Raw genomic sequence first — 72,089 nt, forward strand, 5'->3', positions numbered from 1 at the left:
TGTTCATGGTACCATTAGTCATCATAACCAAAAAGTGGACAGCCGAAATGCCTCTCAATTGATAAACGTACAAGAAAAATTGGGCATAGCCACACAACAAACTTATTCAGCCATGAAATGAATGAAGCACTGATACATGTACAGCATATATGATCCTTGAAACCATTATGCTAAGCGAAGAAACATAAAAGACCAAATATTATATGATTCGATTTATAGGGACTGTGCAAAATAGGCAAACCCACAGAGACAGAAAGCAAATCAGTGCTTGCCTGGGGCTAAGAATGGGTATAGGGATTTACTGCTTTCAAGCATTATGGAACATTTGGGAACGACGGAATTGTGGAAATTCAATTACGGTGATGGTTGAATGCATTTACTAAAAATCATCACACTATAATCGTAACGTGTGAATTGCACTGTCTGTCAATTTTACTCAGAGAAAGCTGTTTAAACGATGATGTTGGCCAGCAGTTCTGTTTGTAAGGAGCAAATTACATTGGGACATAGTTCCAGAGGCTATAGGAGTTGGTTATAAGGATTGCCATCCTGATAATTCTCGACCTTCATTTCTGGACCTGGATTTAGGAAGGGAGAACAAAGGAGAAGCAAGGCCATGAAGGAGTTGAGGGAAGGAGAAGGAAATGTGGTCGGCAGTACATGCACATGAGCACCCACCCACACATACCCGCCATCGATATTCATACAGCTTGTGCGTGCACACACACACCCATACCCACCCACCCACACCCACCATCGATATTCATACAGCTACCAGATTCTCTTACAAACTCTAGGACTCTCGCAAGACTGCATCTGGGCTCAAAGAGCACACATTCAGCTCACCAGTGGAAATAGCCACATGAACTATGTTCTAAACTGTGGCTTTCAGCACATTTAAATGCCAGCCGCACAGCACTGACCATGGGAAATGTAAGAAACACTGAATTCCAAATGACATGAGGTTGTGAGAGTCGATTATGTCACATCCACAGGATGGAATACCAGTTAAGCAGCAAAACTGGGATACCCATGAAAACAATAAGGAGACGGGATTCGTTGCCTATCAGATGAGCCACAGGTCACGTTATTTCCAAAGTGTACAGAAACAGAAATGTTCATACAGCATTGCTAGAAACAGAAAGTAGTCATTGTTTTTACAACGTTGTGTTCATATAAAATACACTTTTCACGGTTTTGGTAGAACGCTTTCTGGAACTTATGAAAATGCTCGCTAAGATATCTGCACTTATATGAGCAAGGATGTTAAGTACATTATTGTTTGTAATTGAAAACGTGGTAAAAAACTGTATTTACATCACTAGTCCTGGAAAAGTGCATTTTGGAACCTCCATGTGGTGTAACAACGGGTCGATATAAAAAATGGGGGAATTTTGTTGTCAAGTGATTTAAAATGTTATCACTGAAATGTATTTACAGGGAAATATGGTCACAGTAACTGCCAAAGCGGGTTGCAATGACCCTAAATGCCATGGAGCCATTTTTTGCTTATATGGCTGTATACCTATCTGTCCAGAGGTCTTAAAAAGTAAAAATGAGAATGATCTTTTCCTTCAAATCTGAAAATAAAAATAATCTTGTTGTCAGAACTCACACAGAGCTTTCTATTGAGCCTACAGTAAAGAGGCTGTACTTTCTGTCTCGGTGATACCTCCGTATCCCTGTAGCCTGAGTGCGTACATCGTTTTGTCACCCAGACTTCCAGAGAGCTCTGGACTTTGACCACAGCCCCTTCCTCCCACCTTCTGGCTCAGCAATATTCAAGATACAGTTCAGGCTACTGTCACGAGGTGGCACCAATGTACCATCATTGTCACACCGCTTTACAAGGATGTTTATCACAAGAGCAAAAAAAACCAAAAGAAAACCAAAAAACCATCCCCTCCCTCAAAACTCAGCCTGAACCACCTATGTACAGAGTAATTCTGATTCTGTCCGGAACACCTGTTAAAGTGTGAAAGAAGACTGTAAAAACATGTCCTCTGGGTCTTTCATACAAAGATGAACCGCCAGGTGGCAACAGCGTCTTGACAGCGGCTGGCTGTTGAAGGGCTAGGCAGGAATGGCGGGAGGTGAAAGAGAGAATGGGGTTCCAGAACGGGGCCTCGGCAGCCGTGTCCAGTGTTATGGGCACGGGATGACAGACAGGAGGCGGGAGAAGGTCTGCGCAGGCTCTGCAGGCGTGGGGCAATGGAGGGTGTGAACACCCTGTTCTCTGGGAGGAACCCTCCTCTGCACTGGGGATGCGTCAGCCGACACTGATGAAGGAAAGAGATACTGCAATGAACTCGATGTTCCTTTGGGTTCAGCAGCAGATGGAACTGCTTTATTAATACCTACAAATTTTACAAACATAATTAATGTCTTAGTAAACAGAATCGTCCAAGATCTTTTTTTTTTTTTTTTTTTTTTTAATTCGTGGCATAATGTGCTCATTTTCTTTGCAGAAGAAAAGTGGAGGCGGAAGCCACCTGCTGGCCAGAGCCAGGATTTCGGTTCTGAGGCTCGGACCAAGGGGCTTGGCAAAGGAGAGGGAGGTTGAAGATTGGGATCTGGGTTAAAGGTTTAGCCAGGGTTTTCCGGAATTTTTCACTTGCAGCAATTTCTCTGTATCCACCATTTTCTGGAATATCTAAATCTGAGATCGAAATCACGCCCTGGTCTGATCTGAAGATAAAGCTACCCTTGTGAGATGGAGTGTACAATCTATAGGACATATGGAGACACACACACACACACGCACGCACGCACGCGCGCGCGCGCGCACACACACACACTGTCAATTCACTTTTTAACTTTCCCTTGTTTTTCTACACAAGAATGTTTGGAAAGTGAAGAATGTATGTGTACATAAATGTGCACTGTCATCTTCATCGTCAAGAGGGATTTTTTTTTTTTAATTTGGCTGCGCCTGGGGGGTGTGGAAGTTCCTGGGCCAGGGATCAAACCCGAGCCACAGCAGTGACCTGAGCTGCTGCAGTGACAACACTACATCCTTTACAGCTGCACCACAAGGAAATGCCCATCAAGAGGGAGTTTTGAGTGAGTAACCTTGGGGCCACTATATCAGGGGAGTGTAAGATGCTCATTTCTCAGGGCTTGGAAGCCCATTTTCTAAAAGGGAGGTTGCTCTGTGTCCTCCACGTAAGGCGAGGGATGTAATTTCATTCTAGTCTTACCACTTATCTGGAGAGGTAGCATAGGTACTTTGAGCGTGAGCTTTGCTGTCTGTGAAAGGGGACTCAGGATGCTTTTCTCACGCAGCCACCCCAAGGAGAAGATGAGAAAACTTGCTCAAAGCATATGGCATATGGTGGAACTTCAAGGGCTCTTTAAAAGTCAAGATCCAGCAGAAGGGGTGTCTGAGTCTTAGAAGGGGCTAAGGCAAGCATTGTAGAAAGATATTTTTCATTGTTTCTCCTAATGCGATGATAGCGATCTTTATGAAGGAAGCAAATATTTCTCTGATATATTATATCAGAGGAAGTTTTTGCCTTGACCTCAAAGTTGTAAAGACAGAAGGAACTCTCATTTCTGGGCTGGTGCAGAGCTCCTCGGAGCTGCCCAACATGGTGCCTCTGGGCAGATCCTAATCCAGTTCCCCACCGGAAGTGGGAAGACAACCTTGCCTTTAACTCACCTCGTGAGCTCAGTGAGAGACGCCGCCAGGCCAGCAAGGCGTCATGTTTGCCTAACTGCTGCTCCTGGACTGCTCGGTGTGTTCATATGTTTAAAGGAGAATCCTGGACCCACCCCATAGTCACCAGGGCAGGGGTCCTCGGATCATGCATCATCCAACCACATCACACCAAGACTTCAGCCATCTGCTGCCTCCCTGGGGGGCCAAAATCCACAATTTACTACCACTTCGTGACACTTGATTGTCCATTCTTTTATCCTCTAATGTTTACAAATACATATTAGAAACCATACTGTCCTTTCAACGTGTTTCATTAACCATATTGTGAAATAAGAAGGTAAGACGATGAGGAAGGAAATGAACATATAGGAAAATTCAAGGGTTAAGTCTGAGATGAGATGGCTCCTTCATATTCACTTTCAAACTTCATGGTACTGAAGATTTCTTTTTAAAATCCCTTGGGGCCCCTAATCCCCACGCAGACGCAGGTCTCTCCCTCTTTCTCTCTTTCCCCGTCATCCCCTTCAAGATGTAAATTCCACAAAGAGTTTTCTGCATTCCCCGAGAACATTCTTCACTTCTCACGGACGCCATATCTCACTGCTCTGTGGCTTCTGTCCCCATGATTGCAATGGATGTGTTCTCACCAAGGTCAAGAGCCACCTTTTTTACCACTAGGTCTAGATATTTTGTACAAGTATTAACATAATATTACCTTTAAAGACCCCCTGAAATAAGCGTACCTGTATAGACTGCTCCTGTCACTTCACAACAAATCTCTGACAGTTTCCCAGGCTCTGGAGCATGAGGTGCTGGGTCCAAGCCCAAGCTGTCCCGCTCCCCAAGTGTGCAGTCCTGGGCCAAGGCCTTGTGCTCCCTGCCCCTCGGTTTTTCGTTTATAAGCGGGAATTAGCAAGCAGTAACCACCTCCTGAGGGGGCTGGGAGCATGGAAAGTGATGATACCATTTAAAAGATACACGCGATGATGAGAAATGTTAACCGTATTTACTTCAGTCTGTAACAAAGTAATGACATTTCTATCGCCATAGCCTGAAAACTACAGGGTATAGGGTGACAATTACTCACAAGGACATTTGGGGTATGTTGTTGGTGAGTGCATTAGCTACCAAAGACCACTTAACAAGTCTCCACAAATTTTGTGGCTTAATGTCAAAAATGGGTCACTATGCTGTGTAGCGGAAATTGACACGACCCTGTAAATCAACTCTACTCTAATTAAAAAATGTATTCTCTCATGATTCTGGAGACCTGAAGCCCCCAAGCAAGGTGTTGGGCAGGACCATGCTTGCTCCAAAGGCTGTAGGGGACAATCCATTCTTGGCTCTTCTAGTGTCCGGTGGCTTCTGGAGCTCCTTGGTTTGTGGCGGCCCAGCTCCAGTCCCTGCCTCCATCTTCACGTGCCCGTCTCCCCTGTGTGTGAGAGAGCTCGCTCTCCTTTCTTTTCTAAGGACACCAGTCATGGGATTGAGAGCCCACTCTAAATCCAGGGTGGTTTCATTTCAAGATCCTTAGTTACCTGTCCACAGACCTTATTCCCAATAAGGTCTCATCCCAGGCTCGAGGGTTGAGGTACGGACATGTCTTTTTCGGGATATAAGCCAACCCACTATAGTGATGTGAAAGTTCATAAACTAAAATGAGGGATTTTTTTGCAGATAAGCATACAAAGGCATGCTTATATGTATCAATGTATATGAATGCCTGCGTAAGAAAGAATATAATGCATTCTTGAAGAATAAAATGAAGATGAGAACATTCAGTGGTTATCTTTGGGTTACATGTTTTGGTGTCATTTTTTTCCTCTTTGTTATACTATCTACTTTTACCTCAAATAAATACCTATTGTTGTTTGAAGTATTAAAAAAAAAAAACAAAAACAAAAAACAAAATAGGAGGGAAGCAAGAGCATTCATCGCTCTTGCGCAGGAAAGCCTTTGGAATGGGAGCCTCCTTCAGGCACAGGAAGGGAGACGAGATCTAGGGGAGCCCTTCCAGATTATAGCAGGATACATTTCACCCAATTTCAAGCCCCTGGGGTTAACATCGATATTTTATATCCCTTGTATTTAAGTGGGAAAAACAATTGTATGTCCATTTGGTCTATGGTGCTGTGAAGGTCTTATGAGATGAGAGGCCCTAGTGTCCATGGAGAGATGTGGGGCTCAGGGGCCACACAGCATCTGATCCTATCTTAGTCCTGTGACTGGCTAGCCCTGCTCTCGCTGTGCCCCGGTTCCTCGATGTTCAAAATCAGGCAACACACTACTGTATATAAAATAAATAAAAAACAAGATCCTACTGGGTAGCATGAGGAACTATATTCAATATCTTGTAATAAATCATATGGAAAAGAATCTGAGAAAGAATATATATATATAATATATTTACTATATATATATATATAAAACTGATATATTTACTCTCTCTCTCTCTCTCTCTCTCTCTCTCTATATATATATATATATATATATATATAAACTGAATCACGTGGCAATATGCCTGAAACAAACACAATGTTGTAAACCAGCTATACCTCAATTTAAAAAGAAGAACTCATGGGGAGAAGTAAATAATAGCAGGCAGCAATAGCTGCTCTTAATAGTCTGTGGTGAGGATGAAGTGAGTAAGTATGGGGTTAACACTTAACAACAGCCATTATTTATTATTGTTATTATTATTATTTTATTAATTTTTTAGGGCTGTACCTGCGGTATATGGAAGTTCCCAGGCTTCGGGTCTAATCAGAGCTACAGCTGCCGGCCTACACCAGAGCCACAGCAAAAGGGATCCGAGTGGCGTCTGCCTCCTACACCACAGCTCACCACAATGCCAGATCCTTAACCCACTGAGCAAGGCCAGGGATTGAACCCACATCCTCATGGATCCTAGTCGGGTTCATTAACTGCTGAGCCAGGAAGGGAAGTCTGCCATTTTCTTTATTATGTGGCCCTATATTAACCTTTATAATATGATATTTGCCCTCCAAAAAGAACAGTTTTATAAAACTAAGTAGGGGCATTCCTGCCATGGCCCAGTGGGTTAAGGACCCGACTGCAGCAGCTCCGGTCCCTGTGGATGTGTGGGTTCAATCCCCAGCCCGGTGCAGGGGGTTAAGCATCTGGCGTTGCGCAGCTAGGGCATGGTTCGCTGCTGAGGCTTGGCTTGGATCCCTGGCTCAGGAACTTCCATATGCCGTGGGTGCGGCCATTAAGAAAACAAAAGCTAAGTGGGATATTATCTTCTTGCTATTTTTGATGATGAAACGTATATTTCTTTTCTTTTTTTTTTTTTTTTTTTGTCTTTTTGCCATTTCTTTGGGCCGCTCCCGCGGTATATGGAGGTTCCCAGGCTAGGGGTCGAATCGGAGCTGTAGCCGCTGGCCTACGCCAGAGCCACAGCAACGTGGGATCCGAGCTGCATCTGCAACCTACACCACAGCTCACGGCAACGCTGGATCCTTAACCCACTGAGCGAGGCCAGGGACCGAACCCACAACCTCATGGTTCCTAGTTGGACTCGTTAACCACTGCGCCACAACGGGAACTCCGAAACGTATATTTCATAGAAAATGGGAAAACAAATACGTGTTTAAGTGTCGAGAACCCTTTTCCACGAGCAATAGATTTTGTGGGTTCTTAATGATTTTTTCCTAAGTGCATTTTTTATTGTTTTCTACCACGAAAGTGTCTTGGCTTTGGAGATGCACATCACACTAATGAGTAAATAAATATCCACAGCCCTTTCCCTAGGAGAGTGGCTCAGCGTCAGAATGAGGACCATCTCTTCGCCAAGGGACTTAGGTAATAGCGTGGTCCCAGAAGTAATTTATGAACCTACCACATGACCATCCCAATTAGGCCACTTCAGGAAAATCGCCGATGCCTGGGAGAAGGCCCTCTGCCTCTAAACAGGCCTTACATTCAGCAGTCAGGAAGCGTCTGTCTCCACTTCCCAGGGTTTCAGCCACGGTCTTGAGTTGAAAGGAATTTTACAACGTACTTGGCTCTGTGCTTTCCAAATAAAGTCTCCTGAAATGAAGGCAGGCTTAGCTAACGTGGCTAATCACCTGGTCAGCCAAGCCGTGAGCGCCTCAGAGGAGGGCAAGGTTGAGCGTCTGCATGAGATCACCCAGCCCCACAACATCCAGAGGGTCTGAGAGTGAAGGGCAGGTGTCAGGGGAAAAGTTTAGTCACAGGATCACTCGGACAAAGTCCCCAGGAACAGTCAACACAGGTGAATGAAAACACCTTTGAAGTACCTTCCTAGGGCAACTGAAAATCATAAGAGGAAAGGAAAATATACACAGGCCTAGCACTTGCAATACAAAATCGGATCCGGTTCAAAATGTGAGACGTTGGTAACCCCACCAAAGATGTTAGCGTGGACCCAGGAAAACAAACTCCCTCCAATCACCGTCTTTTTTGACCAGGTTTTAGCTGTGTCAGATTTTTAGCTCTGCAGAAACGACAAGTGCACAAAAGGAATATGGAAAAGTCAGTGAATGCTAAATTTGGGGTAAACTTGTCAGAGCGGTGCTGTGAGTGATACACCTCACTGAGCTGACGCAAAGAGCTGAGGCAACAGAGGAGGAAAACAGCCTGAGTGACCTTGGGGAAGATGCAGAGATGAAACAGACGAGAGTGTGGAGAGAGCTCGCCTGTGGACAGCATGTTCTGACTAAGAATGTGACTCCAGGAGGCAGGTAGGATCCCGCTGGCAGGTGGACCTGGGACCTGGGGCCAGAAACTAAAGAGGGTGTATGGTTTCCAGATGGCACAGGGAGGTCCCTCTGTCGTGAATCCTTCCCCTTGATGCCTGCTTCCTACTTCAATGGAGGTTTGGGGGCCTGAGCATCAACTCCGCTTCACTACTGTCAGTGCTCCTGGTTCTTCCCGGCCCCCGGGGACCAGTGATAGACGTGCAGGGCACGCTCCTTCTTAGCGTTCTTATGCCACTTCAGTGTACAAAGGGGCTATGCAGCATCCCATGGAAGCAAATGTGTTCCTTTCCCAATCTGTCCTACACCTGGACGGCCTCACTTCCCTGGGGTGACCCATCAGTTACCTCTGAGCCCTGTCTGTTCACCTAGGAGCCCCCACTCTTCACTCCAGTCAGCATGGACTCCCCGGCCCCTCCCTCCCATTCAGCCCCCAGAGGTCCTGCCCACTGTCCCAGGCCCAGCTCCTCTTTGAGGAGCCTCCGATGACTGCAGGGAGCCCTTCCTCCTCTTTTGAAATTAAAGGGGTGCTGAACAGTTTACCGTAAAGTCCAAATGGATGTGGACCATGTGAAACCGGTTTTCAAGATTGCTTTTTGTCTATTCAAGCTCTTTTGTTCCAACCAAATTTTAGAATTATTTGTTCTAGTTCTGTGAAAAACGTCACTGGCATATTGATGGGGATTGCACTGAATCTTAGATTGCTTTGGTATTATGGTAATTTTAGCAGTATTAATTATTCCAATCCATGAAGATGGACTATCTTTCCATGTATTTGTGTCTTTTTCATTTTCTTTATCAGCGTCTTAGTCTTTGCCCTTTTAGAGGTCTTTCACCTCCTTTCAAAATGTTTTCCTAGGCTATTTTATTCTTTATGCAATTGTAATGCTATTGAGCACCTTTTCACACAGATGTTGGCACTTTGTATATACTCTTTGGAAAAATGTCCTTTTTTGTTCCTGTGCCCATTTTTAAATCATTTTTTTTTCATATTGAGTTGTGTGATTTCCTTATGTATCTTGGAGCTCAGCCTCAAATTAGGTATGTGATTTGCAAATGTTTTCTCCCACTCCATAGGTTGCCATTTTATTTTGTTGACGGTTTCTCTTGCTCTGCAGAAGCTTTTGAGTTTGATGTGGTCCTGTTTGGTGATTTTCGCTTTTGTTACTCATGCCTTTATATTACATCCAAAAAGATCATTGTCACGGCCAGAGTCAAGGAGACTTTTCTTACATTTTCTTCTGGGAGTCTTATGGTTTGGGGACTTACCTTTAAGTATTGAATCTGGGAGTTCCTGCTGTGGTGCAGTAGGTTAAGAATCCAACAGCAGCAGCTCTGTTCGCTGCAGTGGTGTGGTTTGGATCCCCGGCCCAGGTACAGTAGCTTCCATTCCTGGCCCGGCACTGTAGGTTAAAGGATCCAGTGTTCCTGCAGCTGCAGCATAGGTTACAGCTTTGGTGGGGATTCAGTCCCTGGCCTGGGAACCCGCCTATGCCATGGGTGTGGTCATAAAAAGAGGAAAAATAAAATAGAGTCAGTATTTAATCCACTTTGTGTTAATTTTGGTGAGTTGTGTAAAATACGGGTCTCATCTTATGCTTTTGCCTGTGAATATCTAGTCTTCCCAACCCCATTCTTGAAAGGAATATCCTCTCCCTAATGACTATTCTTGAATTCCTCACCAACTATTAGGTGACCACATATGCATGGGTTTATTTTCTTTTTTGTCCATTTTCTTATGCGGATTCTTCCCTTCTGTCTATTTTATTTTTATTTTATGATCTTCATTTTTCCATCACAGTTGATTTACAGGATTCTGTCATTTTCCACTGTACAGCAAAGGGACCCAGTCATTCATATATATATACATATATATATACATACATATTCATATATACATATGCTTATTCTCACATTATCCTCAATCATGTTCCTTCACAAGTGACTGGGCTATCCAGTCACTGGGCTATCCAGCAGGATCTCATTGCTTATCCACTCCAAATGCAATAGTTTGCAGTTCTTAGGCCCAAACTCCCAGTCCATCCCACTCCCTCTCCCTCCCCTTTGGCAACCACAAGTCTTTTCTCCAAGTCCATGTTTCTTTTTTCTGTGGAAAGGTTCCTTTGTGCCATATACTAGATTCCAGATATAAGTGATATCATATGGCATTTGTCTTTCTCTTTCTGACTTCCTTCACTTAGTATGAGAGTCTCTAGTTCCATCCCTGTTGCTGCAAATGGCTGTATTTCACTATTTATAATGGCTGAATACTATTCCCTTGTGTATATGTACCACATCTTCTTAATCTGTTCATCTGTCGATGGACATTTAGGTTGTTTCCATGTCTTGGCTATTGTGAATAGTGCTGCAATGAACATGAGGGTGCATGTGCCTTTTTCAAGGAAGGTTTTGTCCAGATATATGCCCAAGAGTGGGATGGCCAGGTCAAATGGTAGTTCTGTATTTCGTTTTCTGAGGAACTTCCACACTGTTTTCCATAGTGGTTGTACCAATATACATTCCCACCAACAGTGTAGGAGGGTTCCCTTTTCTCCACAGGCATGGGTTCATTTTCGGGCTCTCTATTGTGTTCCATTGGTCTGTATGTATGTTTTTATGCCAGTACCACACTGTTTTGTTTTGATTTCTTTTTTTTTATCATGATGGCTCTGTAATATAGTTTGAAATCAGGAAATATAATGTTTCCAGCTTTGTTTTTCTTCCTGACATTGCTTTGGCTCTTAGGGTTCTTTAGTGGTTCCACATAAATTGTAGGATTGCTTTTCTATTTGTGCTTGAAAATTGCCCTTGGTATTTTCTGTTTTCTTTCTTCCTTTTTTTTTTTTCTTTTTTGGCCATACCTGCCACATGTGGAAGTTCTCGGGCCAGAGATCGAACCCATGCGCAACGGCGAGCCAAGCCACTGCAGTGACAATGCTAGATCCTTAACCCACTGCTGCCCTACAAGGGAAATCCACCCTTGGTATTTTCATAGGGATTGCATTGAATCTACAGATGGTTTGAGTAATATGAGTATTTTAAAAACATCAATTCTTCTCTTCTATAAACATGGACTATCTTTCCATTTATTTATGTCTTCAGTTTCATTTGTCAGTGTCTTAGAGCTTTCATGGTATAGTTCTTTCACTTCCTTGGTTCAGTTGGTTTGTAAGTCTTTGGTGGTTTTTGATGCTATTGTCAGTGGGATTACTTTCTTTATGTCTTTTTCAGATAGTGTGCTGTTTGTGTATAAAAATGCAATGGATTGGTGTATGTTGAATTTGTATCCTGCAACCTGTATTCACTGTGATCTTGCTTTTTTTTTTTTTGTCTCATTTTATCATGGCCACAGAGTGACTTTGTCTGATGTTGGTGTTTTGTGTGTTTGTGGATTATGTTCAATGGGAGAACAACACAACCCAGCTGCATGTGCTAGGTGACTTTCCGATGAAGAAGGAATGGTTGAGTTGAGAGCAAGGAACATTTGGGAAACTGTGTATCATCTCAATGAGATAGACAGAGATTGCCAGGCTAGCCAAAGCCAGGTATAGGTGGAAACAATGAAGACAACCAGTCCAGTTACACAGAGATAAAGACGCCACATATTTTTACTCATCCGAGTGCTTGGTGAGCAAACGTGGGCACCACTGTCCTAGAAGGTAATGGAATCAGGGCTCAAATCCAGGTCTGCTTCACTCTTGTAAACAGGCTCTTAACCAGTTGAGATTTGGTACTTTTCTCTTTTAAAAATGAGGCTGGGAGAGGGGAAGGGACCAAACGCATTCTGGAGGCTGTTTCCATGTAATCAAGTGAGACAGCAGGCAGATCCTCGACTATAGCAGCCAGTTAAGTCTGAGGAAAACATTAGACTGAGTGAAGTGTAGCTGGTTATGTGCCTACAGAGCACCATCACACACACTTGGGATTTCTCCCCGCGGGAAGACTGTCATACTTGATGTTTCAACCATTGTGTTCTCATATTCAGGTTAGTGCTCAATATACTGTATGATGTGTTCCTTCTTCTTTCACCAGAAGGAAGTCAGTTTCCCTCCCACTGTGGACATTCACTTCTACACTTTATACTAACACCCTGAACTCATGCCTCTGCCAAATCATTTCTTTTCCTAGCTGCTGAAGATGCCTTGTCTCAATGGGAGGACAAAGATTGCTCTGTATGAAGCCATATTTGTTTTGAGAACGTAACGGATGGTTCTCAAACTGGGTTTTGGTGCTGCACCGAATGAGTGAGTTTCAAGGGTGTTGTTGTTCAAAGCACCCATGAGTATGAATGATGGCACGTTCATTTTGACCTCGGATTCTGTAGATTGTGTTCACCTATTAGCAAACATGTTGTCATGCAGATTTTAATTGTGATGCTTTAAAATAAAACTTTAATTTTGAGAAAACAAAGTTTCTTTGAGAAACACTTATTTCTGCCAGGTTTGGTCCATGACATTCTTCCAACTGTGAATTTGTTTCCATTGACACATGATACATAGTTTTCCCTCTCAGTTAAAAGCAGTATCTGTGAAAGAACAGCATCAGTGGCTGAAAACCCTAGAAGTAAAAACAAAGCGTTGTCTTAAGTGTCGTCCGTTTAAGTGGAAACTAGCTTTGACGTAGTTTTCAGGTGTCAGAAAGGTAACCCCCAAAGTGAACTATGTTTCTCAGTGTTTTGTGCTGTTGCAGGTTATTTGCATTTTCCCTCAGTCCACGAGTGTGTTTTCCACATTCTTTTAAATGTGCACAGGGGCTCCTGTTGTGGCTCAGCAGGTTACAAACCTGACTAGCATCCCAGAGGATGTGGGTTTGCTCCCCGGTCTTGCTCAGTGGCTTAAAGATCTGACATTGCCGAGAGCCGTGGTGTAGGCCTCAGATGCGGCTGGGACCCCGGGTTGCTGTGGCTGTGGCTGTAGGACTGCCGCTGCAGCTCCGATTCGACCCCTAGCTCAGGAACCTCCATATGCTGCAAGTGCAGCCCTAAAACGAGAATAAGTACATAAATAAGTAGCAGTTCTTGTCATGGTCACAGTCAAAGTCCATCAGCGTATACAGGCATACCTCATTTTCTGTGCTTTGCTTTGCTATGCTTCACAGATACTGTGTTCTTTACACACTGAATGTTTATATCAATTCTCTGTCGATACGGCTGGCCCTATTTTTCCGACAGCATTTGCTCACTTTGTTTCTGTCACATTTTAGCAATTCTCACAATGTTTCCAGGTTTTTTCATTCTCGTTTTATTTGTTATGCTGATCCGGGATAGATAATCTTATATGTTGCTATCATCGTCGTTTTGGAATGCCGAAAACAGTGCCTGTGCAAGACGGTGAACTTCATCCACAAGTGATGTGTTCCGGCTGCTCCACAGACGGGCCCCACCCCCATCTCTCTCCCTCACCTCAGGCCTCCCTAGTCCCTGAGACACAGCAATACTGAACCTAAGCCAGTTCATAACCTCTAAGTGTTCAAGGCAAAGGAAGAGTCACACATGTCTCGCTTTAAATCTAAGGCTAGAAGTGATTAAGCTTAGTGAGGAAGGCATAGGAAAAGGCAAGACAGGCTGAAAACTAGGCCTCTTGTACCACACACTTAGCCAGACTGTGAATTCAAAGGAAAAGTTCTTGAAGGAAATGAGAAGCACTATTCCAGCGAGTACGCAAAGGATAGTAAAGCAAAGCAAACTTATGGTTGATATGAGGAAAGTTTTCGTGGTCTGGAGAGAAGCTCAAACCAGCCACGAGAGTCCCTTAAACCAAAGCCTAATCCAGAGCAAGGCTCTAACTCTCTTCAATGCTATAAGGCTGAGAGAGGTAAGGAAGCCACAAAACAAAAGTTTCAAGCCAGATCAGGTTGGTTCGTGAGGTTAGGGAAAGGAGCCACAATCATAGCACCAAAGCACCAGGGGAAGCAGGAAGTGCTGATGTAGAAGTTACATCAAGTCATGCAGAAAATCTAGCTAAGATAATGAAAGTGGCTACACTAAACATCAGATTTGCAGTGTAGACAAAACAGCCATATATTGAAAGAAGATGTCATCTAGGACTTTCATAGCTAGAGAGAAGAAGTCAATGGGTGGCTTTAAGGCTTCAAAGGACCACCTGGTTCTCTGGTTAAGGGCTAATTCAGCTGATGACTTTAAATTCAAGTCCATGCTCATGTATCATTCCAAAAATCCTAGGGCCCTTAAGAATCATGCAAAATCTGCTCTGCCTGTTGTGCTCTAGAAATGGAGCAACAGAGACTGAATGACAGCACATCTGTTTCCAACGTGGTTTACTGAATATTTTATTCTCACTTTGGCTCAGGAAAGAAAAAAAAAAGATTCTTTCAAGATATTACTGCTCATAGACAACGCACCTGGTTACCTGAGTTCTGATGGAGATGAATAGTGAGATTAATGTTGTCATGCCTGCGAACATTGTGTCCATTCTGCAGCCCATATATCCAGTTGTAATTTCAACACTCAAGTGTTGTTATTTATGAAATACATTTCATAAGGCTATAGCTGCCATAGATAGACATTCTTTTATGGATCTGGGCAAAGTGAACTGAAAACCTTCTGGAAAGGATTCATCATTCTGGATGCCATGGAGAACATTACCATTATTTTTCTTATTTTATTCTTATTGCTGTTTGATTTTTAGGGCTGCACCAACAGTCCTGGGAGTTTGAAAGAAGTTGATTACCACCCTCATGGATGACTTTGAGGGATGTAGGACTTCAGTGGAGGAAGTAACTGCAGGTTTGGTGGAAATAGTAAGAGACCTAGAACTAGAAGTAGAGCTTGAATATGTGAATGAATTCCTGCCAACCCATGATAAAACGTTAACTGACAAAGAGCTAGCTATTTCTTATGGATGAGCAAAGACAGTGGTTTCTTGAGATGGAATCAATTCCTGGTGAAGATGCCGTGAAGACTGTTGAAATGACAACAAAGGATTTAGAATGTTACGTAAAATTACCTGATTAAACAGTGGCAGGCTTTGAGAAGATGGACCTCTATTATTATTTTAGGTTTTTCTTTTTATGGCCACACTCAAGGCATATGGAAGTTTCCAGGCCGGGGACTGCTTTTGAGTTGCAGCTGCGACAACACCGGATCCTTTAACCCACTGTGCTGGGCTGGGAATCCAACTGGCACCTTGGCAGTGACCCGAGCTGCTGCAATTGGATCCTTGTTTCTCTCTCTCTTTCTTGCTTTCTTTTTCTTCCTTCCTTCCTTCCTTCCTCCCTCTCTCTCTCTCTCTCTCTTTCTTTCTTTCTTTCTTTTTCTCTTTCTTCCTGCCTTCCTTCCTTTCTCTTTCTTTCTTTCTTTCTTTCGTTCTCTTTCTTCCTTCCTTCCTTCCTTCCTTCCTTCCTTCCTTCCTTCCTTCCTTCCTTCCTTCCTTCCTTCCTTCCTTTCTTCCTTCCTTCCTTTCTTTCTCTCTTTCTCTCTTTCTTTTTCTTTCTTTCTTTATCTTTTTCTTTTTCTTTCTTTTTCTTTTTTCTTTTTTGGGCTGCACTCGAGGCACACGGAAGTTCCCAGGCTAGGGATCAAATCAGAGCTGCAGCTGCTGGCCTATGCCACAGCCACAGAAACACAGGATCCAAGCCACATGCAACACCACTGAGCAAAGCTAGGGGTTGAACCTGCAACCTCACAGATACTAGTTGGGTTTGTTACCACTGAGCCACGATGGGAACTCCTGCAATAGAATTCTTAACCCACTGGACCACAGCAGCAACTCTGGATAGACCCAAATTTTGAAAGAAGTTCTACTGTGGGTAAAGTGCTACCAAGCAACATTTCATGCTGTGGAGAAATCGTTTGTGGAAGTCAATGGATGCAGCAGACTTCACTGTTGTCTCATTTTAAGAAATGTCCACAGCCACACCAACCTTCAACAACCATCCCCCTGATCAGTCGGCAGCCGTCAAAATTGACACACCCCTCTATCAGCAAGAAGATTATGGCTCACCGAAGTTCCAGGTGATTGTTAGCAATTTTTAGCAATAAAACATTTAAAAAAGAAGGTGTGTACATTGTTTTTTTAGACATAATGGTATTGCACACTTAATAGACTACAGTACAGTGTATACACTGCTTTGATAGGAACTGGAAAATGGAAACATTTGTGAGACTCACTGTATTGCAATATTGACTATATTGCACTGGTCTGCAAGAGAACTCAAAATATTCCCAAGGTGTGCCTGTGTCTATAATTGAGTCAAGGCTTAGTGGATCAGTAGAAAGAGTAAAGGCTTTGGGTTCAGAAGACGTGGGTGCCAGCCTGGGCTCGGCTAATGAATAGGAGCATGACATGCAGCGTGTGATGCTTAGGTCCCAAGCCTCAGGTTCCCCCATTCAGGGGGTGAGGATTCTCTCTCTCATGGGGTCCTTGTCAGGATTCACTGAAATCACAAGACAGGGAAGGTCACGCAAGTGCTTTAGTTTAAGCCAAGCCTGAAATCTGAGACTCAGTTTTCTCCTCAGTAAAGAAATGACTCACCCTGTGGACCTTGCAGTTATGTCAAAGGGGCTACATGTTATACGTACATTAAAAGATGTCAGTGTCATATTAATGGAAATAAATAATCAGATGATAAAAATAATGATATCTAATCTGTGGTTAACAGAAGCTATTGCTTCCTTTTTTTTATTATTTTCTAAATTCATTTAAATATCTTGAAATATACTGAAGAGTATTCGACAAAGCAAAATTGTTTGAAAACTTCCAAACCTGCAATTCTACCTCTGGAAGATTCCTTTGGTCTTTGCCATGCAAAACCGTGTCTACTGAAAATCAGACTGTCGTTATTGTACCGTCACGGGCTCTTTTAGAGGAGAGAGCATCAACCCACAGGCTCCACAGCTTCTCTGAAGTACACACTCTGACTGTTATCTGGGGAACAACCCTGCAGTTCTGTTGCTGAACTGACCTATGTCCCAGCATCCTCCTCAAAAGTGGAAGAGGGAATCTGAGGCAGATCTTCAGATAAGATATTTGAAAACGCAGTGTCTTAACATTCACTTGATCTCAGAGAGACAGCAGTGAGTGATGGCCTGAAGTGAGATCTTAATTCTCTGGTGAGGACGCAAACCTGGATGAAAGCCAGGAATCCTAGCCACTAGACCAGCTAGAGGCTAAAGGCAGAATTGCCCTGATTCTTGCCCCTGCTTAAAGCAAGAATGTTTCAAGGACCGTAAAAACAGGTACAAAGGTACAAAAACCAGGTACTCTTTATTATTAGCGACACATCACATCCTGTGGGAAAGCACACAGAGAAGTAGTGTGTTTATTTAAGACAGAAGCAAAGCGTTAATACACACCCAAAGGAGGAGTGGGAGTGTGGGTGTCCTCCAGAGTGAGGAGCCAGCCAGAGAGGTGATTTAGGTCACTTATATAGGACAGTTCCTCCAGGTCTTTGTTTTCCTTCGGCCAATTCTTTTGTTTTATTTCTCACACCCAGCGGGGTCCAGGGCCCTCCCCAATACGCATGCCCATCTTTTGGTCACGATGGATTCCAGAGCAAGGTGTTATGGGACGGTTATCAAGACTTCTTAGGGCCTGGCACGCCCCTCCCTTTTTGACCCCAGGAGTCTTTCTGCCCACGTGTAGTTGGGGAGGTCTCCTCGACCCCTCGGAGTGACCGATATGGTCGTCTTATCATTTTTTCACTCCAGCAGAGCTCAGCTCATATGCCATGAACTTTCTCCGTGAAGTGTCAAAGAGAAGCAAGGCCCAATTTCCTCAGCCTCACAAGTCCCAGCTCTTTTCACCCCAGGAGCTACCTCCTACCTCGCACTGTGTGATGCTAAAGCCCATGAAAAAATTTGAGCTCACAATCCTGGGTTCCCTTTCACAGGAAAAGTGTATCTGGAGATGGTAATGGTGGTGGAGTGACTAGACGCCTAGTGGTAAGCAAAGCAGAAGGGTATGTCTGAGGCTTCTCCCGTGAAGTGAGGTTTAAGCTGCGACCTGCAACTAAGGAGGCTTTAGCCCCTAGAAGAGGAGAGGGTGGTGACTCGCCAGATGTAACAGGAAGTGAATACCTGGTTCCCCCTTTGGAAAATCCAGAGTGGAAATCCCTTGCCCAGCGGTTTGTCGTGCTGGGAAAAACTTTGTGAAACTGAACAGGGCAATTGCAGGATGTCGCTGAATCCCTTCTGCCCTCCTTGCTCCCACCTCAGGCCTGTAATGAGCACCAGCCCTCTAAGAGGAGTTTGATGTTATGCCTATGCCTTCTATCTGTGAAGCCACAGGGAAGAAGAAAATCCTTAGGGAAAGCCCTTTGAGCATGAGTTTGTTTGACATGTTCTTTCACCACTCGCAATGCCAAGTAACTTGCAATAGATTTTGCTCTCCTTTTCACTGGAGAAAATCCGGAAACTGGAGGTCTCTGCCACCTGGCGCACATATCTGGAATGGCAGCTTGGATGTCACTTAGCAGGAAGCCTTGGAAGGATGGAGGGAGCAATGACTCATTCCGAGTGAAATTTCTGGAAGATTTTGTGACAAGTGAAGCAGTGAGGATGAGTCAGAGCCCCTGCGCATGAAATCCAGAGGCAAGAACTTTTCTTCGGCCCCTCCCTTGCAACCGTGACAGGAAACCTCTTTATGTGTGATTGAGAGACAAGGGTGATGTGAAAAATATATGGATTTACATATAAACACAGTTAAGACACATGCATAGTTATTTCTGTAGTGAAATTCCCAACCAGGTACATACTACCATGTGATAAAAATTTTGCATAAGTTATTTTTCTGATTTCAAATGAATATCTTTCAAAAACTAATAAGTATAACAATGTGTATTTATTAGGGAACATATTTTTCTATTTATCATCTTGTTACATAGCAAGATGTACAGGCTTGGTAATGTAGTTTATATTCCCCAGATACATTTCTCTGTGTACAATACTATAGAAACATGTCTACGTGAACATATATATTCTTCCAAGTTTTGCTCACATTATGTATAGATGCTATTTTCCATAAGTTACGTAAGTTTATGTATATATGTGTATGTAAATATATGCACACTCTATACACATGCATATATAATTGGTTTTGCATTTTTTAATTTTTATCTATTTGTGATTCATAGTTCTTATTTAAATTCTTTCAACAGACTTTAAATGACACACTTTTACTGGTCAGATTTACTTATGTAATATACTATTAAATATTTACCTATAAAATACTCCAGATATATTCCCAATAATTCACTTTCATTTATATGACATGTTTTGGCCCTGACCATGGCACATGGAAGTTTCCAGGCCAGGGATCAAACTCAAGCCACAGCAGTCACCCAAGCTAAAGTGGTGACAACACCAGATCCTTAAATGCTAGGCCACCAGGTAACTCCCTATATGTGATATTTTGGTTTGGAAGAGATAGGATTTTTTTTTTCTAACCTCCCTTCAATTTGTCTAAGTTTGTAACAACGTGAAAAACTCTTTTTTGGGTCACATATCTAGTTTTGGTTGTGTTAGTGTTAATGCCATGCTGACAGGGTACTCAAACAACCATCTCCCCCTTGTCTTGGTCTTGAAGTTGATGGCGTAGGTGAAATGTACTCCCTTAAGCCTGGAAGCTTGGATGTAGAGCCACAGGGATCGAACTGTCCTGGGGGATTTGTCTGGGCTCAGGTCAAAGCAGAGGAAATTAACCTCCATGGAGGGGAGGAAGTGATCATTTATGGAATTATTTTAGGCCAGAGGCATTTTACGTGGTATCTCCTCTAAGCAAACACATATTCAAATAGCTTCCCCATTATTCATGAAATGTAACATTTGTCAAAAGCTCCTTTCCATCATGTCCTGAAACCATCAAGGCTTTGAATCTGGAATTCCCATATGCAACCTTATGTATTACTTATTTTTTCTGTCATAGCTGTGTTATTTTAAAATTTAAAAATCCATGAAAATTAAAAGAATTTCTGTAGTGTCCAAAGAAAAATTAATTAAGAGATTGAAAAGCTGGGAGTCAATAATTCAAACAATATTACAGATTTGTGCTCACGTGCGAGAACAAAAAGTATTTCTGTTAATCAGTAGAGAAAGGGACAGACAACGTAACCACAAACAATTCACCTAAAAAGCAAAATGCTTCTTCAATAAAAATCTGGAAAGATGACCTGCCATGAACTGAAGAAATCAAAATATCGAGGTGAAAAAATCAGTTTGGACAAAATTACTTATGTAACTGCAAATTTTAAAAAGAACGTATCTAGAATATATAGCTACTCAAACGCCGTAAGTTAGGTACTCACATTACCTAAGGAGAAACACATCTGGAAAATGTGCACCAATCCTTTTACATTGAATATCTTGGGTGTCTGTGTGTCATGGTGATGGGCTTGTACAGATGGAAGCTGCAGAAGAATGTTATTTTCTAAGTATATGTTGTTAATGTTTACTATTTTGTGATAAGGCTAATTTGTTGAGAGGAACATTTGAAAATACCTAATAAACAACTGACAAAAATTCATATAGATTTCTGCATTATAAAAATGTTCCCATGATGTTGTTGTATAAAGTCAAAAATTTCAACTTTTGACTTGATGGTGTTATCTGTGTATTTATGTTCATTTCTCCCTTACACTTGCCTTACCTCAGATGTTCACATACTCGCATGCAGATTTTTCTGTACCTCTCTCAGGCATTAGACTTCCTCTCTCAAGGTACAGAAATCTGGGAAAGGAAGTTGAGCAAGGAGTGGAAAATTCCAGAAGGTACTGGAAAGTTCCAGCAAGATTTGGCTCATGAATTGGAGCCCAGGCTTCGTCCTCTTTACCTCTTTGCAGATCACTCTGATCTGAGACTTTCAGAGCTACAGTTCTGGCTCTAACCATTAAGGGCATACCTGCTTCCATTGACTACACATTTTTTTTAAAGGGAAAGGCTAAGATTTGTTTCTTTCTGCTGTCATTACAGTGACCCACCAAAATCTGAGTGCTATTTCCTTTATATCTTCAAGGGGTTTTTGGTTGCTTGCTTTGTTTTGGTATTACCTCTCTGGAATGGGTTGGAGTTAATTCTAGCCTTTAACTATTTTCAGAACATTCAGCAAACCTAAGAAAATCCCCAATATTGCACCAAGAATTTAGTGAAGCGATGCATAGAGAGATCATCCCCATTCCATGAAGGACAATTCTAGTCTCTGTCTATCCAGCTAGCATCTGAATGACCCTAGACAGGCTTCAGCACCTCATTAAGCCCCAGCAAACTTGAAAGGTTAGTGATACTGTTATCAGACTCGCCTTATGAGGAATACATAAAAGAACAGACACAATGTAGCAATTACAGAGCCTGACCTATGGGCTGACACTCAGAATTCCCTGGGTTTGCAGAATGAAGGAACACAATGTAATGGAGCTGATGGAGAGTCTGGCATAAAGAGTTCCTGTGTCTGTAGCCACAGGCACCAAGGTCCTCTAAGTCACCTGACTCTAGTTGGCCTCCTCTGCAGGGATAGTTTAGTTGGGAAAAGAGTTTCCTGGGTGTTAGGCTGGTAGCAAACTCAGGGGGCAGTAATTACAGGAAGTTAAGTCTCCTCTGGCCCCCAGGGCTCTCCTCTCTATGCCCTTGGGGAGGGGACTTCCTGTTAGGACGCCATCTTGTTTGTGTGGTCCTGACAGAGTTGTTTGGGGCTAGCACTCTCCTTCCTCAGCAGCCCGCCTTGATATTTTTCAAACCTCCTGCTCCAGGCCCCAAGGATTCTCTTCAGGCACAGCCTGTGAAGACAGTGGGGACAGGTCACTGCCTTCATGGGTGAGTTGGTCAGTGTGAGAGTTTGTCCTCAGAGCCCCACAGGGCAGGAGGGGTCCTGGGCTCCCTCCCCCACCCCAACCCACAGGAAACCCACCCAGCCTAACCCTCCCCTTTAGAGAAGAGATGGAGAGGGCCCAGGCTGACTATTTTACACTCGCTTGAGGAAATAGGCCAAGTGGGCTCTGATTAACCCATCCTGATTCCACAAGTAAAACCTCCCCTCCTAAGGAAGTGGTCATGGCTGAGGTGAAATTTTTCCCTGCTTAAAGAAAAAGCTTGAGTCATATAATCTTCTTAGATGTAGGGTTAGGAGAGTGGGGAGGGTCACCTAGATGGGGGGGTAGGGTTCGTATAAAGTAATGTTCTTGGGATTTATACTAGAGGTGGGGGAGGGGCAGAAAACCCACCATTACCATTGAATCTTACATTAAGGACAAACTGCATTAGTCCATAGACGCTTCCTGAGGCTTGCTTTCTTCCCTAGCATATGATCTCTTCTGGAATGTTTGAAGAGTACTTGTCACGTGCATTGTTCTATGTCAATTGAGTAAATTTGTTAATTTATTTTAGTCACATTTTAAAATCCTCTCCCTCTAGCTGAGTTTTTGTCTGCCATTTTATGTGTCAACTAGTGAGCTGTGCTAAAATTTCACGCTGTGACTGTGGGTGTGTCTATTTTCTCTTCGTCTGTCAGCCTTTCCTTTGTATATTTTGGGCCTCTTTTAAACATGCATGCCTGAAATTTAGAATTGTGCACGACTATCGTCTATTGTATTGAACCTGCTATCATAAGGGAATCTCATTCTTTCTCTAGTAATGTTGTTTTTCTTGAAAGTGTACCTTTTGTTTTAGTAATATGGCTATACCAGCTTTCTGTAGGTTAATGTGGAAAAGGTATACATTTTGCAATTTGATTGTTTTCCAGTTTTCTAGATGATTAAATTCTGTATGCGGCTCTTTGAAGGAGCATTTGATGGGCAGTTTCTCATTCGGTCTGTTCCTATCTGTTTTTCTATTAGGAATATTTAGTCTGAAACTTTTAATGTAAAAACAGATAGAATTTCCTTTATAGGCACATTCATTTCTGCCTCTTGTTAGGTTCCCTTTCCTCTCCTTTCCTTTAAAATGATTCATATTGTGCAACTATTAAATTGTTACTTCATGCATCTCTCTACTTTAACATTCCTTTGCCATTCCTGTGGTGTTGACCATTCAGCTTACAATGTCCATTTTTGCTATTTGACGGTCTAATGTTAATTAGCCCTTTAAAACTCCTCAGACAATGGATGTATTTTGGAAGAGTTTGATTCCAAATACCCCCTCCAAATTTATTGTCATGCATTTTCATTCAATATCTATTTAAATCCCCAGAACAATTACAATCCTTGTGTTATACAGTCAATATTTATTTAAAATTGCCTACGTATTCACAAATGTCATTAGTATTTCTGCACTCGACCTGGAACAATACTTCTGCCCAAAGAAGAAACTGTCATATTTCTCTTAATTGGAGTCTTCTAGACACAAATTCTCCTAGTTTTTGCTAGATGATGATGAAATGAATGCCTTTTTTTTAGGTATGTCTTTCCTTAAAGCATAGTTTTTCTCCTATTAATGTTGTTATACTGACTTGATAGTTTGTCGCTTTTGGAAGCTTCTCAACCAAGATCTTTTCAAATAGCATTTCTTCACGCTTCCCTGTGCTTTCTTGGACTCACATTAACCACGTGCTGGTATGTTCATTGCACCTCCTTTAATTCTCTTCCCCTTGCTCTTGATATTCTCCATTATATGTCTCTCCAGGCACCATTCTGGACCTTTTAATCAGACTTATCTTTAATTTCTCTAGTACTTTCATCAGACAGAGAAAGCAACTTTGACTGTTGAACAATGAGAGTAGGGTAGATTTGAGGGTAGATTTTATTGTCTCCCTAGAGCAGAGCAGAGATGTGAGAGTTAGAGATGAAAAGCCATTTATCCCAGGTCACTTAGCCTGAACAGGGCAGAGCAGGGAATAAAACCCTAGATCCAAACCCATTCCTCTGTGCTTATTTCCCTCTTGGCTGTGATGCTCCACACCTCTCATCTCCCTTGAAGCGAAACCACAGTGAAGTCTCCCAGACTTTTAAGCAATGTGATAACATTTCTATTTAGGTTATAAAAATCAGTGATAGTTCCTCATTAACCACGATGTTTACCCAGGGCTTTCTCTGATACTGGGACCATTGATGTGTTATTCTCAATTTCAGAGCACACTGACCAAATGAACCCTATACAAAGAAGAGCAAGATGCTGGGGTATCTACCAAAGGAGATACAACTATTGGTCTGAACAGGTCACTTCTCAGGAGCAGAAAGATAGAAACTCAGTAGGAAGTGATGCTCACGTGGACACTCGAGTAAGATAGTAAGTGACCAGTCGGCATGGCAGACATGTAACAACCAGCGGAAAACAAAACTTTGTAGCTCATTACGTCTCATTCTTCTCTCCATTGTGGCAGAGTGAGGAATGATAGCATCAGCTTAGTGGTTGAGCACAACTTCATTGTAGATCTGGTATCACTGAGGAAAATGTGTAGACTTTCTGAGCATATATGGACTACTTTCTTCTCTCTACTTCCCCACAGCACTCCCTATGGCATTCCACCCTATCATCGGAGAGGCAATTTTCAGATGCAAGACCTAACCCATGTTAACATGGACACAGACAAAAAGCCTCCAGAGGGAAAAGTGGAGAGAATCAGGCAGGATGAGACTTTGGGGAGCTGGTTCAAGATCACAGTGAGTCTCTTGGCCTTAGGATCTTATTTGTAGAAGAAGATGACAGAGGGACCTCTGTTGGACTCATGTAGAGATGCTACAAAGTTTTCTGGGTAGAGGAGTTGTTGATCTGTCTTGTTATTCCTAGGAGGTAACACCATAGACCATGTAAGAGCAGGTTGAGAGAAGCAGTTTAAAGGGAACAGATAGACTGCGGGTCGCATGGGAGAGGTTGTCTGAAAGCAAAGGAGGGAACTCCTGCCAAGGAGAGGGAGCGGCTTCACACCAGAAGGCTCAGTTAGGCTCAAGCTGAGAGAGGGAGGAGGAGGATGAGTCAGGGGTCCTTGTCAGAGGGGCAGGCCAGGTCTGCCTCAGGTAAGATCTCGGAGACCTTTATAAAAGGAAGTACATGGTAAACATCTTAAGTTGTTTGTTTCGAGAAAAGTCTGTGAATGGAGAGAGAGGTGATTTAGGGAATCCATGCCTGGTACAAAAGTTAGCAATGACAGACAGTGTCCTGTATTAAACAATTATCTGAAGCCTGACAAAAGGTTGTAAAGGAGGATATGGCTGGGTCTTATCTGAACCTTGGATTTCATTATGTCAATTTTCTGTCCCATTTTTTCCTTTGGCTTCTAGATTCCATTTGGCATAAAGTATGAGGAGAAGTGGCTGCTGAGTTTGATTCAGAAGCACTGCGGTGTCCCATTCACCCCAGTCGAAGTAAGAGAGGACATTGAGGCAGATGAGAGGGAACGGGGTGGAGGGAATGCCCAGATGAGAAATGGCTCTCGTCTCATATTCTGTGTCTCTCGCCCCTCTCCCTCCAGTTTCACTATGAGAAAATGCAGGCCCAGTTCTTTGTGGAGAATGCCAACATTGCCTTCGCGCTGAGGAATGTCAGTGGCAAGATTTACAATGAGGCTAAGGAAAGGGTGTGTGTCAAGGGCATGGACAGGTCCAGCTGGGGGCAAGAGGGCAGGCCAGGGGCATGGTCTTGCTTGATCCCAAGGCTCAGATTTCCTGCTGCTCACCTGGCCCCTCTTGGGATCTGTCCAGATATCGGTCTTTGTGGACCCCTGTGATGCACCCCGCTCTGTGCAGAAGGAGCTGAGGTCAGCAAAGGTGGAGCAGATGAAGGTAAGGCAGAGCCAACACAAGCTGTGCACTCAGAGCCAGACCCATCTCTTGCCCCCCTTCACCACCTCAGCCTCAGAGACACTGAACTCCATCTCTAACTGTGCAGCTGACCTTGAACAGACAAAATGAGGGCTCCCAGCAATTTCTTCACATCCAGAGACTCCGTTTTGACCCTGGTATGGCTGCAGCAGTAATTCTAGGGCAGGGGAGGGCAGAAGGTTCTGCCTGGCAAGGACACTCAGGGATGGTAACTTGGGGAGGGGTTGGTGCTGGAGCTCTACTGGCCAGGACCTTCTCAGCCTTCTGTTTCCCTCCTCTCATCTTCCTGGAGGCTTGATGACCTCTGGCATGGGAACAGTACAGAATCCTGGAAATGCCATGACCACCTGTCTGCAGCTCTATGGAGAGAATGTGCCCAAGGTGAGGAGTTAGGCTCAGTGTGGGGACTGCGGTGAGGGTGGGGAAGATTAGGCAGAAGCGGCAGATGGATGTTGGATATCCCCTGTTGGGGTCCTCACTCAACTCTTTCTTCATCACAGCTTTTGTCCTTGGACCTGAGCAACAAGAAACCCTACCAGCTGGTTGGCCTGCCCAACACTATGGAGCATGCTTCCCACATCAAGAACTTGAACCTCCCCAACACTGAGGTGAGGGGTGGTACCCAGAGCCTTCTCTGAAGGGAAGGTGGAGGGCTCATGAGGTGGGGACAAAGAAGGTAAGTGCATTTGTTGAAGGAGGGATTGGGGGTACAAGGCCTTCCTTGTGGTCCACGTGGTTCTTCCCTATAATTACAGGTGAAGTCTGCAGGGCAGATGGACAAGGTCCAGCGGCTGGAGCCCGATGAGATGTGTGCAGACAGAAACCCCGTGTGCAATACCTCCCCTGATGAGGCAACCAGCCTAAGGTCAGAGGTCCCCTCTGTTGGCCCCTGGGAGTCTGAGTTACTTGTGACAGTGGCTGTTCGCAAGAGGCACCTGACCTGGTTCTCTGGGAGGACCACAGGCCCCATGCGCTCCTCTGACAGAGGTGACAAAGGTTCAGTCAGATCCCAGTGAGGCCCCACGTCAGCATGTACATATTTTCCATTCCTACCTCAGGTGCCTGGGCCATTCCAGGGCAGGTGAAGGAGGGGGCTGCAGCAGGAGAGATTTCTTTCCTCTTTCTTCTGTCTTCTTCCCTCACCCACCCCCACCACCATGGGAGAGCTTCTTCCCCTTCTCTTTGCTTAGCTTTCTGTCCCAGGCTTGTCTCTATGCCCCTGCGTCTCTCTCATCTCTTCCCCTCCCTTCCCTCCCTTTCTGTCTTCATCCCCTCCATTTCCCTCCCTGCCTCCTGAGCCCTGGCTCACTCAGCTCCCTGCCCAAGCATCCTGGGCCATCCCTGGGGGTGTCCTGGTCCTGGCGGAACCCTGGACCCCCAGTGAGGTGGCTGAGCCCCGGGCTCCCACCCCCTTCCCTCTTCGCTCCACAGCCTTCAGTGGGGACCTGGAGGGAGGAAGGGGGGAAGGAAGGCCTGGAGCATGGGATTGACATGCTGCTTCTCGTGGCCCTGGAGAAGGGAGTCAGGGCAGTCTCGGGGGGATCCCCCAGGAGGAAGGAGAAGGAGGATGGAGGAAGGGAGGAAGGCAGGGAACTCTCCCTCCGGAGAGTCCATGGGGAGAGGTGCCCAAGGCCCTGGAAGCTGGGACCCCGGAGTGTGGGTGGGGCACACTGGGCTGTGTCTAATGTCAGTGTCATGGTCACACCAGGAAGGTGACCTGTGCAGTTTCACAGGCTTTTCTATTTTGTCTTGATGTTGGCAGCTCCATCTTGGAATTGTTCCCCAAGTTGCTGTGCTTGGTAATGTATTCCTTGACCACTGACTCCTCTGACTGACACTGGCAGTGCCCCCAAGCTGCTCTGACCCCCTTTAGGTCTTGCCCAAGTTACCTTTTTGGACCTGGCCCTTAATGGTCATGGTGGGAGGGGGATGGGACCATCTTGGAGGGAACCAGACTACAGTTCTGGATCGTCCTTGAGCACAGGCTCCACAGGCTTTGGGGGCCCACGGTGCTGATCCCAAGTGCAGTCCTGCCCATGGAATTTCCAGGGCCCTTTGGCGCCTGACCTCTGACGCCCTCCTTCTCCCGGGCCCACCTGTTCCCTGATCATCCAGCCCCACCTCCTGGTCTGCACTGCTGACTTCCTCTTCCCTCCCCAGGATGGCCAGGAGACACCCCCAGCAACTCACCGTGGTGCTGAAGCCCGCCAGTGCCTACCGACGTGCAAGGTGAGGGTGGAGGATCTCTCAGGGTTTTAGGCGGTGCATGAGGAGGGTGTTGGCCCTGGTCCTGAGGACTGTTTTCATCCCAGGGAAGCTTCTTTGGATCCAATGAGCTGAAGAGTCTAGTCCTGCAATTCCTGCAGCAGTGAGTTTCCGTGGGAATCTGAGGAAGGGGAGGGCCAGCACATGCGAGCTGCCCACGTGCAGGACTGCCCCCGGGAGGTTTCAGGTTTCCTCTGAGGTCCAGACCACATGGACACACCATCGTCCTTTCTCGTGCCCAGTTATTACTTGATCCATGACTATGGCAACCGACAGCGTCTCCTGGGTGCTTATCACGACGAGGCCTGCTTCTCTCTGACCATTCCCTTCCACCCCGAGGACCCAGACCCGTGAGTATCCCAGCTCACACTCTGCTCCCGGGCTGGCAGGCCATGGGGCTCCCCAGCAGATACATGTCTGCTCCTGCAAACCCCCACCTCGCTGGACCCCCTCACATCCTGTTCCTTTTTTTCTCCTAGAAGCAGCTTGTGTGAGTACCTCGAGGAAAACAGGAACATGAAGAAGCTCAAGGACCCTGGTGAGTGGGTGACGGGAAAACTGGGCTGGAAAGGGGACCATTAAGGGGTCAGTCCTTTGACCCAGGGCATGTGGGGCAGCCATGACCTTCGCTTGCTTCCCCTCCCCCACAGACCTGCAGGTCCAGCTGCTGAAGCACACAAAAGGTGACATTGTGGGGGCCCTCTCTGTATTGCCACAAACTCGGCATGACTTCAGCTCCTTTGTGGTGGACACATGGTTCCAGACGGTGAGCTCTTGCTTCCTCTCTCGGGCAGGACTGGGAAGCCACCGTGGGTGTTTAGGTGGTGTCTGAGCACCTGGGCTCTTCCCTTTCAGGAAATGATGCTCTGCTTCTCCGTCAACGGGGTGTTCAAGGAAGGTGGGTGTGTGTAGTCCCCTCCCCAGAGGCCCCAGAGAGCCCTCCCCTGGTGGGGCTCCCTCTCAGAACTCCCTCAGCTCCCCGACCCTTGCCTCCCTTCCTGCCCCCTCTGGGTTCTCCAGCCCTCACTCTTCCCACAGACAACCCAGGTGTGACCTATGGTCATGCCCTCTGCTCCATATACCCTGGGTGTTGGGGACCCAGGTCATGGGGTTTGATGGCTCTCATCCCAGATCCTTGCTCTGGGAACTTGGACCATTGCTTAAACCCCAGTTTCCTCCTCTGCAAAGTGGGGTGGTAAAGTCCGCCTCTTGGTCAGCTGTGGAACATGCATCCCGTGGACTTGTGGAGTGGTGGCCGTGGGGCCCTGTCACTGGAGCAGACTGCTCCTACAGTTGCCCTCCCCTTCCCAACACCCTGCCCGCTCATGAACAGGTGTCCCCTCGGCCTGCATGTCAAGTCAGACCCTGACTGGGAACCCCGTGGGTGCATGTAAAGCACGTGGGGCTCTAAGGGGTCCTGTTGTTGGTCGTTGCAGTGGGAGGCTGGTCTCAGGGCTGTGTTCGTGCCTTCACCCGAACCTTCATCACTATCCCTGCCACCTCTTCCAGGTGAGTGCTGTGTTGTGGCTGGGAACACCCATCCCAGCCTGGGCTCCGGGTAGGGCTGCGGAGTCACAGACCTTAGGTTTTCTCCATATTGTGGAAACCCCAGCCCGTAGCTCTGAGGAGCAGTCTAGCCTAGTGGTGAAGAAGAGCCTGGGCTCTGGAATCGGAACATGGGTTCTCTCCTTGACCCAACACTCACTTGCTGTGTGACCTTGGTCAAGTCACATGCCCTCTCTGTAGCTCAGTGACTTCCTCTGAAAATGGGGATCAGACTGTCCACTCCCTGGGCTATTGTAAAGGGTAAATGCAGAATCATTCCTGGGTAAATGCAGAATCTACCATCTAGTGAGGCTGGTAGACAGTCTCCAAAGTGGGCTCTGTGGGAGGGGCAGAGGCAGCCATCAAGGAGCCTGGAGGACAGATGCAGGAGGGGTATGGATGAAATCTGGTTCCTGGCGGGCAGTGGGAGCAGGATCATTATTTCAGGTGCAGGCTGGTCCATCCTTCCACTCCCCTGAGGGCCCACTTTTCCTTCAGTCTTTGCATCGTGAACGATGAGCTATTTGTGAGGGAAGCCAGCCCCAGCGAAACTCAGAGTGCGGCCTTCTTCATCCCAGTGCCTACAGCTTCTGCCAGCTCTGTATGCACCCTCTCTCAGGAGCAGCAGGAAATGGTACAGGCTTTCTCTAACCAGTCTCAGATGAAATTTGAGTAGTCTCAGAAGTGAGTGCTGAGTTTGGGTGGGGATAGGAAGCATCCAAGAGAAGGAAAGGAGTGAATAAATCAATCTTGCTGGCACAATTTGTTTTGCTTGTTGGTTTTACACATTGTAACCTTGATCATTTCATTCTATGTTTATATTAATTTACCTATTTTTTTGAAAAGGAGTGCATTGATTTTCTGAATTCCATGGATGTCATTCTTTTATTGACAGCATTTGGTTTTCAGTTTTCCTGTGACACACTGAGCCTACTCTGGTGTATGTGTCACAGTAAACATGGAGGATATTTCTGCCCCACTGTTTAGTAATTGGCACTGTGTGGTCAGAGTGCCTCCACTTTGGTCCTGATGGATATCACCTGTCCTTCCTCCATCCCAGGTGCCTTAATGACACCCACTGAGACTACATGGGAGTTGCACAGGTTCTTGCTCTGCTCAGGTGGTCAGGGAATGAGATTCAGGGCTCCTGGTTCTGTTCATTTTCTAATTCTCTCCCTTAACTTCATCCAGGCTAAGCACAAGATCCCATAGGGAGCCCTCACACAAACTGATCCATGACCCTAAGAACAATCCTGACAAGAAACGCTTTAGTTTCATCACCTTTATCCTCATCCTCTTTCTTATATTATTCATCCAGTCTGAATATATCCCTGTGATTGAGCCTTAGGTCTGCTTTGAGCTCAGAAGTCATCACTTAACTGATACTCATCCTCCCAAAAGTCTAGTTGTTTTGTGTATTTGTCCCATCTAAGATCTCTGATTCTCTCGACAATAAAATAATGATGTTTTACATTATGTCACTTCTCTGCAAAATCACTTTGAGGCAATTAATATTATCCCTGGTTTGCAGAGATAAAAGGAAAGTCAGAGAGAACTAATGGGATAGAGCCTCAAATCTTGCCCCTCCTACCAACTAAAATCCAGGCTGTGTGTGCTTTCCAGGTCCATGTGGATTCTGAGGTGAGGGAATGTCTGTGACCCTGGTAAACCTGGGGGTGATGTTCTGTGCCTATGGTATATGAGTCATATATTTTTACGCCAAGAAGTATTAGTTTTGGTATAGCTACTATGAAAAACAGTATGGGTTCCTTAAAAAACTAAAAATAGACCTACCATATGATCCAGCAATCCCAGTACTGGGCACATATTCAAAGAAAACTAATTTGAAAAGATATATGAACCCCAGTATTCATTGTAGCAGTATTTACAGTATCCAAGACATGTAAACAACCTAAATGCCCATCGACAGAATGGTAAAGAAGATATGGTACATATATGCAATGGAAGACTACTCAGCCATGAAAAAGAATGAAATAACGCCATTTGCAGCAATATGAATGAGCATAGAGATTATCATACTAAGCAAAGTAAGTCAAGAAGAGAAATACATATACCATATGATATCACTGTATGTGGAATCTAAAAAAATGATATAAGTGAACTTACAAAACAGAAATAGACACAGTCATAGAAAACAAACTTATGCTTACTGAAGGGGAAAAGGAATGAAGGAGGGCTGGATTATGAGTTTGGTATTAATATACACACACTACTATATATAAAATAGATAAATAACAAGGTCTTACTGTATAGCACAGGGAAGCATATTCAATATTCTGTAATAAACCATAATGGAAAAGAATGTGAAAAGAATATATATGTATGTATATATATATAATATATATATATATATATAACTGAATCACTTTGCTGTATAATAGAAACCAGCACAAGATTGTAAATCAACTATACTTGAATACAAAATAAAATTAAAAAAAAGAGTGACTAGTCCTAAGTAAGTTAGAAAACCAGTAGGGTAAATTCTATTAGATTTCAACACCAAAGAATTATCCTCTGTGGCTTAATACTCTGGCCCCAAGGTAACAGGCCTGCCCTCTTTGGACTCTGCCTTCTTTAGCCATGACTTTGTCCTCAGGCATTCTTCCTTTTTCTTGAAGTGACACAAGTTAGCAGCCAAGTAGCTCAATCATCCTGTTTCCTACTTATAGAATCCCAGATGTCTGACATCCTTCTTTCATTTTTTCCTTCCTTTCTTGCCTTAAAAGGCAAGCTGGAAGGTTTTTGGTAGTATTACACTTTTATCAGAAACCTTATGGGTCTTTCATTTATGTCTAGGGGATCTATACCATTGAACAAGAGGATTTTCCACAAATATTTCCTAGATAATCTCATTTCTATTTCTCAGTTCTGCTGAGAGGGTTGATTGGATCCATTTAGTCACACATCTATTGTTTGCCACAAAAGAGGTCCAGCCACACTCAGCTTTTTCTGCAGAACCTGATTAAAATCTTTTGCAACCTAAATAGGCTGAGAGTTTTCCAAATCATCAAGTGCTGATTGATTCTTGTTTAACAGTTCCTTCCTCAATTTAACTCTTTCCTCTCACCTTTTACTATAAATAGCAAGGAGAAACACTTTGCTTGGGAATCTCCTCACCTAAATAGGTGAGTTAAGAGTGTACATGTTCTGCTTTCCACCTAATAAAACATAATTCAGCTGTTTTCTCCTACTTTATAACAAAGCCCTTTCCTACATTTTCCAATCATATGTTCCTTATTTCTGATACCTTACCAGAAGCACCTTTATTCTCCATATTTCTACCAACAGTGTCTTCAAGGTCATCTAGGCCTTTCCTGCCATGTGCCTCAAAATTCTTCCATTCCTTACCCATTATCTGATTCCAAAGCTACTTCCACATCCTCAATTACTTGTTGCCACAGCACCCCATCCCATACACCAAAATTGTATTAGTTTCCTAGGGCCACCATGACAAAGTACCATAAACTGAAGGTCATAAAATAATATAAATTAATTATCTTATAGGTCTAGAGGCCAAGAATCCCAAATCAAACTCCAGCAGGGTCATGCTCCCTCTTGCCTATTCCAGCTTCTGGTAGCTCTAGGGTTTCTGTGGCTTGTGGCAGCATAACTCAAATCTCTGCCTCCATCTTCACATGGCTTTCTTCCCTCTGTCCCTGACTTCTCCTTTTTTGTTTCTTATAAGGAAACTCATTATTAGATTCAGGGTCCAGGCTGATATTATCTCCAGATCCCTATCTTAATTACATCTGCATATACTCTTCAGATCCGCGGCTCCTGGGCAGCCACCATATTACTGATATCTGCAGCTGAGAGCCAGGAAACCTCTTGGGTAGGAATACTCCAGGGGTCAAGAAGAGCTTATCAAAGGGCCTAACAACCACAGAAGGCCCAAATGCAATACTTCTCTGCTTACTTCATGCCTATTCTTCATCTTTGGCAATGTCAATTAGGGCTCACTATCTATGGGTAATCAACACAGGTCAACATCCTCTGTGCAAGGTAACTAACAGGTTCCCAGGAGGATGGTAACAGACACCACCCCAAATGTGGCTGTTCACATTGGAGACCTGCTGAGGACACCCTCTTCTAGAATCAAGAAACAATGGCCTGCGGAAAACAACTGCCTGCATAGATTAACCACCTACGAAGGTTAACGGCCTTCTGTCTTGGGAATTGACCCCTTCACCCCTCCACCCCTTCCCAACCTTCCTCTCCTTCTTCATTGCTCCTATCACAAGTTTCTGCCACAGATTCCTGCCACAGATCCTTTACAAGCCTAGCATTTCCTCGCAGACACTGCTGGTGCCATCTTGAGCTCAGCCCATCCTCTTCAGATGCCTTAATAAATTTCTATTGCTTTATGAAGTTGGCCTTGCACGTTCCTCCCTTGTCAAACCTAACCGTAACTGTCCTTGCAACAGCTGAAACTAAAGCACCTGTCATCATTGAATAGTATTTTCTATCTTTATTATATCCACAGAGACATTCCCAGAAACAGACTGTTAGACACAAACAGGCAAGTACTGAAATCTTGGTGAAAGAACCTCATATACCAGTTATTTAGGGTCATAGTTGTCACATATTAATCATGCCAGACTGCCCTAATGTCTTCAGCTCTCCATTGTAATCCCTCCCTCTCTCCATGCTATTCTAAAAAGCAGTCACCAACTCAATCAATATAAGGCAGGATTGAAGTCATAGGAAATGAGACATGGTAGGACAGGCAAAGGCACCTCTTGGGGCCCAGCCTGTTGTCTGCCCTTGCCAGCGCTGATGCTTTTTGTGTTAGAAAAGACATGATCACATGTTTACATTCTAATCACCCAAATGAAGCTTTAGGTGCATGAAAATCACAACCTCATTTCTTATTTCATGTGCTTTTGTGACCCAATTTTTTATCTTTTATGTTATCCATTCCTTTTATATCAACAAATGGATTTTGCTTTAAGAGATACTAACTGCCCTTCTAGATCATCTTTGGAGTGTTCTCTTGGCCAATGTTATCCTTTGTATAGAAACTGAAATTTCTAGGCTGGAAATTGGATTACAATTTTAGAGAGTGTTATTCTCAAAGTGTTTTTAACAAGTTTGTTTTGAAAATGCAAAGTGAGAAATACTAGGTGAAAGGAACTATACTCAATGGGATCAAATCACATAAAACTATGCAATAAGCAAATACTCACAGACCTCAAATATCTGCCAGAAAACTCAATTCACAGCACATGTTGTGAGCTACATCATTCACATCTCATGTTAGAAGTTTCTGTCCTAGTCAGATAATTTTCTTCCTACCAGTTGGTATCTATTTTGTGGCGTCCTCTGGTCCACTAGCACAATGTATCTCTCCACTTATTTAGATCATTTTTATTTCCTTTATGGTTATTTTGTAATTTTCAACATGCAAGCTCTATACATGTTTTGTTAAATTTACATCTAAGTATTTCAGGTTTTAAAAATTGTGGTGAAATGTACATAATATAAAATTTTACTCATTTTTAAACATCCTGTTCAGTGGCATTAAGTACATTCACATTGTTGTACAACCATCACTTCCTTCCAGCTCCAGGACTTTTTTGTCTTTCCACACTGGAACTCCATACATTAAATTAAATAAATTAAAGGGAGATTAAATAATAAATCTCCCTTCTCCCCCCTCCCAGATTCTGGAAACCACCATTCCACTTTCTGTCTCTATGAATCTGACCATTCTAGGTATCTCATATGAATTAAATCATTCAATGTTTGTCCTTTTGTGACTGTCTTATTTCACTTAGAATGATTTCTTCAAGGTTTGCCCATATTGTAGCATGTTATCACAATATCTTCTTATTTTAAAGATGAGTAATATTCCATTGTATGTATATACCACATTTTATTTAAAAATTAATCTAGCAAATGGACATTTTGTTTATTTTCACTTTTTGGCTACTGTGACTAATAATGCTGTGAACATGGGTGTACAAATATCTGATGGAGTCCTTGCTATCAATTAACCAGAAGTGGAATTGATATATCATATGGTAACTCTACATTTAATTTTTTGAGGAGCTGTCATACTATTTTCCACAGACACATCATTTTACAATCCCATTAGCCATCTGCTAGGGTTCAAATTTCTCCACATCCTCACCAACCCTTATTATTTTGGGGGTTTTGTGATCATTTGTTTTGTTTTATTTTTTTACAGTATTCATTCTAAGGGATGTACAGTGGTATTGTAGATTTTATATGCATGTCCCAAATTATTAATAATGCTGAGGATCTTCTCTCTTCATATGATTATTACTGCTTGTATATATTCTTTGGAGAAATGTCTTTAAAACATTTTATTGGAGTATAGTTGACTTACAATGTTGTATTAGCTTCAGCTGCACAGCAAAGTGAAGTTATACACACATATATAATATTATATAACAGAATATAACAGAATATTGAGTAGATTTCCCTGTACTATACAACAGGTCCTTGCCAGTTATCTATTCTATACACAGTGCTTTGTATATGTCAATCTCATCCCCCCAATTAATCCTTCCCCCCACAGTTTCCCTTTTGGTAACCATAAGTTTATTTTGAAATCTGTGAGTTTGTTTCTGTTTTATAAATAAGTTGTTTTGTATCATTTTTTACTACATTCCACATATAGGTGATATCATATGATACTTATCTTTCTCTAACTTAACTTCACTTAGTGGTTGTACCAATTTACATTCCCACCAACAGTGTAGGAGGGTTGCCCTTCTCCACACCCTCTCCAGCATTTACTGTTTGTAGACATTTTGATGATGGCCATTCTGACTGGTGTGAGGTGATATCTCATTGTAGTTTTGATTTGCATTCTCTAATAATTAGTGATGTTGAGCATCTTTTCATATGCTTTTTGGCCTTTGGAGAAATATCTGTATAACCCTATTTTTTAATTGGGTTGTTTGTTTTTTGTTGTTGAGTCATAGGAGTTCTTTATATAGTCTGGATAGTCAACCCTTATTTGGTATCCTATTTGCAAATATATTCCCTTTTTACTCTGTTGATTATAACATCTATATCACAAAATTTTTAATTTTGATGTAGCCTATTACTTTCTATTGTTGTTTATGCTTTGGTGTCATGTCCAAGTAATCACTGCCTAATCAAATGCTATGAAACTTGTCTCATGTTTTCTTGTAAGAGTTTTATACTTTTAGCTCTCATGTTTAGGTCTTTCATCCATCTTGAGTTAATTTTTTACATGGTTTAATGTCAGGTTATTATTTCATTATTTCCCACATGAATATCTATTTTCCTCACATTTGTTGAGAAGACTATTGAATGGTCTTGACGCAGTTACTGAAAAACACTTGACCATTTATGTCAAGAGTTTGTTTCTGGATTCCCTGTTCTATCCTATTCATTTATATGATTGACTTCTGCCAATACCACACTGTTTTGATCACCATAGCTTTTTTTTGGCCACTCCCACAGCATGTGGAAGTTTCCAGGCCAGGGACTGAACATATGCCACAGTAGTAACCAGAGCCACAGCAGTAACAACATCAGATCCTTAATCCACCGAGTCACCAGGGAAACCCTGATCACTGTAGCTTTTTCTTTAAGTTTGAAATGAAGAAGTAGGAGACCTCCAAGTTTGTTCTTTTTCAAGACTGTTTTGGCTAATCAAGGTCTTTTGAGATTCCGTATGAAATTTAGAATGGATTTTTCTATTTCTGCAAAAAAAGTCATTGGGATTTTGGTAGGTATTGTATTGAATTTGTAGATCGCTTTGGGTATTCTTGACATTTTAGAAATGAAGACAAGATTTCTTTCCATTTATTTGTGTATTTTAAAGGTTTTTTTCAGGAACATTTTGTAGTTTTCAACATACAAACTTTTCACCTTCTAAGAATAAGTTTATACTTAATTATTTTTTTCTTTTTGGTACTGTTGTAAATGAAACCAATTTTTAAATATCTTTTTAGATTATTAGTGCATAAAAATGCAAATGATGTTTTTTTTTCCTTTTATATCTGCATCTGCAGCATATGGAAGTTCTTGGGACAGGGGTTGAATTGGAGCTGCAGCTATGGCATATATGACAGCCACGGCAACACCAGATCCCAGCCACTTTTGTGACCCATGCCGCAGCTTGCAGCAATGCCCAATCCTAACCCACAAAGTGAGGCTAGGGATTGAACCTGCATCCTCACAGAGATGATGTCACATCCTTAACCTGATGAGCCACGATAGGAACGCCAAAATACAAATGATTTTTGTGTGTTGATTTTTCATCCACAAATGTTGCTGAATTTATTTTTTAATTCAAAATGGGTTTTTGTGGAATCTTTAGGATTTTTTACATGAAATAATATTTCATCTACACACAGAAGTAATTTTACTTCTTTTCCAATATGGATGGCTTTTATTTCTTTTTCTTGCCTAATTGCTCTAGTTGGAACTTCCAGTACTTTATTGAAAACAAATAGTGCAAGAGGGTACTCTTGTCTTGTTCCTGATTTTAGAGGAAAAACTTTCAATGTTTCACCATTGAGTCTGATGTTAACTGTTTTGTTTGTTTTTATGATCTTTATTATGTTGAGGTAGCTTTCTTGTATTCCTAGTTTATTGAGTTTATTTTTTTATCATGAAAGGATGGTGAAAATTGTCAAATACTTTTTCTAAATTAGTTGAGATGGTCTTTTTCTTTCTCCCTTCATTATGTTAATGTGGTGAATTGCATTGCTTCATTTTTGTGTGTTGAACCACTCTTGCATTACAGGAATAAATCCCACTTGGTCATGGTGTAAAATTCTTTTTGTATGCTATTGAATTTGCTTTGCTAGTTATTTTGAGGATTTTGCATCAATATTCATAAGAGATAGTTTTCTATAGTTTTCTTTATCTGGCTTTGAAATCAGGGTAACATTGGTCTTATAGAATAAGTTGGAAAGTGTTTCCTTCTCTTCACATTTAGGAAAAATATGAGAAGAATTTTGTTAATTTTTGTTTAAATGGATGGATCCACCAGTGAAGTCATCTGTATCTAAGCCTTCCATTGTTGATAGGTTTTTAGTAATTCAGTCTCCTTACAAGTTATAGATCTGTTCAAATTTTCAGTTTCTTTAAGACTCAGTTTTGATAGTTTGTATATTCCTAACGATTTTTCCATTTCATCTAGGTTATTCAATTTGATGGTACAATTCTGAGTAGTAGCCTTCTATAATCCATTTTGCTTCTGTAAAATCAATAATAATGCTCATTCTTTATTTTTTTATTTTAGTTATTTAAGTTTTCTCTCTTTTTCCTGGCCAGTCTAGTCAAAGTTTTGTCATTTTAAAAAACTTTTTTAAGAAGAAACTCCTAGTTTTGTGAACTTCCTCTGTTTTCCTATTCTCTATCTCTTCTCTATAATTTCCTTCTTTCTGATAGCTTTGGGTTTTGTTTGTTTTTCTTTTTCTTTGAGGTGCGAAGTTATAAAGTTCATTTGCTGATTTGAAATCTTATTATTATTATTATTTTTGTCTTTTTGCCTTTTCTAGAGCCACTACTGTGGCATATGGAGATTCCCAGTCTAGGGGTCTAATTGGAGCCATAGTCACCAGCCTATGCCATAGCCACAGTAATGAGGGCTCCAAGCCATGTCTGCAACCTACACCACAGCTCATGGCAACACCGGATCCTTAACCCACTGAGCAAGGGCAGGGATCAAACCCGCAACCTCATGGTTCCTAGTCGGATTTGTTAATCACTGTGCCATGATGGGAACTCCTGAAATCTTATTTTTTAAAATGTGTTTACAGCTACAAATTTCCTTGTTAGCACTGCTTTCACTGCAGCCTCTAAATTTTGATATATTAGCTTTTCCTTTCCATTAATCTCAAAATATTTTCTATATCCCCTTGTAATATCTTCATTGACTTATTAGTTATTTAAGAATGCTATTTAATTTCCAGTTTTCCCTCTTCTGTTGATTTCTATTTTCATTCCATTAAGATCAGAAATGATACTCTGTGTGATTTCTTTAAAATTTATTGACTTGCTTTGTGACCTAACATATAGTCTAACTTGGAGAATATTCCATGAGCACTTGAAAAAAAAGTGTATTCTCCTATTGTTGGATGGAGTGTTCTGTATATATCTGATAGGCCCAATTAGTATATAGTGTTCTTCATGTCCTCTTTTTCCTTACTGATCTTCTGTCTGGTTAGTCTATCAATTAATGAGAGTAGTCATTGAAATCCATCACTAGTATTGGAATACTGTTTATTTCTCCCCTCAGTTCTATAAATATCTACTTCATACATTCAGAAACAGTGATGTTTGGCACATACATGTTGTCTTGGTGAATTGACACTTTTATTATTGTATAAATCATGCTTTGCCTTGCAATAGTTTTAGAATTAAAATTATTTTGTCTGATATTAGTATAACCACCTCTGTTCTCTTTTGGTTAATATTTGCATAGAATGTTTTTTTACCATCCTTTCACTTTCAAATTACATCTTTAGACATTAGGTGAATCTCTAGTAGATGACACATTGTTGAATCATGTTTTTTAAATCCACTCTACCAATATATGTCTTTTGATTGGGGAGATTAATCTGTTTTTATTTAAAACAAGTCCTTATAGGGAAGAACTTCGGCTGCCATTTTGTTATGTTTTCTGTGTGTCTTAATTTTTCTGTCCCTCATTTTCTCCATGATTGCCTTCCTTTGTGTTTAGTTGATTTCTTTGTAGTGACACATTTTGATTCCCTTATTTCTTTTTTTGATATATTCTGCTGATATACTCTGTGGTTACCATGAAGATTACATAAAACATACAAAGTTGAACAATTTATTTTAAACAAATACCAACTTAACTCCAACTGCATACAAAATTCTACAACTTCCCAGTTCTGTTCCCCCTTTACATTATTGATTTTATAAATAACTTCTTTTTCATTATGTACCCATTAACATGATTTATTATTAGTTTTTATGTTGTTTTTAATCCTGAGAAGAATAAAAAACTGAATTTTTTTACCCCAAATTATAGTCATACCGGCTTTTGTAATTCACATATATTTACCTTTCTTAGAGAACATTACTTTTTTGTATGGATTTGAGTTACTGTCTTTCATCCTTTCAACTTGAATAACTCCCAGACATTTCTTGCATGGCAGGAGTAATGAACTCTTTCAGTTTTAGCTTATGTGAGAATGTCTCAATTTCTCCTGCATTGTTGAAGGAGAGTTTTGCTGGGTAAAGAATTTTCATTTGGCAGGTTTTTTTCCTTTCACCAGCCTAATTATATCATCCTTCCACCTTCTATTGAGACTGCTGCTGATAATCTTTTTTTTTTTTCCCACTGTACAGCAAAGGGGTCAGGTTATCCTTACATGTATACATTACAATTACAGTTTTTTCCCCACCCTTTCTTCTGTTGCAACATGAGTATCTAGACATAGTTCTCAATGCTACTCAGCAGGATCTCCTTGTAAATCTATTCTAGGTTGTGTCTGATAAGCCCAAGCTCCCGATCCCTCCCACTCCCTCCCCCTCCCATCAGGCAGCCACAAGTCTCTTCTCCAAGTCCATGATTTTCTTTTCTGTGGAAAGGTTCATTTGTGCTGGATATTAGATTCCAGTTATAAGTGATACCATATGGTATTTGCCTTTGTCTTTCTGGCTCATTTCACTCAGGATGAGATTCTCTAGTTCCATCCATGTTGCTGCAAATGGCATTATGTCATTCTTTTTTATGGCTGAGTAGTAGTCCATTGTGTATATATACCACCTCTTCCGAATCCAATCCTCTATCGATGGACATATGGGTTGTTTCCATGTCCTGGCTATTGTGAATAGTACTGCAATGAACATGCGGGTGCATGTGTCTCTTTTAAGGAGAGTTTTGTCCGGATAGATGCCCAAGAGTGGGATTGTGGGGTCACATGGAAGTTCTATGTATAGATTACTAAGGTATCTCCAAACTGTTCTCCATAGTGGCTGTACCAGTTTACATTCCCACCAGCAGTGCAGGAGGGTTCCCTTTTCTGCATAGCCCCTCCAGCACTTGTTATTTGTGGACTTATGAATGAGGGCCATTCTGACTGGTGTGAGGTGGTATCTCATGGTAGTTTTGATTTGCATTTCTCTTATAATCAGTGATGTTGAGCATGTTTTCATGTGTTTGTTGGCCATCTGTATATCTTCTTTGGAGAAATGTCTATTCAGGTCTTTTGCCCATTTTTCCATTGATTGATTGGCTTTTTTGCTGTTGAGTTGTATAAGTTGTTTATATATTCTAGAGATTAAGCCCTTGTCAGCTGCATCATTTGAAACTGTTTTCTCCCATTCTGTAAGTTGTCTTTTTGTTTTCTTTTGGGTTTCCTTTGCTGTGCAAAAGCTTTTCAGTTTGATGAGGTCCCATGGGTTTATTTTTGCTCTAATTTCTATTGCTTTGGGAGACTGACCTGAGAAAATATTCATGATGTTGATGTCAGAGAGTGTTTTGCCTATGTTTTCTTCTAGGAGCTTGATGGTGTCCTGTCGTATATTTAAGTCTTTCAGCCATTTTGAGTTTATTTTTGTGCATGGTGTGAGGGTGTGTTCTAGTTTCATTGCTTTGCATGTTGCTGTCCAGGTTTCCCAGCAATGCTTGCTGAATAGACTTTCCTTTTCCCATTTTATGTTCTTGCCTCCCTTGTCAAAGATTAATTGACCATAGGTGTCAGGGTTTATTTCCGGATTCTCTATTCTGCTCCATTGGTCTGTCTGTCTGTTTTGGTACCAGTACCACACTGTTTTGATGACTGTGGCTTTGTAGTATTTCTTGAAGTCTGGGAGAGTTATGCCTCCTGCTTGGTTTTTGTTCCTCAGGATTGCTTTGGCAATTCTGGGTCTTTTGTGGTTCCATAGAAATGTTTGGATTGTTTGTTCTAGTTCTGTGAAAAATGTCATGGGTAATTTGATAGGGATTGCATTGACTCTGTAGATTGCTTTGGGTAGTATGGCCATTTTTACAATATTGATTTTCCCAATCCAGGAATATGGAATATCTTTCCATTTCTTTCCATCTTCTTTGATTTCTTTGATTAAAGTTTTATAGTTCTCGGCATATAGGTCCTTTACCTCCTTGGTCAGGTGTATTCTGAGGTATTTGATTTTGTGAGGTGCAATTTTAAAAGGTATCGTATTTTTGTATTCCTTTTCTAATGTTTCATTGCTGGTATACAGAAATGCAACTGACTTCTGAATGTTAATCTTATATCCTGCCACTTTGCTGAATTTATTAATCAGTTCAAGGAGTTTTGGGGTTGAGTCCTTAGGGTTTTCTATGTATAGTATCATGTCATCTGCATACAGTGACAGTTTGATCTCTTCTCTTCCTATATGGATGCCTTTTATTTCTTTTGTTTGTCTAATTGCTATGGCTAGGACTTCCAAAACGATGTTGAAGAGCAGTGGTGAGAGTGGGCATCCCTGTCTTGTTCCAGATTTGAGTGAGAAGACTTTCAGTATTTCCCCATTGAGAATTATATTTGCTGTGGGTTTATCATAAATGGCTTTGATTATATTCAGGAATGTTCCCTCTATACCCACTTGGGCGAGGGTCTTGATCATGAATGGATGTTGGACTTTGTCAAATGCTTTTTCTGCGTCTATTGAAATGATCATATGATTTTTGACTTTTCTTTTGTTAATGTGGTGTGTGATGCTGATTGATTTGCGTATGTTGAACCATCCTTGTGAACCTGGGATGAACCCAACCTGGTCATGGTGTATAATTTTTTTGGTATGTTGTTGGATTCGGTTGGCTAAGATTTTGTTGAGAATTTTTGCATCTATATTCATCAATGATATTGGCCGATAGTTTTCTTTTTTGGTGGTATCTCTGTCTGGTTTTGGAATGAGGGTGATGGTGGCCTCATAGAATGTCTTTGGGAGTATTCCTTCTTCTTCAACCTTTTGAAAGAGTTTAAGGAGGATGGGCACCAATTCCTCTTTATATGTTTGATAGAATTCACCTGTGAAGCCATCTGGTCCTGGACTTTTATTTGTAGGGAGTGATTTTATGACCTCTTCAATTTCATTTCTAGTGATGGGTCTGTTCAGTTGGTCTGTTTCTGCTTGATTCAGTTTTGGCAGGCTGTAAGATTCTAGAAAATTGTCCATTTCTTCCAGATTGTCAAACTTGTTGCCATACAGTTGTTCATAGTATTCTCTTATGGTTTTTTGTATTTCTGCTGTATCCGTTGTGATTTCTCCTTTTTCATTTATAATTTTGGTTATTTGGGTTCTTTCTCTCCTCTTTTTAGTGAGTCTGGCCAGGGGTTTGTCAATTTTGTTCACCTTTTCAAAGAACCAGCTCTTGGTTCTATTAATTTTCTCTATTGTTTTTTGAGTCTCTATTTTATTGATTTCTTCTTTGATCTTTATAATTCCCTTCCTTCTGCTGACTTTAGGACTTTTTTGTTCTTCTTTTTCGAATTCGTTTAGATGGAGGGTTAAGTTTGTCAATTTGGGATCTTTTCTTCTTTTTTAAGAAAGGCCTGTATTGCTATAAATTTCCCTCTGAGCACTGCTTTGGCAGCATCCCATAGATTTTGAGAGGTTGTGTCTTCATTATCATTTGTTTCAAGGTAATTTTTAATGTCCTTCTTGATTTCCTCGTTGACCCATTGGTTTTTTAGTAGCATGTTGTTTAGTCTCCATGTAGTAGGTTTTTTCTCTTTCCTTTTCCCATGGTTGATTTCTAATTTCATGGCCTTGTGGTCAGAGAAGATACTTGAGATAATTTCTATGCTGCTAAATTTATTGAGGTTAGCTTTGTGTCCCAATATGTCGTCGATTCTTGAGAATGTTCCATGAGCATTTGAGAAGAATGTGTATTCTGATTTTTTTGGATGTAGTGTCCTGAAGATATCCATTAAGTCTAACTTTTCTATTGTTTCCTTTAGGATCTCTGTTGCTTTATTGGTTTTCTGTCTAGAGGATATGTCCATTGATGTGAGGGGGGTATTAAGGTCTCCTACTATGATTGTATTCTCATCAATATCTCCCTTGATGTCTGTTAATATTTGTTGTATGTATCTGGGTGCTCCTATATTTGGGGCATATATGTTGACGATAGTAACATCCTCTCCTTGGATGGATCCCTTAATCATTAAATAGTGTCCTTCTTTGTCTTTCTTTATGTCTTTTGTTTTAAAGTCTATTTTGTCTGATATGAGTGTTGCGACTCCTGCTTTTCTGTCATGTCTATTGGCGTGAAATATTTTTCCCCACCCTTTCACTTTCAATCTATATGTATCTTTTGTTCTAAGGTGAGTTTCTTGTAGGCAGCATATTGAAGGTTTTTGCCTTTTTATCCACTCAGCCACTCTGTGCCTTTTGATTGGGGCATTCAGTCCATTGACATTTAAGGTGATAATTGATAGATGATTATTTATTGCCATTTGAACCTCGTGTTCCAGTTGATTCTATGGTTCTCTATTCTTCCTTTCTCTCTCTCTCTTTTTTTTTTTTTTTTGGTTGGATGGTCTCCTGTTATTATCTGCTTGAGTGTATTTTTTTTTCATTTTTTGCAAATGCAATATTTGGTTTTGGCTTGTGGTTGCCCTGTTTTTTAAATATGCTTACCCCTTCCCATAATTGTGTGTTTTAGCCTGATGGTCCTGTAAGTTCAAACACTTCATTACTATATTAAAATTAAGAAGAGAAACATACAAACAAACAAACAAAAAGGGTTATTTACTTCCTAACATCCCTTCCCCACATTTTATGGTTTTGATGACTCTATTTTATTTTTTTCTTTTTAATTTTATTTTGTTTGAAGCATGTTCATGATTAAATCTGTATGCTGGCTTATTTGAGTGACTGCTCTCTGATTGCAGTTTCCTCAGTCCTAGTTCTTCCTCTTCTTCTTCTTTTTTTTTCTTTTCCTTTTTCTTCCCTTTCCTTCCTTTCTTTTTGGTTTAGAGAAGCCCTTTCAATATCTCCTTGAACCTGGGTTTTGTGTTGCTGTATTCTTTACGTTTTTGTTTGTTGGGAAAAAATCTTTATTTCCCCTTCTATTTTAAATGATATTCTTGCTGGGTAGAGTATTCTAGGTTGCATATTTTTTCCTTTTAGCACTTTAAATATCTCTTGCCATTCCCTCCTGGCCTGTAGTGTTTCTGTAGAGAAATCGGCTGATATTCTTATGGGGGTTCCCTTGTAGGTAACATTCTGTTTTTCTCTTGCTGCCTTTAGGATCCTCTCTTTATCACTAACTTTTGCCATTTTTATTATGATGTGTCTTGCTGTGGGTCTGTTTGGGTTCAGTTTGTTTGGGGCCCTCTGTGCTTGTATCTGGAATCCAGCATCCTTTAGATTTGGGAAGTTTCCTGTGATAATTTCTTCAAATATATTTTCCATCCCCTTATCTTTTTCTACTCCTTCTGGAATTCCTATTATGCGTAGATTGGCCCGCTTTATATTATCCCATAGGTCTCTTATATTGCTTTCCAGTTTTTTGATTTGGTTTTCTGTCTGTTGACCGGATTGAGTGATTTCCATTATTCTATCTTCCATATCACTGATTCGTTCTTCTGCATTATTCATTCTGGTTTTTACTGCCCTTAGTTCAGTTTGCATCTCTGCAAATGAATGTTCTAGTTTTTCTTGGCTCCTCCTTATACTTTCTAGTTCCTTTCTGAGGGTATCTGCATTACTGTTCATATCTTCTCTTCATTCCTTCAGTATTTTCACTATTTCTCTTTTGAACTCCAGGTGCGTCTGACTGCAGAGATCTGTTTCATTGTTGACTGTTTTAGGTGAGTTCTCCTGTTGGTTTGACTGGGGGTGGTTTCTCAGTTTCTTCATCTTGCTTGTTGTTTTCTTTCTCCTGAGGGAGTTGTACTCTCCGTTATGGGCAGTGTTTGCCTTGTCACTGCCGTGGAATATTTCCTGAGGGCTGGCGTTGTTGGTGAATCTTTTTTGAGGCAGTGTGGCTTTTCTGGAGTGTTGATGGGGCTAACAGTGTTTCTTTGAACCAAAGGAGGGCTTCCTGAGGGCAGACAGGCCTGGGAGTTCCCCACCACGATGGTAGCAGATTTCACTTGGTCATGCAGAGCTTGCTCTGGCATTTTTAGGCTGTGGGGTTCTTGCAGGGGGTTGGCGGTGTTGGGCAGCTGCTCTTCAGGGGTGCATCACCCCCTGGGGGCTGGAGCAGCTATCTGGGTCCACTGAGAACCTAAGAGGCTCTTCCCTAGGGCAGCCCAACTCAGAAGGACAGCCTGAGAATGTAGGCGGATCTTTTCACAATCTGGCCGAGCTTGTTGCAGCTTTTGTGGGCTGCAGGGGCTCTTCTAGGGGGCTGGTGGTGCTGAGCAGTTATTTCACGGGAGTGGGGCACCCCCTGGGGGCTTGGGCGGGTAGCAGAGCTGTTGGAGACCCAAGAGGCTCCTACCCAGGGCAGCCCAACTCAGAAAAACCGTCTGAGATCTTTTCCCGACTGGGCCAGGCTTGTTGCAGCTTTTCTGGGCTGCAGGGGGTCCTGCCTGGAGCTGGCAGTCCTATGCAGCTGGTCCACTAGAGCATCCCCTGGGGGCTTGGGCGGGTAGCAGGGCCATTGGAAACCCAAGAGGCTCCTCCCCAGGGCAGCCCGACTCAGAAGAACCATCCGAGAATTAGGCCGATCTATTCACGGCCTGGCTAGGCTTGTTCTAGCTTTTCTGGGCTGCAGGCCTTTTCTCGGGGGCTGGTGGTGTTTGGTGCTGCTCTGCGGAAGTGTAGCCCCTCCAAAGGGCAAGCAGGCCTATGCAGGGACAGCCCCTGTGGTGGTAGGCTTCAGGCAATTGTTGAGGCCAGCCCTCCTGGATGGCAGGCAGCCCCAGGTCCGTGAGAGCGTAGGGGGTGGCAGAGGTGGGGAGAGGGAATGCACTGGGAAGCACAGCTTTCTGCTAGCTAGCGGGCCTGTAAGCTTGCTGTGGCGTGGGGGGTATTCTATGGGGACCCACCCCTTCTTCTCTCCCCTCCCCAGCACGGGCACAGACCAGGCTCTTCTCCCAGGTTCCCTCTGATGTGGCTTTCCACTTCCCCGCTCCTAGAGTATTGCTCCCTTCCTCTGCAACAGCTTTGTTTTCTAGTCTCCCAGGCAGTCTCTGCCCCGTCAAATGGTTTCTAGACCTCCCAAGCAGTTTCCGCTCCGCCCCACCCCCCTAGCCCAGGGACTAATCTCTGGAGCCGAGGTCTCGGTGCCCAGCCCCCACCCAGGCGTCTCAATTTTTGGTGACTGTGCCCATAGTTCAGATGGTCCGTTCGGTTCTTGATCGGCTTTTCCGTACTCCAACTTAGTGCTACACTCTTCTCTGCATCTGGAGATTGCTCTGGTTTGTTTGATCTTTCCCCCGGTAGGTGACTTTCCAGGGTGCGGGATCCCTTTCTCCTCCGCAGTTCCCTTTCGGGAGCGCCCGTCCCGCTCGGATTCACCTTCTCTCACTCTCCTCTTTTCTCCCGTTCTGCCCAGTAATGTCACGAACTTCTTGCCATTATTGGAGTTTAGGTTCCTCTGCCAGCGATTGGTTGCTGTTCTGTGTGAGTCATCTATTCTGTAGATGTGCTTTTTTTGTTGTGTTTGTGGGAGAGGGCGAGCGTGTCCCCCTACTCCTCCGCCATCTTGTCCTCTTCCTGCTGATAATCTTTTTAAGCAAAAGTAGTGAGAGTGGAAATCTTTGCTTTATTTTGTATTTTAGAGATAAAGTATTCAGTCTGGGCTCATTATATACAATGTTAGCTATAGGTTTTTGTACTTCTCCTCTCTCTCTACAAACACACACACACACACACACACAGGACATTAGAGCTAATAAACAAGTTTAGTAATGTTGTAGGATACAAGATTAATATATAAAAATCAATTATGTTTCTATGATTTTTACATTATCAGTGAAAAATTTGAAAATGAAATTGACTATTGTATTACAATTATATCAGAAAATAATATATTTGAGAATAAATTTAATTATAGAAGTACAACAATTGAAACTTGAAAACTGCAAAACATTGCTGAAGAAATTTAAAATACAAATAAATGGAAAGATATCCATGTTCATGAATTGGAAGACAATATTTTTAGATGACAGTATACCTCAAAGTGATCTATAGAGTTAGTATAGTAAAATTTGACAATCTGATCTTAAAATTCATATTGAAAAGCAAAGGACCCAGAATAACCAAAACATTTTTTTTTTGTCTTTTGTCTTTTTGTCTTTTGTTGTTGTTGTTGTTGCCGCTCCCGCGGCATATGGAGGTTCCCAGGCTAGGGGTTGAATCGGAGCTGTAGCCACCGGCCTACGCCAGAGCCACAGCAACGCGGGATCCGAGCCGCGTCTGCAACCTACACCACAGCTCACAGCAACGCCGGATCGTTAACCCACTGAGCAAGGGCAGGGACCGAACCCACAACCTCATGGTTCCTAGTTGGATTCGTTAACCACTGCGCCATGACGGGGAATCCCCAAAACATTTTTTTAAATGCAGAAGAAATTTGAAGATTTTTTTCTTTTTTCTTTTTCTTTTTTTTAGTGCCACACCTGTGGCATATGGAAATTCCCAGGCTAGGGGTTGAATTGGAGCTGTAACTGACAGCCTATACCACAGCCACAGCAATGCAGGATATGAGCCACATCTGCAACCTACACCACAGCTCATGGCAATGCTGGATCCTTAACATATGGAGCAAGCCCAGGAATTGAACACACATCCTCATGGATACTAGTCAGGTTCATTACCACAGAGCCATGATGAGAACTCCCGAAATTTGGAGATCTATCACTTCCCTATTTCAAAACTTATGACAAAGCAATGGTAATTAAGAGACTATGATACTGGCAAAAATATAGACATAGGTAAAGGAAATAGTATTTGGAGTCCAGCAAAAACCAATGTGACTATTGTCAATCAAATTTCAAAGAATGTTCCAAGACAATTTAGTGGGAAAAGTCTTTTCAAAAAATGGTGCTGGAAAAACTGGATAGCCACAATGTAAAAGATGAATATATACCCTTATCTCCTACCTTATACAAAAATTAACTCAAAGTTCCCCAAAGACCCAACTTTAACTGCTGTAACTATAAAACACTTAGAAGAAAACCTAGAGGTTAAGTATTGTGACCTTTGATTAGGCAAACATTTCTTAGGTATGACAACAAAAACATGAGCAACAAAGAAAAAAGTAGATAAGTGGACTTCACTGAAATTAAAAACTACTATGCTTCAAAGTACACCATTGAGAAAGTGATAAGACAAGCTTTGGAATAGGTTAAATTACATATCTGATAAGAGACTTCTATCTAGAATACATAAAAAACTCTCACAACTCAATAATAAAAAAGAAAGATAATCAATTAAAAATTGGGAAAACTAGGCAGCTACATGAAAAAGAATGAAATTCAAGTACCATTCTATTCTATATACAAAAATTAAGTAAAAATGGATTAAAGACTTGAATATAAAGCCTGAAACCATAAATTTCCTAGAAGAAAACACAGGCCTAAATTCCTTGATATAGGTCTTGCTGATGATTTTTTAAAAATTTGCCACTGAAAGCAAAAATAACAAAAGCAAAAATAAACAAGTGAGCAATCCTTGGGCTTGTTCAGTGGGTTAAGTATCCGGCATTGCCATGAGCTGTGATGTAGGTTGCAGACATGGTTTGGATCCCACATTGCTATGGCTGTGGTGTAGGATGGCAGCTACAGCTTCAATTTGACCCCTACATCAAACTAAAAAAACTTCTGAGCAGCAAAGGAAACCATCAACAAAACAAAAAGACAAGGTACTGAATGGGAGGAAATATTTGCAAATCATATATCTGATAAAAAGTTAATATTCAAAATTTACAAAGAACTCATAGAACTCAATTAGCAAAAACAAACAAAAAACAAATCTGATTAAAAAATGGACAGAAGATTTGAATAGACATTTTTCCAAAGAAGACATTCAAATGAGCAATGGGTATATAAAAAGTGCTCAGCATTACTAATCATCAGAGAATTTTTCAAATCAAAACCACAATATTTTGTCCTTTTTTGTGGCTGAGTAGCATTCCATTGCATATATGTACCAGCCAGGGGGAAGGAGGAAAGAGTGGAATGGACAGGGAGTTTGGGGTTGGTAGATACATACTATTACATTTAGAATGGATAAGTAATAGGGTCCTACTGTACAGCACAGGGAACTGTGTCCAATCTCTTGGGTTAGAACATGATGGAAGATAGTATTTTAAAAAAGAATACACACACACACACGTGTGTGTACGGCTGGGTCACTTTACTGTACAGCAGAAACTGAAGGAACATTGTAAATCAATGATATTTCAATAAAATGTTTTAAAAATTAAAAATAAACCCACAATATCACTTCACACCTGTTAGAATGGCCATGATTAGGAAGACAAAAGAAAACAAGTGCTGGTGAGGGTGTAGAAAATAGGGAACTCTTGTGCAAGATTGTTGGGTATGTATGGAGAACATTATTAAGTTTCCTCAAAAAATTAAAAATAGAACTATCATATGATCCATCAGTTCCACTCTGGATATTTATACAGAGAAAACAAAAACACTAATTCAAAAATATATATGCATCTTCATGTTCATTGCAGCATTAATTACAATAGTTAAGATATGAAAACAACCTAAGTGTTCATTGATGAATGAATGGATAAAAGATCTCTCTCTCTCTCTTTCTCTCAGCCACAAAAAAGAATGAAATCTTGCCATTTGTGACAACATGGATGAACACTGAGTACATTATGCTAAGTAAAATAAGTCAGATATAGAAAGACAAATACCATAGGATATAAATGTAGAACAATAAAAACAACATTAACAAAAAACTTCAAGCAAGGTTATAGGTACAGAGAACAGATTACCAGAGGCAGAGGCAGGGAGTGGAAGTGAGAGAAACAGCTGAAGGGAGTCAAAAGGTGAAAAAAAAAGATGGAGGCTGAAGAGAGAAAAAAATTATGGAATATCATACAAAGAGTATTATACTGTAAGACGAATATGTAATACCTCAAATATTACTAGGTGGGCTCTCTAGGAAATACTGTGAAGTGCAGTATGCAGGATGGACAACAGTAAGTAAAGTAATCACCATTTGGCTAAAATTGGAGAATACAAAAAACATGTATATATTTTTGCTTATATAAAAAAAAAAATGAGGGCTAAAAAGAGTAAAGGAAAAAGAGGACTGTTGTATTTTCGACTGTGAAAAGACAACGGTTCCAAAATGAGTCACTTATGCTAATCCCCATGCCACCAAACCAGGATTTAACTTAATTACAATTTAGGCCTCTCCCAGAAATGGAATCTTATACTAGCCAATCAAGAAATCACCTTAAATAATAATAAAAAAAAAAAACATAGACTTGGAGAATAGACTTGTGGCTGCCCCGGTGGGGGCGGGGTGGGAGGGGGAGAGGGAGGGATTGGGAGGGATCAGGAGGTTGGAGTTAACGGATGCAAACTATTGCTCTTGGAATGGATTTACAATGAGATCCTGCTGTGTAGCATTGAGAATTATGTCTAGATACTTACATTGCAACATGACAATGGGAGGAAAAGTATGTATACATATATGTGTATAACTTTGTCCCCATGCTGTACAGTGGAAAAAAAAAAAAAGAAATCACCTGATTATCACTAGTTAGGTCATATGCCTGATAGATGTCTGCATTTCCTTTTCCTAAAGGAAGGTAACCTTCACAACCAATTTTACTTTTTGTTAGTGTACTTTCCTTGTTCCTGCTCACTTCTGCTTATAAAAGTCTTTTATTTTTTGGGCCACACTCATGACATGTGGCAGTTTCTAGGCCAGAGATTGAACCTGTACCACAGCAGCAACCCAAGCCTCTGCAGTGACAACATTGGATCTTAACCCACTGCTTTGCTTCTTCAGAGCAGGCCCCTCAGAGTTTTCAGAGAGGATGTCTCCCAGGGTACAGTTCTCAGTAAGATCCCTGAACAAAACTTAACTTGTAACTTTAGGTTGTGCATTTTTCTTTAGTCAACATGTGACTGCTTTATATCCCAATGTCCAAAGCAAAATACAGCAGTTTAAAAATGAGCAAAGAACACAAAAACAGTCAAGTTACAAAAGAAAAATGAATGTCTAATAATCGTGAGGAAATGTTCTCAAGTACATTAGCAAAGAAATAAAAAATAAAAAATAATTTTAATCTGTCAGATTTGCAAGGATGTAAAAGATTAATAACGCTTGGATTGGTGAGGATGTGGTGAAATGGGCACCTTTAAGCTGTAAACATGAAAAAAATGTGAGCAGGTTCTGAATAAACATTTTTGGAAGATATACAAGTGGCTGATAAACACGTGTGATATTGTGCTTTATAATGAGGGAAGTATATATTTGCTCTTCATCCTTGTTCCTGGCACAGAGCTCCCCAAACCCTTGGAATTTCCTAAGAGATAAAAGCAATAGAAGAATCTTTTGATCTAATTTTGGTCTATTGTTCTAAGTTCCTGAAATCAGTAAAGAGCCATAAAAGTAAAACAGATGTCTTATTATTTATAAAAAGCCCTCTTCTTTCTCTTTCTCTCCTCCCTTCCTTCCTTCTTTCTTTTCTTTCTTTCTTTCCTTCCTTCCTTCCTTCCTTCCTTCCTTCCTTCCTTCCTTCTTTCTTTCTTTCTTTCTTTCTTTCTTTCTTTCTTTCTTTCTTTCTTTCTTACCCACAGCATGCAGAAATTCCCAGGCCAGGGATCAAACCTATGCCACAGCAGCAACATTGCTGGATCCCTAATATGCTAGGCTACCAGGGAATACCATATCGAGTCCTTTTCAGCCACAATTTAGTTTAAGTTAATGAAGTGACTTTGAGATATTTTCTCAAGTTGCTAAGGGTACAAATTTTGATTAGAGGGTTGAAACTTTCAGTCCCACCCCCTGATTTCCAGGATGGGGAAAGGGACTGGAGGTTGAATCAATCAACAACAGCCAACGATTTAATCAATCATGCCTATGTAATGAAGTCTCATAAAAACCCAAAAGTTCTGAGCTTAGAGAGCTTCAATGTTGGTGAACCAAAATGCTTCCATGTGCCACCATGCTGGGTTGCAAACTCTATAGGGATAAAAGATCCTTTGTTGGGGACTTGGGCTTATGTATGTCTTCATATGACTGTTAATTTGTATTCATACAATTGTAAATTGTATTCTTTAATATCATTTGTAATAAACTGATAATATAATGAGTAAACTAGTTTCCTGAGTTCTGTGAACCTTCTATCAAATTAATCGAACCTAAGGAGGGGGTTGTGTGAATCTCTTATTTATAGACAGTTGGTCAGAAGCACAGGTAATAACCTGAACTTGTATTTGGCGTCTGAAGTGGAGGGCAGACTTGTGGGAACTGAATCCTTAATCTCTGGAATCTGAAACTATCTCTAGGTAGATAGTATCAGAATTTAATTGAATTGCGGAACACTTGGTATTGGAGAATTGCTTAGTGGTATGGGGAAAATCCACACATTGGAATAAAGATACAATTATAACATGACAAATGCTCAACATGATTAGTCATCTGGGAAATGCAAATGAAAACCACCATGAGATATCACTTCCAATAACAAAAAAAGTGTCACTCACCATCTGATTCCATAAGAATGAACTCACTTAGCCACTGCAGTTGCTGACCTTTACCACACTCTGAAAGGAGTTCAAGGTGGAGATCAGGAATGAGCCACTCTGTGCTCTGGAGAAACTGGCAAAATGGGACTTCAGGTAGATATTTTCAGGAAAAAATTTTATGAGCCAAATTTTGTGCATCTTCTCATACCTAGTAAAAGACTAAAATCATTATTGGAAGCATGTTCTCCTTATAAATAGCAGCAACCTCCTCATGACCAGCAGCAGCATTCTACCAAGATTTGTGCTTGACTGCATGTAATCCCCTCACCAAAATCATATATACACTGACCTCTCACCTTACCTTTTTGGAGCAATTCCTCAGAGTTATCTGAGAGGCTGTTTCCCAAGCTATAAGTCCTCAAATGAAACTGAACTCACAGCTGGAATGTTGTATATTTTTTTCCAGTGGACAGTTTTGGCAGCCAGTGAAGGGACCCAGAGCAGACTTTTCTCCTTTGCCTGAACTCTTTGAGGTACTTGGGTCTGTCCGCCTGTCCACCACCTCTGAGGAGTCCAAGACAAATTTGGTTCTCAGATCTCCCAATTATTGGTTGATGATTCTGAGTTTTATTTGGCAGTGTATAACAGATACCCAACCTCCTAGTTGAAAGATACTGGTATTTTCTCAGTTGAAAGACACTGAGAAGTCTGGGGTGAGTGGTTAGATAGGAGACTGGACTGGCATCTTTCCTCAATTCAGATGCTTTAACAGAATTTGTCAGGATAAAAGTGAAGATATTGCATGAGAGCTTTGCTCCTAAGAAGGTCAAGACTCCTTCCAGTTGGTTACAGCTTTCTTAGGCAACTGAGAAGTTTATGGGAGTGGTGGAGGCAGAGTCCTATGCTGTTCAGTGGTCCCATAGGAAATCCTCTAGTCAATTAAAAGACTTGCTTGTCTGAAGATCACATATAAGAAATGGCCATTCAGTGATCTGAGCAATCATGGTAGTTTTATTTTATTTTATTATAGTCGTGCCCGTGGTATGCCTAAGTTCCTGGGCCAGGGATCAAATCCATGCCACAGCAGCAACCTGAATCACAACAATGACAACACCAGACTCTTAACCTGATAGACCATCGGGGAACTCCCCCATAGTGATTTTCTCTCCCTGTGCCTTGAGATGCAAATATTCCATCAAGGCTCTCAGGAACACTATCTAGAAGATCTCTAATTCCTGAGACTGAGTGGGAAAAGGGGAGTGTCCTTTTTAAATTTAAATTATTCCAACTGTAAACTAGTGAGTTTTGTTTTGTAATACCTGATTCATGACTAAGTTTTAAAATGAAGGAGTTCCCATCATGGCTCAGCAGAAACAAATCTGACTAGCATCCATGAGGACACAGGTTTGATCCCTGGCCCCACTCAGTGGGTTAAGGATCCAGCATTGCTGTGAGCTATAGTGTAGGTCGCAGACATGGCTTGGATCTGACGTTGCTGTGGCTGTGGCATAGGCCAGTGGCTACAGCTCCTATTTGACCCCTAGCTGGAAACCTCCCTATGCCTTGGGTGCAGCCCTAAAAAGACAATAAAATAAAATAAAATAAAGCTGTGAGATCTTTGGTTGTCTCTGTCTATATGCCTATGTGTGTATTATAAATATATATCTTTACCTTTGGTTGTATTATCAAAATTAATTTGTAGATGAGTTCTAGTAAATTGGCTTAAAGTAAATCAAGTGCTTATATAAACACTCAGAAATATAAAAGAAACCAACTCAAATAAATTTCAGGTTCACATGAACTGGGAAAAATTCAATATTAAATTAATATTTGGTGTTAAAGTTAGTTTAAGTTTGTTACTTAATAGCAACATGTCTTTGGAGTCACCAACATTAAGTATACTTCTATTCTAAGTAGGTATACTAGAAGTCAAATAAGATTTTTTGTACCCGTAGCAAATTTGTCAGCAAGAAAAATAACTTGGTATGATAAAATTTTTATTAGTAAATTAAATGCAAATGAGATAAGAACTTTTAGGTAAACTTTTTGGGAATAATTGTGTTTTAAGAATATCTACTGTAGGAGTTCCTGTCATGGCTCAGTGGTTAACGAATGCAACTAGCATCCATGAGGACACGTTTGATCCCTGGCCTCGCTCAGTGGGTTAAGGATCTGGCATTGCCCTGAGCTGTGGTGTAGGTCACAGATGTGGCTCGGATCCCACATTGCTGTAGTTGTAGTATAGGCAGGCAGTTACAGCTTCAATTCAACCCCTAGCCTGGAAACCTCCATATGCCGCAGGTGTGGCCTTAAAAAGACAAAAGACAGAAAAAAAAAAGAATACCTACTTTAAAATAATCTTCCCAGATTTTGGTTAACTTGAAACTTTAGAGTTTTACTAAGTTAAGTTAAATGGTGGAAGTTTATTGAATATTTAGGTCATTCCCCAATAAGTAAGATACAGAAACATTAATAACTGAACATTGGCTTCCTTTTACAGAGAAGCTAAAGATATTTAGGACTATTAATAAATATGTTTAGTGTCACGCTGAGACATTTTCTATATGAAAGCATATGCTTTTAGAAATTATCATTGGTATTCATGAGTTTGCCAATGTACAGAACACTAATGTAAAAGACAGCTTATAACTGTTTACTTCTTAGTTTTTACTAGAAATTAAGGTTTTAAAGAGTGGAGAATTCTGTTTTAAATATGTAGTTAAAGCTACCATCAATTAAGGGAAAGATTTTAAGGAAAGTAGGATGTATGTTTTCAGGAAAAGAAGGTATGAGGAATGAAATTGCTAAGGGAAAGAAAGTAATTTTGCCTTAAAATATTTTTTTGGCATTTCTTGGGCTGCTCCCGCGGCATATGGAGGTTCCCAGGCTAGGGGTCGAATCGGAGCTGTAGCTGCCAGCCTATGCCAGAGCCACAGCAATGCAGGATCCAAGCCGCGTCTGCAACCTACACCACAGCTCACGGCAACGCCGGATCCTTAACCCACTGAGCAAGGGCAGGGATCGAACCCGCAACCTCATGGTTCCTAGTCATTCATTAACCGCTGCACCACGATGGGAACTCCAAAATATTTCTAAATAGGAAAGAAAATAAGGGATAAATTAACATGGATATAGAAATTTCCTGGGAAACAAAAAAATATTTAGAATGATATTTTATGTGTGGTCAGAACTAACACTAGAATAAATTTGAGTTCTAATATTAAAGCTACAGTGGTGCAAACCTGAATTTTGTTTCTCTGTAAAGAGGACAAAGTTTTCTTAAAATATTGATCTGCTTTTGATAACAGATTGTAAAGTTTTTTTACATTTAACTGGTAATTTGTTACAACTTTCTGTATTCACCTTTGAAATATTTTATTATCCCCTTGCTTGTGAATTAAGTATTGTTTCACAGTGATATATGATTCTGTTTGACTAGGTGTTTTATAGTCTTTTTGATATTTTCTTACAAACATCCCAAATCAAATTATGGTGAAGTTTCTTGGACCTCCAGCTAACTTTGAGATGTTTCAAAGGGCCTCTGGGACTTCCCAAAGAGAGATATTAAACTAATTATATTTGTTTGTTATGTTCAATTAAGCATTGTCAAATGAGTAATAAAATTTCCTATGTTGTATACTATGAGTAAATGTTATTATAGATATTCTAGAAATTATATGAATTTCTAAAAATTGAATATGTCCTGGTAAAATATTACTAATCATAATGCAGTTATTATTTTTAGATGTTGTATGTCACAACAGTAACCAAGTTTCTTTGTCAATTACATTGTAATCAGTTCTATAACCATGCCTTCTTAACTGTTTTGTCATTCATACAGTTATTGTTTTACTTTGATGCATTTGCAAAAATGCTTCTTCTTCAAGACTTTTTGACAAGTACAAATTTCTGATAACTTTCAGATCATACTGCTGAACTGGATAAGTAATTAAAGAATTCTAATGTAAACTCTGATGGTTTCATAAAACTTTTAAGAGATCAAGGATTATTTACATAAGACTGAGTGAACTGGTGAGTATGGTTATAATTTTTATAGTTTCTCTCCAAAATGTTAGTGGCTTTTAATCTGTGTTTTCCTGCTATTAAGAAATAATTCCTCTCAAGCTAATTATGACTCAGAGCACTTTGATAAATTATACTTTTGTAAGCAGATTTTAAAAATTTTATCTTTTCTCTCCACCTGATCTCTCCAGAGATTGGAAACGTCCAGGTTCACAAAAGCCTTATCAGATAAATAAAGAAGGACACTTCCTGACAGGTGGAAGAATGTCAAGTTACTTTGGGAATCTTGATAAGAGAGGAATTCACCCAAATCTACAAATACTGAAGGCAGAATATGATGGCAAGACAATTTTTAAAGCGCCTGTATGATCAATTATACTTATGTAAGTAATCAGGCCAGGTTTATTAAAACCAGACTTACTTTGCAAACAAGTTCATCTTAATTTGTCTATATTTTTTGGAAATGAGGTTAACTTTAGAGAGAAAATTTTACTTATGTTTCAGCAATATACCTTTGCAGATATTAAATTCTAATCTTGTTTGATCATCTATACTCACTTCCTGAATGGCTCCTCATTACTATGTTACATTATTGTAAAGTTTAATTGAATTATTAAAAGGACATTCTAAGCTTGTTTCTTTTTTGTTTATAAATCTTTTATTGAAGTGTAGTTGAATACTGCTCTATAGTGTTTAAGGTGTAGAGCAAAGTGATTCAGTTATATATATATATTAATTTTCAAACTCTTTTCCATTATCATTGATTACAAGATATTGAATATAGTTCCCTGTGCTATACAGTAGGTCCTCGTTATTTAACTATTTTATATACTAGTGTGTATATGTTAATCCCAAACTCCTAATTTATCTCCCCCCCCTTTCCCTGTTGGTAACTATAAGTTCGTTTTCTAAGTCTGTGAGTCTGTTTCTGTTTTATAAATAAGTTCACTTGTATCATATTTTAGATTCCACATGTAAGTAATATTATGATATTTGCCTTTCTCTGTCTGGCTTACATCACTTAGTATGATAATCTCTTGGTCCATCCATGTTGCTGCACATGGCATTATTTCATTCTATTTATAGCTGAATATATTCATATATATATACCACATCTTTATCCATTCATCTGTCAAACTTGTTTCTGAAGTTTATCACAGTAAACTATTTTTGGATGAAGATCGTATGCCCCATAACCTGCAAGTAGGGGGTTATGAACAACTAGGGGGTTATGCACATCTCTCCAACCCAGATGGAAGGACCCTTATCAGGTACTCTTAAATAGTTCATGTCAGTGAAATTGAAGGGGATTAACTCTTGGATTTATAGTTCCCACTCAGAAAGGGCCTCTGCACTGGACTTGTCTATAGAGAGGGCTATTGACCTCTCAAATCCACCTTAAAACAATGCTGAAGCAGAGGAGAAACTAATGATCAGAATGAGGAGAAGATGACATCTGGAGTAGATACCTGACCCAAGATGTTGGACCAGGTCTGTATACCAATTGCTTTGATAATTGCTCATGCTTTTGCTTATGAACCAAATGTATTTCTTTCTTGGGCTCAATCATATACAAGTTTCCAAAATCAATTAAATTTTTGGGTTTATGTTCAATTACCTATATCCAGTACTTCTAGGTCACCTCAGTGGATTTCTCTTCTCCAAGGCTCTAATTGGATGGCTCTTATGAAATTTATTCTGGAAGAAAAATGTTACAGTTCTGTTCAGGCTACTATTTGTTGATATCACTAGATGGAGTCCCCTCATTTAGCAATCAACCATACTTGCTCTGACCATGACCACAAATTTCAGTCAAAAAATATAACCTCCATGTTATGGGATTGATTTATATGGTTAACACCAGACCACAGTCATTTAAGTTCAATGGCCTTCCTTGTGTTGGAAAAAATTAAACCATACTAAAGATAATCAGCCTAATAACACTAGGAAATTGGGCTACGTGGCTTATGAACAATCCCAATATATCATTTCCCTTAAAGATAAGGATCACTAAGTCAGATATTCTGGGGATATACTGGGATGCACCTAGTAAAAATTATTGGCTTAAATTCTTACTTATGACTTTATTAATGCTTCTAGCTATATTACTTGTATTCTACCTATTTTACAAGATAGTTTTTCTTGCATTACCAAATGTGTGACTATGCCTCTGATAAAATGATGACTAGATGACTTGAAATGATTGACCAAATATATCATTTTATAAGGTCAATGACTGTAATAGTATAACTCTAGATATGAGAAGAATCAATGAGAGGGAGTCATTTCCTGGACCATAGAAGACTAGTAAGACAGGTGGTCTAGAGATTTTAGCTACTGTTAATAGGGCCTAGTCTAGTAATAGCACAGTGAGTGGACTATCAATGAAATCCTGGCTTGACCTAACAATGAACACTCCTAGCTCTGTGGGACAAAATGGTCATGAAATGCCTCCTAAAAATGGTCATGAAATGTCTCCTAAACCGTGGTCAAGACCGTGGAGGTGAGGTAGGCAGCACTAACAACAACAACAAAAAAGTCACTCTCCATCTCTTTCTATAAGAATGAAGTCACTTAGCCTCTGCAGTCACTGACCTTTAATATGTCCCAAAAGGAGTTCAGGGCAGAGATCAGGAATGCGGCATTCTGTGCTCTGGGAAAACTGGCAAAACAGGCCTTCAGATAATTAAGTATTTTCAGGAGAAAATTTTTATGAACCCAATTTCTTGCATCTTCTCATATCTAGAAAAGAACTTAAATCATTAATGGAGACATAGCAGCAATCTTCCTATGACTAGAGGCAACTTTTACTGAGATGTGTGCTTGGTTGCATGTACCCTCTTCTCCAAAATCACTACCTCTTCACTCCCCCACTACCTCTTCAGAGCAGTTCCTCAAAGCTATCTGAGAGGCTCTCTCCTGGGCCACAATCCTTAGTAAGTCCCCAAGTAAAATTGAACTCACAGCGCTCACATTGTGAACTTTTTATCAGTCGACAATTCATGCCCACTAATGTGAGTGGAATCAAAATTTCAGATAATGCCAAATGGTGAGGATGTAGCAAATTCAGAATTCTAACATAGTGTTGGTAGGAATGTGAAATGGTTAACCACCTTGGAAAACAATTTGGCAGTTCCTCAAATGATTAATCATATTGTTGCCATGAACTTTGAAAACATGCTAAATGAAGGAGCCGGCCCTCAAAGAATACGTATTACATGGTTTCACTTATATGAAAAGTCAAGTATGGAGAAATATATAGAGATAGAAAGCATGTTGAGTTGTTTTGGCCTGGAGAAGATGGGAGGATAGGAGAGTGATAGTTAAAGAGTACAAGTTCCTTTTTGAGGTGATGAAAATGTGCTACAATTGACATGGTAATGGTTGTACATACCAGTGATGACAATAAAAATCGTTGAATTGTATATTTTAAATGGGCAAATCTTATGATCTTATGGTATGTGGATTACAGATTCATGGTACCTTTTTTTTTTTTTTTTTTTTTTTTGCTTTTTAGGGCCACTCCTATGGCATATGGAGGCTCCCAGGCTAGGGGTGTAATCAGAGCTACAGTTGCCAGCCTATGCCACAGCCACAATGATGCCACATCTGAGCCATGTCTGCAACCTACACCACAGCTCACAGCAATGCCGGATCCTTAACCTACTGAGCGAGGTCAGGGATCAAACCCACAACCTCATGGTTCCCAGTTGGATTTGTTTCTGCTGCGCTATGATGGGAACTCTCATGATAGTATTTTTAAAACACATACATGGAGTCTTAGCCAGATTTGGTTATTAACTGAATATGAGAGACCGTAAAGAAAAATTCAAGGATGATGGCCAAATTCTGGGTTGGCCATTGGGTGGATGCTAAGGCTGAAAACAAAGGGAAAAAAGCAGGTCTAAGGTGAGAATAAATGACTGCAGTCAGTGAGACAGCATATAGAGAGAATTTTAACTTTTTGAGGGGCAAAGAATCATATCCTCTTTTGAGAATCTGCCAGGGATGATAGCCTTTCTATCAAAAAAAGGTGAATATATTAACAAAAAAATGAATATATTACCACTACCACCCTCATACAGATAATTTCGTATAACATTTAAGGTGTTCCACAGACTTCTGTGTTTGAATATCTAAATCGAAAGTTGTCAGCAGAGAATGTTCCTTGGACACTGGCATAAGTGAGGGTGGATATGTACTGGCAGATGGTGACCATGCAGCAAGGGTGTGTGAATGCCCTGGAGGTGAGGAGTTTAGGGTGAGGATCCCAGCTCTCTGTACTTTCAAAGCCAGCTGAGAGATGGCAAGAAAGTCCAAAGGAGGGTTCAACATGGATAAGGTGAAAAAAAAAAGTAAAAGAGAGAGCAGGCAGACTTGGAAGGCTCTGAATTACTTCTTTGCAATTACTCAATTACTTCTCTACAGTTCTTGGAATCCCCCACCACAGAGGTATAGAGGAGCCCCATCCAGTTTCTAGTAGGAGAACAAATTCCTTATCCATCTAGGAGATAAGTCACTAGGTAGGAATTTGGGGAAGAAATCAAGGAAAGGAATCAATGGAATTTATTCAGGTCAAGACCTTGGTCATCTGTCCATCTATCTTTATCTATCTATCTATCTATCTATCTATCTATCTATCTATTTTTTTCTCTTTAAGGCTGAACCCACAGCATATGGATGTTCCCAGGCTAGGGTTCGAATTGGAGCTACAGCTGCTGGCCTACACCACAGCCAATGCACACCAGATCCAAGCCAAGTCTGAGACCCACAGCTCATGGCAAAGCCAGATCCTTAACCCATTGAGTGAGGCCAGGGAGGAAACCTGCATCATCATGGATACTAGTCAGTTTCATAACCTGCTAAGCCACAACGGGAACTCCCTGTCCATCTATATTTTTGAAGTAAGCAGCAGTCAGGAGACTGAGTAGGAAATGAGAGGATCTGGAATGTGGTAGCAGGAAGACCAGCCCCCTTCCCCCTCTTGACAAGGCAGGGGTGATGTGACTATCTCTGCATCCCTCAACCTACCTCAGCATCACAGGTCTTCCCTTTGCTTAGATCTTTAAAACCATCTTTAATAATAGTGGTTAAATTTCAGCAGATGACTTCAGTTGCCAAGCAAATGTTTTATTTAATGAACATTTATTAGAATAGAATAAAATATAAATGTTTATTAATAAAACTTGAAATTTGTCCCAGAAGGGAAAAAAATGTAGATTATTTACATAAAATATCCAAGATTAGACAATCAGACTTATTCCTGAAGATTTACTTCACTGACCATTTTCTTTCTTTTTTTTCTTTTCTTTTTTCTTTTTAGTGCCGCATCTGCCGCATGTGGAAGTTCCCAGGCTGGGGGTCAAATAGGAATTGCAGCTGTCCGCCTACCCTACCGCCATGGCAACACTGTATCCAAGCAGCATCTGCAACCTAGAGGACAGCTTGGCTGCATCCTTAAACCATCGAGTTAGGCCAGGGACAGAACACACATCCTCATGGATCCTAGTCGGATTCTTAACCGGCAAAGCCACAATTGGAACGCCTCACAGATCCTTTTCAAAATACCTACTGTGTTCAGGAGGCTTCCCCCCCCCCCCTTTTTTTCATTCCACAAAAATTTGAAACAAGCTAGAATGTTCTAAAAATGAAGTTGTGTGGAGCCCAGAGAAAATATTTTTTCTGCGTGGTGGAAGAGAACATAAACAATGACAGGGTTTTTTCTTTCCCCAACTTGAAACATGTCTTTTAAAAATGAAAATTCTTAATTTTCAGTTTTTTGAAGCATACTGATTTTTAAACTGCAAAAAGAGAGAAATTACTAGGAAGCAAATATACAGCTAGGGAGAACAGTAGAAAAGGGCAGAAAAGGCCAGTCATTGACAAGGCCCTGGAGTGGTGGGAAGGAAGATGCAGACCCTCCCTGGTAACAAGAGAAGGGCAAACTCCAACCGCAGGGCTGTGATGCCACTTGTGGGCCCTCAGATTGGACAGGAGAGAAATGAATGACGGGGCCTCGAGCACAGCTGGGTGGTGGGGGAGATCGTGCCTGCGGAGGTGGAGGGGAGGGTCCTGTTGAACTCCCCGCCAGCCCGGGGGCGGAGAGGGGGCTGTGGGAGGGCGAGCTCGGCGGTGACGCGAGGCCGTCACGTGACCGGGAGCTGCAGAGCGACGCAGCCTTCGGAGCAGTCGTCACTCCTGTCTGGGTACCAGCTCCCCGCTGCCCTGCGCACGGCGGGCTGGCATCAGGCCCGGGGAAAGCCGAGCAGGTAAGGGCCCCGGGGCCCGCGCGCTGACGCAGGGCAGCAGCGGACCGCCGAACCCAGAGACCCGCGCGGGGGATCAGCGCGGCGAGTCCCGGCCAGCTCTCTCCACACCCTTGCTTTCTTGAGAACAGAAATAGAGGCCCTCCTGGGGTTGGAGTGCAGGGGCCACAGGGTTTCTGGGAGGGCAGCAGAGCAGCTAAGAGCGATGGGAAATCATTCCCAGTTCCTGCAGGTGAACCGGGGGAGGGGGGGGAGGGGAGGGGAGTAGGGTGGCTGAGGGCGGGGGCAGCCGAGGAGGAGGGGAGCGGTACGTCGGAGCCGAGCGCTTGTCAGCAGTACTTTGTCCCTCTATCCCAGCCTTCTGCAGGTCCGCGAGTCTGTCAAGTGTTGCTGCGACGCACTTGCACCGAGAATCAGGAGGAGGAGACAGCAAGGATAGGCCCAGGTGGGTGCAGGGGGCAGTGAGGCTGAGGGTGCAGAGCCCAGTCATACCCCCTCCCTACTCCCGCCCCCCCCCCCCCGTCCTCCATTTTGGTGTCTGAAGAGGCCTGGAGGATGGATCTGTAGGGAAAATGGTGGGCTTGGGAGGAGGGAGGGGGAAAAAAGTGAGAGGGAAGGGGGGGAGGGCTCGAATTTGGGGCCCCCTAGAGGGCGCGCAAAGCCTTTCAGGAGGGAAATGAAATTTAAAAAATAGCACTTGACATCCAGACCTCTAAAAGATGACTAGCAAGGCCTCTGTCCTCGGTGCTGATCTGTCCACCAAAAAAGCAGTCCTTTCTCTTATCTCCTGTCTCCTAGGAGCAATGGCGTCCAAAGAGGAACAAGTGCTAAAAAATTTCAGCATGGAAAATGCCAACGAGGGAAATGAAAAAAAAGAAGAAAAGGGGCAAGATGCTAATAAAGGAGAGCCTTTGGCCCTCCCTGTGGAAGCTGGTGATAATTGCGTACCTAGAGGAAATCGTAGGCGGTTCCGTGTGAGGCAGCCTATCCTGCAGTATAGATGGGATATGACGCAGAGGCTTGGAGAGCCACAGGCAAGGATGAGAGAAGAGAATATGGAAAGGATTGGGGAGGAGGTGAGGCTGCTGATGGAAAAGCTGAGGGAAAAGCAGTTGAGTCATAGTCTTCGGGCAGTTAGCACTGACCCCCCTCACCATGACCATCACGATGAGTTTTGCCTTATGCCTTAAATCCTAATGTTTTCCCTGAAGTTAATGAGACACACCTACTTCGTAAACTTAAATATTCATGATGTACCTTTGTTGTAAGCCTTTTGATGTCTGTCATTTCTGGTGGACCTCATACTATCAACTTCTAGTTGAATGTGTTTTTGACCCAGTCTGTAAGATTTTGTTAGCAGAATTTTACCTATTGCATGGCAAGATGCTTATTATATATTGTGAAGTTAATAAAGCAGTTTTAAAAAGCAATCTCTGTATGTATTCTTTTTATCTCTAATATATAATACACGAAGAGAAAAATGCTAAAATTAAAAGTACCAGAGGATTAATACAGGGACTCATTTCTTTTATAATTTCTGCAGGTTGAGAAAACATGAAAACTATTTTTAATGGCTTTATGAGAGCAGAGGGTCACTTAATATTTGGTCACAAAATTTGGATCTTTTAGCCAGATGAATAAACCCAGGAATTCTTTATAAATTAGGGGCTATATTTGCTTCACATGATTGTGAAATAGGGTCAGGAGTGTGTGAGCTGTGTTTACCTATTTTTGCCCCCACCTCTACTTATTAAGCAAGACCCCCCCCCCACCTCTGGTCAGGTTTTCCCTTCAAATATTTAGCAGAGTCTCCAAAGATAGATCTCACCAGTCCCATATCATCATCCTCAGGACTGCAATTTCCTGCCTCACAAAAGGTAGGCACTTTACAAAATACAATTAATAACGATTGAGTCAGGGGCTTTTGAGTTCTCGTCTCAGTTCAGTCCCTAAATAAAATAACCTTGGATATGTAATTTCAATTCTCTAGACGAGATTACTTGCAATTCCTAAAGGAACACTATTCATTTAATAATGTCCTAGTATTTCTAAATGTATGCTGATCAGTCACCTGATACCTGAGAATTACCCTGAGAACTTCCTTGAAAATGTCCCACCTGAAATCTGAATGGCGCGCCAGAACTTTCATTTTTTAGCCAACTTTCCTGGTGATTCTGTTGCACATTAATGTCTAAAAACCTACCGGTATATATGCATAGATTATGGTCTCAATTCTTAAATAGGGACTGTAATAATCAGGAAAACATAAAGATAACTGAAATCAGTGGAGAGAAGCATTAAAATGCAAAAGATGAGAAAATGTAAAAGACTTTTAAATTGACTACATAAAAATTACAATTGAAAGTATGTATGGTAAAAAGTTAACAGTGGTTAGCTCTTGTGGGATAGTGGGTGACTTTTTTCTTTGTACTCAACTATACTTTTTAAAGGAATATGGATGAGGTCCTACCATACAGCACAGGGAACTATATCCAATTTATTGGGGTAGAACATGATGGAAGACAGTATGAGAAAAAGTATACACACACACACACACACACACACACACACTCACACATATATATGACTGGGTCACTGCTGTACAGTAGAAATTGATACAATACTGTAAATCAATTATACTCTAATAAACATTAAAAAATAGGAGTTCCTGTCGTGGCGCAGTGGTTAACGAATCCGACTAGGAACCATGAGGTTGCGGGTTCGGTCCCTGCCCTTGCTCAGTGGGTTAACGATCCGGCGTTGCCGTGAGCTGTGGTGTAGGTTGCAGACGCGGCTCGGATCCCGCGTTGCTGTGGCTCTGGCGTAGGCCGGTGGCTACAGCTCCGATTCAACCCCTAGCCTGGGAACCTCCATATGCCGCGGGAGCGGCCCAAGAAATAGCAACAACAACAACAACAAAAAAGACAAAAGACAAAAAAAAAAAAAAGTAAAAGCCAATAATAGATCCAGATCCAAAGAACACTTCAGTGAGCTTATAAATGCAATAGAGTCACTTTGAAAATTCTCATTGACAGAAAGATATGTAGATTTCAAATTACTCATGGATACAGTATTCATATCCTGGTTTAGTTGTCTCTTCCTGAATGCAGGCAAAATAACTAAAACTCACTTCTAATCCATAGAACACAACGAAAAGTGGTGTGATGTCACTTCTGTGATTGTGTTACAGAAGATTATGACTTCTGTCTTTCTAGGAGACTCTGTCTTCATCCTGTGCCTCCTTGCTGGCTTTTATGAAAGAAACTGCCATGTTGGAGAGGCCCATGTGGCAAAGAACTGAGAGTGTCTTACAGCCAACAGGCAGTGAGGAACTAAAACCCTCAGTCTTATAGCCCTCGAGGAAGTGAATCCTGACAAAAAACATAAATGAGTTTGGAAGCAGATCCTTCCTTACTCAAGCTGTCAAATAAGACCCTGGCCCTGGCTAACTTATCGATTGCAAATTTGTAAAAGACCCCAAGGCAGAAAACAGACAAGGAACACTCAGACTTCTGATTCACAGAATTTCTGGGATAATAAATGTGTGTGGTTTTAAATTGCTAAGTTTTGGGGTAATTTGTTACACAACAGCAGGTAGCAGGAGTTCCTGCTAAGACGCAGTGGGTTAAAGGTCTAGGGTTGTCTCTGCAGCAGGTCAGGTTTCTGCTGAGGCACAGTGGGTTAAGGATCCGGTGTTGCTGCAGCTGTGGTATAGGTCGCAGCTGTGGCTGGGATTCAATCCCTGGCCTGGGAGCTTCCAAAGCCATGGGGACAGCCAAAAAAAACCAAAAACCAAAAAACAAAAAACAAAACCCTGCAAAAACACCCCACAAAGAAACAAAACATAGGTAGCTGATACAGTATACATCTCTAAAAGATAATGATGCTTTTAAAACATAACCATGATATCATAATCACAAATAAATGTGGGAAACGATTATTTAACATCTAGTCATGGTTTAGATTACAATGGCCTCATATTTTTTAATCCCATCTATATAAACTAACAAAGACTAAATTGGGTTCCTGAGCAATGCTATTGGCTTTGTTAGGTAGCAAATGACAGGGAAAAACCTAATGTAAACTTTTCTATTGGGAAGCTAACAGGAGTGTGGGTTTGAAAAAGAGTCTCACATCCAACACAGACATGAAGTCACAGACTGAAAAATCTAGCAGATGTTAAGAGATAAACTGGTCTGTTAAAATACAGGGTAGAGTGAGGGTCAGGAAGGGGCATCACAAAGACAACTTCATAATCCAAAATAGTCATTTGAGCTTCTGACACCTGCTTCGCAGTAGTCTTGGAAAACAATTCTATTTAACCAAATTTGCCAAATAGCCTGTTTAACTCTAGAAAGAAAAGCATTGGATAGAAAGAGTGGCTGTCAGGCTTACAAAGTTGGAAAGATGCAGGCAGAAAGCATCAGATTACCAATAACTCTTTTGGTTGAGCAAATAATTGCAAGAAAAATTTCTCTTACTGTGTTACAGTTAGAGGGAGCATGGGACTGAGATAACAGGATGAACAAGCATGTTTATGAAACCATTTTATCATCTAGTTTGAGTGAATAAGGAGTATGTTACCAAGAAGTTTTTTTTTTCAAGAAACAAAAAATTTGGAGGACTAATATAAGTACATGGGGGATATAATTTGTGGGTCACCAAGACCTCAAATCTTGAAAATGAGGATGCCCTCTGAGAGTTATAAATAGATAAATCTGACAGATGATGAACATGGCTTTCCATTTCTATGAATAACACAAGAAATTATCTGTGAATATGATATTGAAAAGGTTGGGAAGATCTACTACTTCAGTTAGCATTGTTTGGGAATTGTCCAATGGAGGCAGGGCCATGGAATTGCTTCATGAAGGAAAATAATAATATACCTATGTGAAGTAGGTTCTTGGAATTCCTTTAAGCAATTTGAAGTTAAAATGGGTAGAAGTCCAACGGAACATTTTAGAAGATTTTAAGGAAGAAAATTATGAAATAGATGGCATAAATATGGCATAAGAGATAAGGAAACATACAAAAAAAAGGGCAAATGAGCTGGAGTGGGTTCTGACCATAATATTCAGAAGGCCTGGTGAGGAAAATGTATTCAGCAATGATATGAATTAACGCATACTCAAGATACTAAAAATAGATCTCTTTAAGAAGAGTAAACAGTGATTTCAGTTCATGCATGACTGGAAATAAAGTTGTCTTCTGAATGTCAAAGTAAAATTCACCACACACACTATGAATCAAAGTAATAAGCTAAAATAGTTAATGTAAAAGTTTGAGTTCAAGAAAATAACAGTATTTAGAAAACCAAAGGAAAAAGTAGACGGGCAGATAGATACCTAATACCTAAAGTGATCCCAGGACAGAAAAAGTCAGATGGTAAATAGCGCCAAAGCCAGTGGTGTGCTGATAAACTAAATATTAAACAAGTGGGTTTCCAGTAAACTATTATAATGTTAGCCTAATTTCCACTGTGTAGATACTCCTACTACAGCTGATTTTCAGCTACCAATATGATATCACTTAATGCAGAGTTGAGAAGAGATATGCAAAATTAGCTGTCTTGAGCCAGTACGAGCTAGCTTAGGTACACCATTGGTTCAGAGCCTCCTTTATCAAGGTGGTAAAAACAGGGAAAATACTATGCAATGAAAATGAAAGATAAGAATGAGAAAAGGGAATATCTTTTGGAAAGGAGATGTAGGATGAACATAAAGGAGGGAAAGATAAAAGAAAAAGAGACAGAGGCTCAGGTGTATGCAGTATTCTTGTGAGTAAAATGAACTAGAGGATTGTGTGTGTGTGTGGGAGAGAGAGACAGAGAGAGACAGAGAAAGATAGGCTACTACAGAAAGACAGAGAAAGAAAGAGAGAGAGAGAGGTTGGTAGATTTCCTAGGCATGGATACTCTTAGACAATTTAAAGGAGTATTTGTAAAAGCACCGACTTTGGAGTTAGGCGGACCTTAGTTCAAATAGTGGCACTGTCACCTATGGATGCCTTTATTCTGGTCTAATTGATTTAGCTAGGAATTCCAGTGCAATGTTAAATAGATATGGTGAAAATAGACATCCTTGCTTTGTTCCTTATCTTAGAGGGAAGCTTTCAGTCTTTCAGCACTGAGTGTGATACTTACCATAAGTTTTTCATATATGGCTTTTATTATGTTGAGGTTGTTTCCTTCTATTCCTAGTTTATTGGGTGTTTTTATCATGAAAGAGTGTTGAATTTTATCAAATGCCTTTTCTGCATCAGTTGAAATGGTTGATTTTTTCTTTCATTGTGTTAATTAGGTATATTACATCGATCAATTTTTGAACAGTACTTGAATTCCTGGATCTATATGACCTGGATCGAACTCCCTCAATTTGTGTTTTTCTGAGAAAGTCTTCATCTCTTCCTCACTTTTGAAAGATAATTGTATTGGATACAGAATTCTAGACTAGCACATTTTTATTTTCAACACTTTTAAATAATTTGCTTCACTGTCTTCTTGCCTGCATGGTTTTTGGAGAGAAGTATAATGTAATTCTTATCCTTGCACCTCTATAGAGTTTTTCTTCCATTCTTTGATTTCTTTCAATATTTTCCCTTTGTCTTTGGTATCCTTAAATGTATCTTTATGTACATTTTTGGTATTTATACTGCTTGGTGTTCCTTGGCTTTCTTGATCTGTGGTTTAGTGTCTGTCATTAATTTTGGAAAATTCTCATCCATTATTACTTCAACTATTTCTTCCATTCCTTTCCTTCTTTTAATTCTGGTATTCCTATTACATATATGTTGCATATTTTGGTGATTGTCCCATAGTTCTTGGATATTCTATTTTCTTCTTTTCTTTTTCATTTCAGTTTGGGAAGTTTTTTATTGACATATATTTAATCTCATTGTTTCTTTAGCCATGCCCAGTTTACTGATGAGCCTATGAAAGACATTCTTCATTTCTCATACAATGGGGTTTTTTTTAGCATTTACTTTTGAGTTGTTCCATCTCCATGCTTACATCAACTACTCATTCTTGCATGTTGTTTACTTTTTTGGTTAGAGCCCTCACCATAAATTCTTGGTCTGATAATTCCAAAATCTCTATCATATCTGAGTCTGGTTTTAATACTTGTTCTCTCTCTCTCTGGATTATATTTTTGTTTATTTGTCTTTGACCATGCTCATGGCATGCTGAAGTTCCTGGGCCAGGGATGGAACCTATGCTACAGCTGTAACCAGAGCCACAGCAGTGACAATGCCAGATCCTTAAACCACTGAGCCACAAGGGAAC

General features: G+C 41.2%; 2 protein-coding genes across 9 annotated transcripts; both read left to right on the forward strand.

Annotated features, from left to right (window-relative positions):
- Nucleotides 1-7,899: 7,899 nt before the first annotated feature.
- LOC110257686 (nuclear RNA export factor 3-like) lies at nt 7,900-53,258 on the forward strand. 8 transcript variants are annotated; one of them, XM_085008480.1, is made up of 21 exons: nt 7,964-8,385; nt 15,048-16,372; nt 24,412-24,568; nt 24,789-24,942; nt 25,561-25,644; nt 25,752-25,856; nt 25,981-26,061; nt 26,168-26,237; nt 26,393-26,481; nt 26,601-26,708; nt 26,856-26,965; nt 27,863-27,899; nt 28,261-28,329; nt 28,413-28,468; nt 28,608-28,715; nt 28,845-28,903; nt 29,016-29,131; nt 29,221-29,263; nt 29,802-29,874; nt 46,660-46,703; nt 52,738-53,036. In XM_085008480.1, the coding sequence occupies exons 3-20, from the start codon at nt 24,426-24,428 to the stop codon at nt 46,667-46,669; spliced, it is 1,515 nt and encodes a 504-aa protein (XP_084864606.1). In that variant the 5' UTR covers nt 7,964-8,385; nt 15,048-16,372; nt 24,412-24,425; the 3' UTR covers nt 46,670-46,703; nt 52,738-53,036. The 8 variants fall into 8 exon arrangements, 6 of the variants coding, with proteins under 6 accessions (XP_084864607.1, XP_084864604.1, XP_084864606.1 ...); XM_085008481.1 differs by lacking the exons at nt 15,048-16,372; nt 46,660-46,703 and having other exon boundaries at nt 7,900-8,385; nt 52,738-53,258; XM_085008478.1 differs by lacking the exons at nt 15,048-16,372; nt 46,660-46,703; nt 52,738-53,036 and adding an exon at nt 30,409-30,669 and having other exon boundaries at nt 7,957-8,385.
- An 11,428-nt stretch (nt 53,259-64,686) lies between these two features.
- On the forward strand, nt 64,687-66,234 carry BEX1 (brain expressed X-linked 1). Its single transcript, XM_021079941.2, has 3 exons — nt 64,687-64,807; nt 65,162-65,249; nt 65,603-66,234. The coding sequence occupies exon 3, from the start codon at nt 65,608-65,610 to the stop codon at nt 65,992-65,994; it is 387 nt and encodes a 128-aa protein (XP_020935600.2). The 5' UTR covers nt 64,687-64,807; nt 65,162-65,249; nt 65,603-65,607; the 3' UTR covers nt 65,995-66,234.
- The last annotated feature ends 5,855 nt before the right edge of the window (nt 66,235-72,089 follow it).

This window comes from Sus scrofa, chromosome X (genome assembly GCF_054392235.1).
Source record: "Sus scrofa isolate SSC_HxYL_T2T_F1_AM1 chromosome X, Sscrofa_HxYL_maternal_Yorkshire_Landrace_v2.0, whole genome shotgun sequence".
NCBI lineage: Eukaryota > Metazoa > Chordata > Mammalia > Artiodactyla > Suidae > Sus > Sus scrofa.

Excerpts from the sequence above, each read along its gene's own strand:
- LOC110257686 (XM_085008476.1), top strand. Across the intron at positions 27,900-28,260 it reads TCCCCAAGTTGCTGTGCTTG|GATGGCCAGGAGACACCCCC; the intron begins GTAATGTATTCC and ends TTCCCTCCCCAG. Across the intron at positions 29,264-29,801 it reads CAACGGGGTGTTCAAGGAAG|TGGGAGGCTGGTCTCAGGGC; the intron begins GTGGGTGTGTGT and ends TGGTCGTTGCAG.
- BEX1 (XM_021079941.2), top strand. The coding sequence starts at position 65,608 with ATGGCGTCCAAAGAGGAACAAGTGCTAAAAAATTTCAGCATGGAAAAT.